The sequence below is a fragment of the Bos taurus genome, chromosome 2 (assembly GCF_002263795.3).
Source record: "Bos taurus isolate L1 Dominette 01449 registration number 42190680 breed Hereford chromosome 2, ARS-UCD2.0, whole genome shotgun sequence".
NCBI classification, from domain to species: Eukaryota; Metazoa; Chordata; class Mammalia; order Artiodactyla; family Bovidae; genus Bos; species Bos taurus.
In genome coordinates this window covers 135,546,501-135,614,713 of record NC_037329.1, presented here as the reverse complement: position 1 = coordinate 135,614,713, position 68,213 = coordinate 135,546,501, and the positions used below count along the sequence as shown (strand labels likewise).

Below are 68,213 nucleotides of genomic sequence, written 5' to 3'. Positions count from 1 at the left end.
GCACCACTCGCCATGGGGCTTCCTGCCAGCCACGCCCCCGTGTCTGGGACTAGAGGCTCCTCCCAAGGCCACGGCCAGTCCAGCCCCCTGCCCAGTGCAGGGCAGAGGGGTCTCCGGAGCTGCCAGGGTCCCTGCTGACGTCAAGCAGGGGCACCTCTGCAAGGCCCCCAGCCCACCACCTACCCAGCAAGAGCAGGGGGCCTGGCTGCGTCTGACCTCCTGGGCCCCCCACCACCCCCTAACTCCAGGGCCCCCTCTATCTCTGACCTCCCGGGCCTCCCAGTGCCCCCGAACTCCCGGGGCCCACCTCTGACCTCCCGGGCCCCCCAGTGCCCCCAAACTCCCGGGGCCCCCACCACCCCCTAACTCCAGGGCCCCCTAACTCTCAGGGCCCCCTCTGACCTCCCGGGCCCCCCAGTGCCCCCTAACTCCCGGGGCCCACCTCTGACCTCCCGGGCCCCCCAGTGCCCCCGAACTCCCGGGGCCCCCTCTGTCTCTGACCTCCCGGGCCCCCCACCACCCCCTAACTCCAGGGCCCCCTAACTCCCAGGGCCCCCTCTGACCTCCCGGGCCCCCCAGTGCCCCCTAACTCCCGGGGCCCCCTCTGTCTCTGAACTTCCGGGACCCCCACCACCCCTTAACTCCAGGGCCCCCCTCTGTCTCCAACCTCCTGGGACCCCCACCACCCTGTAACTCCCACCACCCGCTAACTCCCGGGGCCCCCTCTGTCTCTGACCTCCCGGGCCCCCCAGCGCCCCCTAATTCCAGGGCCCCCTAACTCCCGGGCCCCCTCTGACCTCCCGGGCCCCCCAGTGCCCCTAACTCCCGGGGCCCCCTCTGTCTCTGACCTCCCGGGCCCCCCACCACCCCCTAACTCCAGGGCCCCCTCTGTCTCCAACCTCCTGGGACCCCCACCACCCTGTAACTCCCACCACCCCCTAACTCCCAGGGACCCCTCTGTCTTTGACCTCCTGGGCCCCCCACCGCCCCCTAACTCCAGGGCCCCACTCTGTCTCTGACCTCCTGGGACCCCCATCACCCTGTAACTCACCACCCCCTAACTCCTGGGGCTCCCTCTGTCTCTCTTACCCAGAGGTCCCGGCTCCGTGGGCTCCGTCTCCACAGTCCCCGGTTCTAGAGTTGGGGGAGAGGCAGGCAGAGACCATTGGGACAGTCCTGGGCAGGGTGGGGTCGCCTCCTCCAGCCCTGGGCAGCCCTCCGCACCCCCAGGCTTGGCTGGAGCTGGTGGCCTACCTAAGGTGGGGGCAGGGATGACTTCCTGCTGGACTTGCTGCTGGGACTGGAACTGGAACTGCTCCTCGGGCGGCCGAGGGGTCATCTCTGCCGGGAAAGGCGGTAAAGGGGTCTGCTCCCTCCCGTAGGCGCCGTAGGCCTCAACGGACTCCCCACCCTGCTGCCTGCCCGCGCTGCCCTACGCTCAGTCCTTTACCTGGGTAGTCATAGTAGTCCGGATTCTCTGGAAATAAAGATGTGGAATTGGCGGGGGTCAGGCTAGCCCCCACGCACACTGCAGCCAGGGCCCACAGCCCTGAAAGCCCGTCTCCCACTGCCCCGCCTGACCCTCGGCCAAGCCACGCCGATCTGGGGAGCAGGCTGGGGGGGCCTGGGGGTGGGCGGTGGGCTTACCGATCTGCTCGCTGTAGTGGGTATACTGCACGTGGTCTGGGTACGGAGGCAGGGGGTCCAGATCATACTGGCCCTGAGCCAGCAGGCCTGCTGTGGGGAGACAGAGCTGAGGGGGCGCCAGCAGGGAGGGGCAGCAGGGGCCTGAGGACCCCTGAGGACGGCAGAAGCCCCTCGGGTGGGCCCGTAAGATCCCAGCAGACTCAGACTCACAGGACGCAAACGGCTTCCTTGTCCACAAAGGCCTGACACGCCCTGGTCCTGGGCCGCCTCCCTGACCAGCTCCCCCTTGCTGGCTCTTGGCCGCTCCTGCCTGCCCAGGGCCTTTCACTGGACTCTTCCTGGGCCTGAGAGCCTGGTTAACTTCTCCCTCCTTCATGTCTCTACTGAAGTTTCTGCTCTGCTTGGGGGCTTCCCAGGTGGCTCAATGCCGGGGACTGAGGTTCAATCCCTGGGTCGGGAAGATCCCCTGGTGTGGGAAACAAACACCACCCACGCCCGTGTTTTGCACTGGAAAATTCCACGGACAGAGGAACCTGGTGGGCTATGGTCCACGGGGTCACCAAGAGTGGGACAGGACAGTGACTGAGCGCCTGGGACTGCCCGGGAGGTACAGCGGCTGAGATTCTGTGCTCCCAGCACGGGGCCCGGGTTCAATCCCTGGTCAGGGAACTGGAGCCCACATGCCTCGACTAAGGCCACTGTGAAAGATGCCACGAGCTACAACGAGGCCTGAGGGTCCCATGTGCTGTAAGACCCAGCAGAGCCAAAGAAATTAATATGAAAAGTAAGAGAGGCCTTCGCTGGCCGCCCACCCGCACCATCGCGTCCTCCTGTTTGTTTCCATCACAGCACCCAGCACAACCTGACGTTTATCATCTCGCCCTTCTCTAGGCCGGCAGGGCACCAGCACGCAAGGCAGGCGTTTGCCGCTTGGTCACTGCATCGCCAGGGCCTATCCCAGCGCCTGGCACAGAGTAGGCGCTCCACAGGTATCTGTTAAATGAGCGAATGTTAGGCCTGGCAGGCCCTTTGTGATCCCCGCTAACAACTCTCATGTGACAACCAGGGGCCTCTCCAAGGTCAGGACTGTCGCTGAGCTGGCCCCAAGGGAGTGCAAATCCCAGGCCTTCAGACCCCCTTTTAGGGGCCTCCATTCCTGCACATCGGCTCCCGGGAGGACCAGGCAGTGAGAGGAAAAGCATGGCTCCTGGTGCCTGGGCCGAGCCTGCTGCTGCGGAGGGTTGAGGAGGCACCCGGAGATGCCTCCAGACTCTGGGGGCTTGGCCAGTCCAGTCTGTGGTCCAAGAGGTAGCAGGCCCTGGGGTTCGGGATACAGTTCCGGCCGCAGGACAAGAGCTGGCGGCCAGCCCCTTGCCTGCACCCACGAGGGAGCCCCACCAGCCCAGTGCCACTTACCAGGCAGGAAGAGCAGGAAGAGGGAGGCAGCTCTCATGACTGCTCAGTGAGCACGCTGGGCAGGTGTCTGGGGACAGCTGGAGAAAGAGGAGGGGCGAGCTGCTCCCCAGGGCCGCACGGCCGCTTCTGCTCCCAGAATTCAGCCTGGAGAAGGGGGGCCCAGAACAGAGGCCAGGCAGACGAGGGTCACAGAGGGCAGGCCCCCGGGGCAGCAACCACTTTGGAGGGATCTGTCCCTGAGAGCCCACTGGGCGTTCAGGACCTGAGGGACTCGCCTCCCCCCGGCTCCAGAGCCGATCGTGACAACGGACCCTACCCTGCTCGCCCACACTCCACGGACATTTCTAATCCCTGCCCCTGCTCTCCCCGCCACACCAATGCCCACCCTCTGCTCAGCACTTAACCAGGAATCTAGTGCCCAGACCACAACCCCAGGCCCATCCTTGGGACCCCAGTCCTGCCCAACTAACTTCACAGCCCAGACCCAGCAGTCAGCCAGACCGACACCTGCTCCCAATTAGCCCGGGGGCCCAGGCATCCTGCTCAGCAGGAAACCACATGAGCCCCGCCGGCTCCCGCCCCTCGAAGACGCCTCCTGCCAGGCCGCCCAGGACCTGGCTGATTCCATCACACACTCACGAGACTGAGGGCTATTTGTCTGCTGGGCAGGAAGCACTCAGGGTGGGGTCTGAAGAGCGTCTCTCCCGAGCCTGGAGGGCAGCGCTCAAGAGGACCACAGTCCCCCAGCCCAGGGGCTCTGGACCGCCTGAGACGGTATGACTGTGACGAGTGTCACAAGCATAGTTTGGGGGGAGGGGGCAGGCTCTTGAAGCTCTGGGTGAGTCCTGTCTCCAGTCTGGCCCCAAGGTGGACTTGGCAGAGTCGAAAAGTCCTCACGGCCAGCCCCAGCGCAGTGGGGGGCAGCCTCCAGACTGCCCGCCTTCCGCCGGGGGGCTGGGAGGGAGTCCTGAGCTCACCCACCGGGGCCCGCCCTCCCACAACATGAGGAGTTCTTCCAGGCGGGTAACTGGAAAACTGCCTGCCTAACCCTGCCCTCTCCAGGCCGCGGGGACTCAAGGGAGAGGGGGGACGGGGCAGAGACCTGGTACCTCTCCTTCTGTGACCCGGTCACCGCACACATTCCCCGTCTCACTCCCTCTCAAGCCTTACTGAGGAGGGAAGGGGTGAGGAAGGGGTGGGGAAGCTGAGGCCTTTGACCCAGCTGCCCCGCAGGCCAGGCGTCCACTCTGAAAACTCTCGGCCTCCTCCTCGCGCGGGGACCCAAGGCCTGGAGCGCCCCTCAAGTCCTCCCTGCCCCCATCTGGCTCCCAGGCTGGTTGGCGCTGTCACCACTGGAAGGCCGCAGCTGGGGAGGTGGTTGGTGGGGGTTCTGTCTGTCCCCAGAGCACCTCCTAAGCCTCGAAGGCCCCCGCATGGGGCGCCCAGGCTCGCTGGGAGAAGGGGCCCCTGGCCAGGCCGTCCCGAGGAGAGTCCGCGCGGAGAGGGGGCCCCTCCAGGAGACGCGTCTGCAAGCGCGTCCAGACGGTGGGCGATCGGGCGGGGAGGGGGGCCGACCCTGAGGGACGAGGGGGCGGCCCAGCGGGCCGGGGACGCACCCCGGGGGCCCGGCCGGCCCTGCCCTTTGTCTCCGTCCCCGCCGCCCCGCGGACACCCCCGCCGGCCGCCACCTCCCTCCTCCGGGAAGACAAAAGCCGCCCCTCCAGAGGACCCAGGCTTCCCGGCGCCCTCTTACATCTGCTTAGACGGCCCCCGGACCCGGGCCCCTCAGCCCCTGGGGGCCTGCCGACTTCGGAGCCCCGGCCCCCACCCCTGCCCGGCCCGCGCCTACCTGCGGGTCCCTGCGCGCCGCTCCGAGTCCGCGCGCCGCCGAGCCGCCCCTCCGCCCCCCGCGCCCCGCTCCGGGCCCCCGACGGGGCGGGCGCCGCCCTCCCTCCCGGATCCGCTGGGTCCTAACGCGAGCGCCGCCGGGCCGCCGTGCTCCGGGGGGCGCGGGGCCGGCCTCACGTCTTCTCAGAAGTTCGCACCGTGCAGGATGCGCCCGCGTCCTGTCCCCATCCCGCCTGGCCCGCTGTCAACGCGGTGAGGCGGGCGTACCGCCTCCGCCGGACACAGGACCGAGCCAGCCTCCCGAAGGGGACCGCGCGCCCTGCCCTCCGCTCCGGCTTCTCCCGGCTTCCAGGACGCCCTCCCGGGCCTCCTGCGTCTCCCCAGGCAGCTTGCGGCCGCAGCGGGCTTCCATAACCAGCGTTTCTGCGGACCCACCGGCCACAGGCTACCGGGGCCTGGCCCCACCATGTCCCTAGGGCCCCAAACTCAGTGAGGATTTAAGTCCAGAATCACAGCCTCCTGACCTTCCCCGGCCCCGGCCCCGGAAGGTGTTCCCTTCAGGGAGTGAGCCCACCACCCTTCCCTCACACAGCTAACTCCCCACCCGCAGCCCGCCAAGCCCCCACCTCTAATCCTGAGTCCCGGATACCTGCCATCTAGGCCTGCCCACGTGGCACTAGTGGTAAAGAAAGTGAAGTGAAAGGGAAGTCGCTCAGTCGTGTCGGACTCTGAGCGACCCCATGGACTGCAGCCTACCAGGCTCCTCCTTCCATGGGATTTTCCAGGCAAGAGTACTGGAGTGGGGTTGCCATTGCCCGCCTAGATGCTGGTTCCATCCCTGGGTCCGGAAGATCCCCTGGAGGAAGAAATGGCAACCCACTCCCGCATTCTTGCCTGGAGAATCCCAGGGACAGAGGAGCCTGGCGGGCTGCAGTCCACGGGGTCACAGAGAATCGGACACGGCTGAGCAGCCAAGCAGCAGCAGTAGGCCTTCCCAAACAGCCCTCACCCACTCACCCACTCAGGGTGGGCCAGGGGAGGCTTCTACCTGAAGCCTTTCACTGGTGTCCCGAGGTACCTGGGAACAAGTCTGAACTCCCCTGGAGACCCCAAGGACCCGACCTTCACCACAGCCCGGCTCTGCCTTCTGGCTCCCTCTGCCTGGTCTCCCAATAGCCTCAATGGCTTTTTAGCTGTTTCTCATCAAACCCCTTCCTCTACCTGCCACAGGGCCTTTGCCCAAGCTGTGTCTCCCTCCTGCAACACCGATGAGTCCCTCCCCCTTCAGATGACAGGTCAAAGCCCCACTTCCTCAGCGGAGGCACCCCTCTCCCTGTTCCCAGCCGTGGCCCCAGTGGCCTCTCTCCCCCCGAGCCTGTCCACTGCATGGAGACCGGGACAAGCTCGGCTTCAGCTCATCCTCCGTTTTGCTCACTCGGCACGGCGCCAGGCTCAGAGCAGCTGTTCAGTAAACATCTGTGGAATGAATAAACGAATGCACAGTGGATTCTCCTGGGAGACGAGCCAGGTGTGGGGGTTGAGGTCTCCTGCCTGGTCACAGGGGTCTAGGCCTGGCTGGGAGGGGGACCGAGACGTCCTCAGGCCGCCTTTCCTTTCCTTAGGCTGCTTGTCCTTTAGACTCTGAGTCCTATCAGGCAGGGAGTGAACCCGTTGCAGGGGTTATTAGTTCCAAGATGCTGGTTTGTCAAATGAATGATGGATGAATAACTATGTGCCCCCACCCGCTGATGGCAGAGCAGTGGGGACTTTTGTCCCTGGCCCAGCGGCCAGCGCAGCCCTCCCTGCCCTCCCTAAGCCCCTCCCTGCCCTCCCTAAGCCCCTCCCTGCTGCCAGGTGCAATCCCACTAGGGTAGAAGGAACCCTCTGGCTGGTGGCTCAGCGGGTGAAGAATCCTGCTGCAGTGCAGGAGGCCCGGGTTCAATCCTTGGGTGGGGAAGATCCCCTGGAGAAGGAAGTGGCAACCCACTGCAGTGTTCTTGCCTGGAGAATCCCATGGACAGAGGAGCCTGGCGGGCTACAGTCCATGGGGTCCCGAGAGTCGGACACAACATAGTGACTAAATCACCACCAGGCTTGACAAAGGGGGACACTGAGCCCCAGGCTACTGCCTCTAGATCTTGACTCCCAGGCCCTCCACTGCTTGCACACTCCTCTGTCTTAAGGACACGAACACAGCTGGCAGCTCACTCGGGGCGGGGTAGCAGGCAGGGCACTCTCGTCCCCGTTTCCTTGGACAGCTGCCCCTTCCCTGCCCGCCTCTCACGCCATGTCTTATAAACTGCACCCAGGCAGAGCTCATGTCTTTTGTTCACCACTGTGGCGCTGTGCCTGACACGTGACTGTCCGGCACAGGAGTAACCAGTTAGGGGCAGAAGGGACTCACACCCAGGCCTGGCGGTGTCCTCTGGCCCCCGAGCAGCATCTGCCACTTGAACCGCCGCTGAGACTCAGAGCCCAGTGGAGGGTCTGTGGGTGACCCTGGTGGCACATGTTGTCTCTCCACACCCCGTGCCCTGGTTCTCGGTTTGAGTTAACATTCACTAAACTCCCACGAGGGCAAGCTGCGGGTGGGGGGGGGGGCAGTGCACAATGGCTTCCAGTAATAAGGCTGGGGAGGGGCTTTTCTTTCCTGTCGCCCCTGCCCAGCACAGATGACCGGCCACATCTCTAGGGCGGGGCTTGGCCAGGGTGCCCCACCTCGCCTGCCGCTGGGATGACGTCAGGAGCACCCACCCTCTCCTGGGGGACGGTGCACGTGGTTCTAGCTGAGCCTGAGTCCATCTGAGGGAGGGACCGGACCACAAACACAGCCCAGGATGCTGCGGCTGGGAAAGCAGGGAGCTGCCCCAGTTAACGCCTCGTAGGTGCTGGCACTCGTCTGAGACACCCTGTTCTCTCTTGCCTCCACAGGAGAGTAGGAAGGTTAACAGCGTGAACTCTGGGGTCAAAGCGACCTGGTCCCGGCTCTCCCTGCTGCACGGCCTTTAAGCCTCAGGTTCCGTGTCTGTAAAAGGGGGACCGGGAGTTCCCTGGTGGTCCAGCGATTAAGACTTGGTATTTTCACTGCTGTGGGCGCGGGGTTTGATCCCTGTTTGGGAAGCTAAAATCCTGCAAACTGCGTGGCAATGACCAAAACTAAAACCCGAAGGAAGGGGGGGAACGGTGCTCCCCAGCCGTAAGGGTTAAATGACGATACATAGAAACGCTGAACAGAGCACTGGGCACGCGCGTGACCTAGAAATATTACTGTCAGACTGTCAGAGGACCCGGAAACTCAGAAGGGGGCACGGTCCACCGTGATCTGAAAAATTCAGGGGATGCCAGGAGCACACACACGCAGGGGGACCAGGTCTGTGGTGTCAGGCAGGAGACAGGCACGGCCGGGACAACTGGAGGACTTTATTTGCTACATTGACAGCAGCTCTGCCTGGGGCGGTGGCTGTCATCTACATGGAATGTCCGGAGTGGGGGATGTGGATGGCTAGCGTCTCCCTGGGGGGAGGCGGGAAGGTGCGGCCTCGGGGGGAATGGCGGAGGGGGTCTGGGGTCCAGCGAGGCTCAGAGGCAGCAGGTCCAGTGTGCAGGGCGCGGGCCGGCGGGCGGCGCTACCTGATGGGGCCAGCAGGGGGCGCTGCCTCACAGGGCCGGCACCTCACGGCCCGGCTGGCGGCGCTACCTCACGTGGCGGCCAGGGGGCGCTATCTCGCGCTATCTCACGGGCCCGGCAGGGGGTGCTGCCTCACGGCCCGGCTGGCGGCGCTACTTCACGGGCCCGGCAGGGGGCGCTACCTCACGGGCCCGGGGGGCGGCGGCCACGGCTGCTCCGCCAGCTCCCGTTCCAGCTGCTTGAAGCGCTTCTTGGAGGCCCGTTTGGGCCGGAGCTGCCGCAGGCAACCCGGGAGGTACTGGTCCAGCAGGCTCTGCAGGGACAGGGCGATGCAGGAGCAGCTGAGGCCGAGGCCCCCCAGAGCCCCCCCAACCCCAGCCCGGGCCGGGCCCCACCTCCAGCATGAAGGCCGCCACGACGTTGAAGGCAACCAAGCCCAGCAGCAGCAGCTTGAACGGGGTGCTGGTGATGCTCTTCAGCGTCAGTGGCCCCTGCAGGGGCCCGGGGGCCAGGACGAGGCCCACCAGAACGGAGCCCAAGAGCACCAGGGCCACCAGGAAGGGCACTGGTGGGGGGGAGCCCGTCAGGTAAAGGGGCCCGGAGAGCACCAGCCCCCAGCCGGCCGTCCCGCGCGTCCCGCCCAGCGCATCCCCCCAGCGCATCACCATTGCTGTACAGAGGCCGGCGGAAGGGCGCTCCCTTGGACACAGCGGCCGCCAGGATGAGGTACTGGAAGCTGGACAGGGAGAAGACCACCGTGTTCTCGTAGTTGGGCAGGTTGTCCGGTGCGGGCACGGTCCTGTTCAGAGGCACGAACCTGGGGGCACAGGGCCCAGGGTCAGGGAACCAGGGGAGGGGACGGGACATGGGGGGATGCGGACCGGCTCCCGCTACTCACCAGGGCTGGGCCACCATCATGAAGTAGCCCCCCAGCTGCACGCCGGCCACCAGGGCCACCTGCAGCAGCAGGCTGCCGAGCACCGGCCCGCTCAGCAGGGACCCGGGCGGCCGCGCCCGCCCCAGCACCCGTGCCGGCCCCGTGCGGCTCATGAGCACGGCCACCGTGGCGGTGATGACCAGGTCCACAGCCAGGAACTGCAGGTCGCCCAGGTTGGTGTTGACCTGCCGGCGGAGAGGGGGCAGGACAGCTTCCAGTCTGCCAGGAGGACCCGCCCTGCCCTGAAAAGCCCTGCTGCGGGAGGTGTCCTGGTGCCCCGCCTCTCCGCAGCCCCTCGCGGCTCTGGGAACTGCTGGTCTGATGGAGCGGACACTGCCCTGCCTCTCTGCAGCCCCTCACGGGTCTGGGGAAGGCATGCCCGCTGACCTGGGTGGCCTCATTCTGATGGGAGCGCCCAGCCTGAAGGCGGTCCTAGAGGACTCACAGCTCCTGCCCTCCGCCCTCCCCAGGCTGCGGGTGGACACAGGGCAGAAGCCAGCGCAAGGCCTCCGCCGCCCGCGGCGTCACCTGCTTCCAGGGGGTGTTCAGCGTGTGCTCCCAGCAGAGAGGGGGTGATGCCCGCTGGCAGGATGCAGGGGGCACAACTGAGGTCTGGGTCAGGGCACGTGGGGAAAGGTTGCTCCGTGGGAGAGAGGCCACCGCCTCCTTCACCCCAGCCTGAGCTCTGTCTCGGTCTCCCAGGGGATGGGGGGAAAACACGAGCCCAGGACAGCTACTCTGGTTTCTGAGGACCTACTGTGCACCAGGGGCTCAGCGCTTTCACCATCTCAGACAATCCTCGCTGCTGAGACCCACAGTGCCCACGCCACGCGGCTGGAGCAGGATCTGCAGCCATGCCGACTACCAGAACCTGCTGACTCCTTGCCCCTCGGCTGAGGGCCCAGGAGACGCTCACCGTGTAGAGGATCAGCACAGAGATGAACTGGGTCAGGCTGTACAGGGCCATGTACTTGAAGACGCTGAACGACGTGTCCAGGGAACAACGGCCTTCCCTGGGGAGCGAGCATGGGTGTGCGGGGTCCAGGCCCCGCCCAGCCCCTCCCAGCCCCCGCCGGCGCTCGGCCTGCCTTACCTGATGACCATGGGCACACACTCGATGCTGGCCACGCTGGAGGTGAAGGGGGAGACCACTGAGGCCTCGGCCTGGGAGAGTGAGATGCCCACATCCGCCGCCTTCAGGGCCCCGCAGTCATTGGCGCCGTCCCCACACATGCCCACACAGTACCTGGTGGGGACGGGAGGGTGGGCGGCCCGACTCACCCGCCGGCTCTGGGCCCACAGGGGCCTCTGTGGCTGGGACACCACCCCCCACCCCGGGAGTTTGCAGGCAGAGAGGGGGCTGGCTGCACCCCCTGCTCGCAGGGTGCCTGGGAAATGCTCGGGAAACGGCGCGCTGTGTGCTCAGTGAACAGGTGCGGTTACGGCCGTGGGGCCTGAATCCACGCACGCAGAGGGCGGACAGCACTTGGCCACTTTACATACGGGTCTTGAGCACCTGTGGCTTTCGGTATCTGCAGGGACTCTCAGAATCACTCCCCTGCAGATACCAAGGGCTGGGGTGCCTGTTAGCAGGACAGACCCAGGGGTGCCCGCGGAGTTCTCCAAGCTGAGGGCTCCCTAACGCCCAGGGTGGGAGCAGGGACACGTGGGCCAGCCGCCCCCTTCGGCCTACCCGCAGGCACTCACTGGAGCTTCTGCAGCTCACACACCAGCTCTGTCTTCTGCTCAGGTGCCATGCGGGCAAAGATGGTGCCCTGGACCAACACCTGGGGGCACGGGGAGGAGGGAGGGGCTGAGGCGGCCCCGAGGAGGCAGCGGAGCACGGCGGGGGTGGGGTGACCGGGGGACCCCAGGGGCCTACCTTGGGCAGCAGCTTGGGGAAGTGCTTCACAAGGACACTGAAGCTGGACCCGCTGAGGGCCAGGTGGCTGGACCGGGGGTCTGGCTCCATGGTGCAGCTGGCAGCCAGGTCAGGACCCTGGGGGCCCGGGAAGGTCAGCTCAGCGCCCCCTGCTCCCCTTGAGAGCTAGGGCTGGGGCAGGTGACATGGGGGTGGCGGCGTGGGGGGCTGTGGCTGGAATTCGGGGTCAGCCTCACCTGGGCCCCGTTCGTGGCTGCGAAGGACTCCACTGGCTGGAGCTGAAGGGAGGCACGCTGGCCCTGCTCTGGGGGCACGGCGTGGACGATAACCAGGCGCTCCCGGGGGCCCACCATGCCGCAGCCCTGGGCCACGGTGACCGCCGTCTGCAGGTTGTCCCCTGGGGGTGCGGGGCAGGGTCAGGGTCCGGCCGCCGTTGGGGGGCCATCCTAACCCTAACGTGTATAGCTGGGAAAACTGAGGCTGGACGGACTCCGTCCACTACGATTGGCTGAGCGAGCTCAGGCAGGGCACCAAGGTCTCTGAACCTGGGTCTCCTCATCTATAACACTGTGTCAAAGGTCCTAGGAGAGGGCTTCCCCCGTGGTCCAGTGGATAAGAACCTGCCTCCAACGCAGGGTCACGGGTTTGATCCTTTGTCCGGGAAGGTCGCACACGCCATGGGGCAACTAAGCCCACGAGCCACGGCCACAGAAGCCCGCGCTCTGGGGCCTGCCAGCTGCGACCACTGAGCCCAGCGCTGCCACCACTGAAGCTCGGGCACCCAGAGCGTGTGCTCTTCAGAGAAGCCACGGGAGCCCGCACACTGCAGAGAGAGCAGCCCTGCTCGCTGCAGCCAGCGACAGCCTGAACCCGAGACCCGGAAACAACGCGCAGCCAGGAAGGGAGCCAGCTCACGTGTAGAAGTGGGCTGCGGAGAGGCGGGGCCCGGGGTCAGTCCCACATGCACCGTGTGATGCTGGGGCTCTGCTGGGAAGAGAGTGTGTGTGTGTCTCTGTGTGTACATGTGTGTCTCTGTGTGTACATGTGTGTCTCTGTGTGTACATGTGTGTGTGTACATGTGTGTGTACATGTGTGTCTGTGTATCTGTTTCTGTCTCTGTGTGTATGTCTGTACACATGTGTGTGTGTGTATGTTTGTGGGTGTGTATACGTGTGTGTGTGTGTAGGGCTGGGAAGACCAGGGGAGGACACAAACCCACTGCGTCCTTCCGTGTCACCCTGGCTGGAGTCTTTCTTCCTTCCTCCGTGAAACAGGCCTTCGGGGCTGACCTGCCCCTCCGCCCTCAGGGGTGCTCACCCAGCCGGTGGGCCCCAGGCTGTCACTCCTGCCCAGCCTCACCTCCCTCCTCTGTCAGCTGGGGTGACAACTACTGCTTAGAGTTGACGATACTTGAAATGTCTGAAGAGGACCAGACCGGGAGCAGGAGCCCAGCAGAGACGCCCCAGAGCGGATGCCGGGCACCCTGCCCTCTCAGGGCCACCCCGCCGGCAGTACCTACCTGTCACCATGACGGTGCGGATGTGGGTCTTGCGCAGAGCCTGGATGACGCCCGGCGTCTGAGGCTTCAGTAGGTTCCTCATGACCAGCAGCCCCAGGAGACTCAGCTCCTGCTCCACAGCGTCCCTGGGGGGCAGGCCCGGGTCAGAGGCCGTGGGCCACGCGCCTCCCCAGCCCCCGCAGGCACCGGGCCTGGCTCTGCGAGTGCGAGGCGGGCGCTCGGTCCCCACCTGGGCAGTTGCTGAGCGGCTTCCAGGCTGGCCGTGACGGGCAGCGGCTTGCCGGCAAGGGCCACCACGCGGTAACCCGCGGCCGTGTAGCTCTGCAGCCTCAGGGCGAAGTCCACGGGCACTGCCGGGGGAGGGGTGGGTCAGGGGGCGGGGCCGGGGGGGCGCCCTCCGACCGGAACCCTGGGGGCCCCTTCACCTGTCGCGGGGTCGCAGAGGCTGGCCACCAGCTCGGGAGAGCCCTTGACGCAGGCCTCGGGCTGGGCGGCGCCTGGCCAGGCCACCACCACGCTCATGCGCTGCAGCGCCGACAGGAAGGGGAAGCGGCCGAGGATGCTGACGGGCGCCGGGGGCTCCTGCGGGACCGGAGGGCAGCTGAGGGCTGACCGGTGGGCTCCCGACACCCCACGCCCCGCGGGCGCCCCCGCGACTCACCATGCCCTGCAGGTGGGGCTCCTGGAGCGGGGGTTTCATCACTGCCAAAACCTGGGTCCCAAATGTCGAGTCTGTAACTGGCCCCTCCTCCAGGACCTGGGAGGCAGGCAGAGGATGCGGGGATCAAGGGGCGGGGCAGCCAACCCTTGGCCCCGGGAAAGAGACAGTAGGAGAGACTCGAGTTAGAAGCATGGAGGACTTCCTTGATGGGAGGCCGGACGGAACAGACGTCACAAACGTGGGCTCTGGAGTGGGGAGGACCCGAGTTCAAACCCCGGCTTTGCCACTGACAAGCCGGCTGGTGACCTCGGACACGGTACTCCAAATCTCCCCGCTTCCTCCCGGTGAGGCAGCTTTTAGGCCCCCACTATGAGATGAGGCCCCTGCAGCAGAGCGCTGGCATGGGGTTGGCACGGGCCGTGGCCACTGCTGTTCTTGGTGGTGGGTAAGAGAGAGACGCCCTGGGAGTCCCAAAAATGGAGATCAGGGGGCTCAGCCGAGGTGGGCTCACCCTCTGGCCCGGGTGCCCAAAGGCAGGGGGACAACCTGCTTGGGCTCCTCACCCAGCCAGTCGACTCCACCATCTTGAGGTCCATGGGGTCGCCCACTGGGGTGTCCTGCAGCCGGCTGAGGGTGTGGCAGGTGGCCAGTGCCCGGAGCAGGGGCCCCATGGGCAGGCGGCGGGGCTCCGAGACCAGCGGCAGGAACTCCTGCCCCTTCAGGGGCACCACCCCCATCACGTCTAAGCCGTCCTCAGTGAGAGTACCCGTCTGCAAGGGGGCAAGAGGGCGGGTCAGTGGCAAGTCCTAGGTGAGCTTGGTCCTGTGGCGGTGGGCGCCCGTGTCCCCGGTGAGGGGGGCCCCTGGGAGCCCCAGGAGGCAGGGCTGGAGCCAGAAGAGGTCTCTGTGCTTCCAGACCTTTGATCAAGCAGGCCCCTCAGCCAGGATGCCCCACCAAGCCCTGGGGCTTCTCTGTCTGGCATCATTCCCTCCAGGGATACTACCCCGCCACTTGTCCACTGTGGCACCAAGAGGGCCTGGCTGTGCCGGGCTCCCAGGGAGATGAAGGAATGAATGAATGGATGAATGGGGTGAAAGGATTCCCGCATTTTCCGCACCGTGTTTCAGCGGCTCAGTTCCACACTGGCCCTTTCACGGGCCTGGGAGCTCTGCGATCTGACCACGCTCCACTCTTTCAGTTTAAATAACACCCGGGGCTTCCCTGGGGGTTGCAGCGATAAGAACCCGCCTGCCAGCGCGAGGATCCCAGGCTCGGGAAGGTCCTACATGATGTGGGCCGCTAAGCTCGTGTGGCATAAGTACTGAAGCCAGTGTGCCCAGGAGCGTGCGGTGCGGCAGGAAATGCCCCACGACGAAGCCTGAGCACCGCAGTGAGAGAGCAGCCCACTCGCTGCAACAAGAGAGAGCACGCAGCCACAAGGACTCATCGCAGCCAAAAAAACAACTGCGCAGATAATGTCCAGCCTGCTCACCAGGGCCCGCCAGCCTTTGATCAGTCAGGGCTCTGCGGGTCTCGTCTCTTCACTGTTTCCCACAGTCTGTTCCTCCAAGGAGCCAGGAGCCACACGGCTTATCCCCTCCGCTGGGCCAGCCCCACTCTCACTGCGGTGGGGGCCACCCCTCAAAGATCATGTGGGGCTCAAGGAGCCTTGACTGCCCTCTCTCTCTAAGGGCGTCCCCCCGCTGCCTCCTCCCACGTACCCCATCCCTTCCCTCCTAGAGCCCATCGCCAGCTGCAGCTCTCCATGGTCCTTGGTTCGCTCATCCTGCTGGTGGGCACATCTCTGAAGGGCTGACTGCCGGATCCCCTGTGGTACCCAGGGGCTTCCCAGGTGGCGCTAGTGGTAAAGAACCCACCTGCCAGTGCAGGAGCCAGAAGAGACACAGGTTCAATCCCTGGGTCGGGAAGATCCCTTGGAGGAGGGCATGGTAACCCACTCCAGTATTCTTGCCTGGAAAATCCCACGGACAGAGGAGCCTGGCAGGCTACGGTCCGTGGGGTCGCACAGAGTCGGACACGACTGAAGCGACCTAGCATGCACACTGGTACCCAGCAGGCCCTCAGTGGTCTTCAAACAAATTAGGTGATATCGGACATTTTGCATTTCAGACCGTGAGCACGACACAGGTGGAGGGCACCTCTGAGTGTCTCCATCCCAGGACACAAGGCGGTTGCCGGTGCTCAGAGAAGGGCCCACGGGCTGGCAGTGGGGACAGCAGGCGCTCGGTCAGCACTGCAGGGTGAGGGGTGTGTGGGTGTGTGCGGGGGGGCCTGGCTGTGATGTCGGCGTCCCCGCAGCCCCTACCTTGTCGAAACACACCAGCCGGAGCTTGCCTGCCAGGTTGATGCGCGCTGGGTGGACGCAGAAGATGCCCTGGCTCTCCAGCCGGCTCTGGGCGTAGAGCGCGCACATGGTCATGGCGGCCGGCAGGGCGGGCGGCACGGCCACCGTCACCACGTCCAGCGCCCGGATCACAATCTCGCCCAGGGGCACCTGGCGGGAGGCGCTGTCAGGGCCAAGGGCCAGCCGGCGTGGGCCCTGGGCCCCCCCAGAACCCCCCCCCAGCCCCCAGGCTTACCTGGTTGTGGAGGAGGATAATGATGCTATAGACGGTGCCGAGCAGAGCTGGGGAGACAGGAGAGGCTCAGCGGGGCTGGGCCGGGGCTCAGTGCCCCCGAAGGGCAGGGTGCAGGGGCCACTCACCCACGACAGAGAGGGCGGCCACGAACTTCATGCTGTGCTTGTAGAACTTGAAGCTGAGTGGCCGGGGGTGCAGGATGGAGCTCACCAGGCCCCCCTTGGCCGTGCAGAACCCTGGGAAGGGAAGCAGGGGTCAGGAGGGGTCACGCGGCCTGCCCCCACACCACCCACAGCTCCGGGGTCAGCGATCGCCCAGCTGGGGACCCACAGCTCCTGCCCGACAGGTTTACTCAACACAGAATCAGTAAGTAACACCAGCTACAAGCTGGGTGGTTTACTTCAAATCTAGATTGCAGCTTTGGCTGAAAAGAAGTCCAATCTGGTGACACTGGTCCCCTTCCCACGTGGCAGGGGCCTCCTGGGGAGCACAGGGCTGCCCTCCCTCAGGGGGCTCCTTCCTTCTCGCCAAGGTCCCGCCCGCTGCGCCCAGCCGGCCCGCCCGCCTCTATGTCCTCCTCCAGCTGCTGACCCTGGCATCCCGCTGCGCCCAGCCGGCCCGCCCGCCTCTGTGTCCCCCTCCGGCTGCTGACCCTGGCATCCCGCTGCGCCCAGCCGGCCCGCCCGCCTCTGTGTCCTCCTCCGGCTGCTGACCCTGGCATCCCTGTTTGGCTCTCCATCTCACACCTGTCTGTGTCACCACCGCCAGGACGTGGGGCCCCACAAAGGCCCGGGCCTGCAAGACGAGGGTCCCGCAGAAAAGCGTGTGCCGCCGGTGGGTCTCCGGGAGGTAGGGCGCCGGGCCCTCGGGCAGGGCCGTCTTCAGCACTGGGATGCTCTCCCCTGGGGGGTACGTGGTGTGAGGCCCAGGCAGCCCCCCCACCGACCAGACCGAGCCCTAAGCAGAGAACTGGTACGGAAGTCCTGGGCCTCATTCAGCTCTTCTAACTGCGTGTGAAGGAGTCACTGCCCCCATTTTACAGAGAGATACACTGAGGCCCAGAGCGCACAGAAGACCCAGGCACAGTGAGGCGGTCTCAGTCCAGGAACCGTCTCTCCAGGGAGCCGGGAAAAGTTGGGGGGTCAGGGTCGGGGTAAGGCACTGCTGTCTGTCCACTGGGATTACTTGTAACCAGCTGTGTTACTTTTATAACTCAAACCACCAAAGAGATTGACTCCAGCCCCAAGCCGGCTGCTGGTGAAGAGCAACACGGCCTCCCCTGGGGTCTGTGGGGCGGGAAGAGGTGAGGTCAGGACGGTTACCTGAGAGCAAAGGGGAAAGAAAGCTCCAGCCAGGACCGTTCTGAAAGGCAGAGGAGCTTGGCAGCGGGTGGGGGGGCGCAGCGCCAGGGGCAGGGGCTAACCTGTCAGGGAGCTCTCGTTGACCACGCACTCGCCGGCCACCAGGGCCGCATCACAGGGCATCAGGCCGCCCTCCTGGGGCAGCACCAGGCAGTCTCCGGGCACCAGCTCGCTGGAGTCCACCCACTCCTCTGCGGGCAAGCTGGGGGTCAGCAGGGGCCAGGGCGGGGCCGGGGGCCACTGGCTCCTCCCCTCCGCCGGCTCCTCCCCACCTCAGCCTCTCCCTTCCCCCAGCCTCCTCCCCTCTCCAGGCCGCCCTCCTCCCCTCTCCAGGCCGCCCTCCTCCCGCACTTCTTACCTCCCTCGGGCCTGCAGACGCACACCCGTACAGACAGCTGGACCATGTCCCTCAGGGTCTGGCTTTGCTGTGGGCAGGCGGACAGCAGGGCACGGGTGGGTGGAGGTCCCGGGACGCCCGCCCCGTCCCCGCCGCCCCGCCCACCCACCTTTCTGGTCCTGTAGACAGACAGGCAGATGGAGACTGCAGAGACGAGCAGGATGCACAGGGCGTACCAGTAGTAGTGGTCGGCCAGCCACAGCACGATGCTGAAGGCCTGGAACCCATAGTAGGGGTTCAGTGCCTGGGGGGGCGGGAAGGCAGCGTCAGGGCCCAGGGCCCAGGGCCCCCGGGGGGGACCAGCCCCGGAGCGGAGGGCCGACGGCTCCAAGGACGGAAGCCAGGCCCGTCTCCTGGTCGGTCCCACCCCGAGTCCCTTGGCCCCGCTCTCTGCTCTAAGGGGAAAACAGGTCTGCAGGCCAGGCTCCCCCCACGCACAGCGTCCGCCTGTCACATGAGGGTGAGGGCAGCCCCGCAGGCTGCCGCCGCCAGCTCCACCGTGCCACGGGGTCTCTGCCTGACGCCCCACGCCCCGTGCGGCTGATGGCCCGCACCAGGCCGCGCTCCGGGCCTCCCCTCTGTCTCTCCGGCTTCCGCCCCAGCTCAAGGGCTGTGTCAGCTCATACTCTCGGTGTGTCCGGCACTGGCTTCCCTTTGTCCCCATGTGACCCTGGCCGTGTCTTCCCCCCTTTGAAGCTCCGGCTCCTCGCATGTGAAACGCGTCCCTGCCGCGAGGCTGCTGGAGCAGGAAGGCGGGCAACGCACACAAGGACCCAGGCGCTGGAGCCCAGCTCTCGGTGAAGCGGGAGCCCCGGCCGTGTGGGGTATCTCGGCCTCAGCCCAGCCCAGACCAGAACTTCTGATCCCTCTCGCTGAGCCGACCAGGGCGGGATCTGAGTCATCTCCACTGCGGAGAAGAGGGCGACAGGCAGGGCCTGCTTCTGCTAAGGGGCCCGGAGAGGGCAGGTTCCCAGGCCAGGTCACACAGGGCCAGAGCTGGGGCGAGGCCGGGACAGCCCTACCTCGTCCACCAGCAGTTGGGGATAGGACTTGACCGGGACGCTGATCACGTTGGGGCCGTAGACGGCCTTCCTGTAAGAGAGTGACAGAGCCGTCAGGTGCGGGGTGGGCAGTGGCAGCTGGACCCTCCAGCAGGGATGGAGCACCCCACTTCACAGCCGGGGAGACCGAGGCCAGGGAAGGCAGGAGACTGGCAGCAGGCTACACAGGCCCGGCCCTCAGGCAGCCCCTACCTCACAGTGTGGTCCTGCAGGCCGAGGCCAGCGCTGGCACGGCGGAGGTCATCACAGGTGCGGCTGCGGTCCAGCAGGCTGTGGGAGCGGAGGGGGGCTGGAGCGGGCGGTGGGGGCTGAGTTCTGTCCCCGCTCCCGGCCCACCTCTGCCACCCCAGCCCCCAGGAGAAAGCGCGTCCCCCACTAACTCTGGGCCTGAAAGAAGTGAACGTGTCAGTCGCTCAGTCGTGTCCGACTCTGCCACCTCATGGACGGCAGTCTGCCAGGCTCCTCTGTCCAAGAATACTGGAGTGGGTTGCCATGCCCTCCTCCAGAGGATCTTCCCGATCCAGGGATCGAACCCAGGTGTCTTGCATTGCAGTCAGATTCTTTACTGTCTGAGCCACTACGGAAGCCCTAACTTTCCCCTTTTGTTCCTCTGATCGGGCCTCAAACCCTGTCACCCAAGAAAAACAATGAGAGGTGACGAGAATACTTAGCAGGGACAACAGCTGCTATTGTTCAGTGACGTTTAGTGCCGCGCTTATTTACTGACATCAATGCCAGAATGAGTGGAAAACAACACGCTACAAGACGTTTTAAGCATCGTTACCAGTCCTGCGTTAACAGGTTGTGTGCCTGCCGCTCTGATTTTGAAATACATATGTATATAGATAAAGTTGGCATAAGTTTTGTTAAAGCAACTACATTAAAAAAAGATGCCGCCTTAGATAGGTCACTTAGCCTCTCTGGCCTCAGATGTTCAGATGCAGGATGGAGCCGGAGACAGCACCACCTCCCAGGGCTGCGGGTGGGGTCAATGGGGTAAGCTCTGCACAGCGTTTGGATGGCTCCTAGCACAGACTGAGCCACGAACACTGCAGTGACTCCTATTCTCCTCTCGCAGCGGAGGCTCCTGGGGCATCCACACGCCCGCTGGGCGCTCACCTCTGGGCGGCGCTGCCTTTTACCAACCACCTGTCGTGGCTTTAGGGCTCCTCCTGGCTGTGTGAGCACGCCCTGCCCAGGACCCAGGAAGGCCGGAATCGTGCCCGAGTTAGCGGACTCCGCGACCAGTAACAGCCAAGAGAGTACCGGTATGGCCCCCTGGTTTGCTCCTTGGGTGAGGGCACCCCCGGGATTGTGTGTGTCACTGGCTCAAAGGGGCCCCCAAGGCCTGCACCCCGGGCGCCCACGATGAGCCCCTCCGCTGCCTTCTCCCTGCCTCGACCCCGGTGTCTCCTGGCGTCACCTTCCAGCTTCCCTGCACCTGAATCCTGTCTTGGGGTCTGCTTCTCCGGGCTCAAACTAAGACATAAAGTTTAGTTAGAGGTCATGTTTCTCAAGCCCTTAATAGGTGGCAGAGCAGCTACAAAGACCCCGCTCTGTGCCAGGAGGTCCGCGTCCAGGGCGGGCAGTCTGCTCACAGCGGCGCTGCCACCACCGCCGGGTGCTGGGCCAAGCCTTGCACCCAAGCGTGTGCTTTACATTCCAAACAGCGCTAGGATGGGGCTTCCTTGGTGACCCAGCGGTTGAGAGCCCTCCTGTCGACGCAGAGGGCACAGGTTCGAGCCCTGGTCAGGGAAGACCCCACGTGCCCCGGGGCAACCAGGCCCCTGCTCGCCAATAAGAGAAGGCTCCGCCCTAAGGAGCCCGTGCGCGCCAACTAGAAACAGCGCCCCCAGCGGCGAAGATGCAGCACAGCCCTAAATAAACAACCTCAGAAAAACTCTGGAACTCGAGGCCAGGATCCCCTTCGCGACTTATTTACAAACAGAAACCATGAGGCCCTAACAAGCTCCGTGACCTTCCCGGGGTCACAGGGGGCCGAGGCCCGGAGCTGAGAGCGGAGTCCACCCTGGGCTGCCCCCCGCCACACCCTCTGCCCGGCCCAGCGCCGCCGCGGTGCCCACCTGACTTGGCGGAAGGCCTGCTGGGTCTCCATCCAGACGTAGCGCTGGCCCCGGAAGACATAGTAGCGCAGCCTCCGCTGGAGGGGGCACAGAGAGGGGTGTGCGCGTTGGGGGCGGCCCCAGGAGGGTGTGCGCGTGGGGGCGACGGACAGGGGCCCGGGCTGAGGCGTGTGCCTGGGGGGCAGGCGGCAGGCAGGGGCCCCGGGAGAGGGGTGGGAATGAAAGAGGTGACCCACCAGGGGCTCCCTGGGGCTCCAATGGCCGAGACCCCTCGCCCTCAACGCAGGAGGTGGGATTCCATCCCTGGTCAGGCAACTACGAAGAGAGCCTGCGTGCTGCAACTAAGGGCGAGCGCAGCCTTAATTTTTAAAAATGAATAAAAAATAAACTAATTAATTCAAGATAAAAAAGGTGATCAGCCAGTATCCTGGCCTCCTAGGAGAACCAGAGGTGCCCGGAGCACAGTGGAGGCCAGCTCTAATCGCAGAGGGTGTGAAACGGCCCCGGGACGGGCAGGGCGTGTCCGGAGCCCAGCCGTCCACGTACCCGCTCTTCGGGCCTGTGGAGCTGCGCGGTGTCCTTCCAGGCATCCTCCGGCTCTGCCCCCACAGCCGCCCGGCTCCGGCCGTCCTCTGCCCGCATCTGTGGGGGTGGCTGCAGGCTGCGGAGAGGCTGGGGTTACTGTGGACCCCGGGCCGGCCCAGCACCCGCCTGTCCCCAGTCACCGCGCTCCCTGGGACAGGAGGCCCGGGTCGGCGTCTTCATGGGAGGAGAGCGGGAGCAGGGCTCCTGGGAAGGGGGACACGGCTGCCTCACCCGTCCGCGCCAATGGCCTCCGTCTGCACTTGGACCGTACAGAGCTGCCACGAGCTATCCTGGAACACGGAGGTGTGGACTCGGTCTAGAAGCGATCCTTCCCCTCCCCGGCCCCACCCCATGGCCAGGTGGTCCCCACTGGAGGAGGCAGGGATCAAGGATGCAGGGGACCTCCCGGGAACCACCCGCCACGCCCCGTCTGCCCACTGCTCAGATGGGAAGGCTGAGGTCTGGGGAGGAGACGTGCCCGTCAGGCCCCACAGAATGTCAGCAGCCAGGCTGGGCCGGGAACCCAGGCCTCCTGCACCCCCGAGCCCGATGCACTGCCACCGCTCCCACTCCAGGCTCTCCCCGCCCCCACCCGCTCACCTCTCTGTCTCTTGTTTCGATGACGAGTGTTTCCGCGTGGGCCAGGGTGCAGGGCCGGAGCCGCAGCCGCACCCCCCACAGGGGCTTCCACCGGAACAGCAGCAAAGGGAGCCCCGCCAGCATCCAGACCACGGCGTGATAGCCGATGGCTCTCCATGGACTGCCACAGTAACCGCTGAGCCTCTACACCGCGGGACAAGGCCAGGGCAGCTGGGTGGGCTGGTCCACCCCCACTCAGAGCTCACCCGCCCCTCCCTGTCCACATGCACGCGTGTTCAGTCACATCCGACTCTCTGAAACCCCCAGGTCACGACTGCAGCCCACCAGGCTCCTCTGTCTGTGGGACTTCCCAGGCAAGAACACTGGGACGGGCTGCCAGTTCCTTTCCGGGGGATCTTCCCGACCCAGAGATCGAACCCATGCCTCCCGAGTCTCCCGCGTCGGCAGGCGGGTTCTTAACCACTGCGCCCGGGACCCTCCCCACCCCGCCCCTCCCCCACGTACCACGGATGAAACTGAGGAGCTGAGGGGATCTGTAGATGTCTCGATCGTCAGGGTCCCATAGCCGGCGGGCGTGCTGCCCACGAGCGGGCTGCTGTCTGTGGGCAGAAGGGGAAGCGTCCGTGGTCAGGGCTTGGCCTCCTTCCTTAAACACGACTGAAGCTAATGCACCCGGCAAGTTGGGTCCTCCTGGGTCCTCCTGGCCCTGTTCCCACGTCCTGCTGGCTCTCGCTCACAGCGCCTTGTTTCCTTGAGCGCCTGGTGATTTCTGACTGGCTGTGGCCCAGAGTCGGGGCCCGGGGCCCGCCCGGCTTCGCCAGCACCCACACACCCAGCTGCTGCCTTCCTGGGAGCTCTGTGCCCCACTTTACACCTGGTCTCCACCCCAAGGGCAGGGACAGGGCTCTTCATCCTTGATTAACCTTCCTGCCCAGCACAGGCCTGGCCGTGAGGAGACGCTGAGGATCCGGACCAATAAAACGTAAGGGCAGCCTCACTGTGGAGGTGAAGTGAGGGGGGAGGAAGGAAGAACCCCATCACTGGGGGTGGGCTGGAGGCGGGAATGAGCTGAGCAAGCCCCCAGGGCTGGAGGAGAGACGCTACCACGTGCCAGGGCCCAGAGGAACAGCGGGCAGCTTCCTTCTGTGAGGAAGGGGCCCATTTTAAAGATGGGTAAACTGAGGCTCATGGAAGCACGGTGGGCATTTCTACTGCAGAACTCATTCTTTTTCTCCTGCTTCCCCTCCTGTAGAGCTACATTCCTAGCAGAGCAGGCAGACAGGGGGCGATCTGGGGCCCTGGAGCGGGTAGGACTCACGGCTCCCAGCCTCTCCCAGGGTTTTTCCAACTGCGGTCCCCAGACATCTCGGAGAAGCTGTTAAGACATGACAATGCCCGAGCCCCTCCCAGACCTGCGGGCACGAAGGCTGTGGTGCTGGGCAGCCGCAAGTTTCCCAGGAAGAGCTCGCTGCAGGGGGTGGGAAGCCGGGTAGGTGGGGAGCAACCTGCTGAGTTTCTGGGCTCCCTTCCCCGCCTCCCCAGACAGAGCCCTGCAGAGGCCTGAGCCAAAGGTCCCACCCAACAAACCCAAGGTGTCCCAGGCAGCTGATCCTGTAGCAACCCCCAGTCCCTCAGGGGCTCTGGCCCCAAACACTCGGGTTCCTGCAGCTGCTCCAACCCCCGAGGCAGCCAGGAGGGTCAGCGTTTCCCAAGGACCCACAACGTGTGGGCTCTGCTCCCGGTCCTTCTTATGTGGGTAACACAGTGACCCTGCCACGTGAGCACAGTAACTACCCCCTTTTTACAGAAGAAAGTCAGGCTCAGAGAGGTTAGGTAGGATTTTAAAGCCCATCAGATCAGACCAGTCTGCTTGTCTGTGTGTCCCAGCCCCCACGCCTCCACCTACGGACGGTGATCATAATTACTATGGTAACGATCAGAGCCAGAGCCGCCAACGTCCATTAAGCACCTCCTGGTGACAACAGTGGCTCACACCTGCCACAGGAATGGGCTCCTTTCATTCCCCAGCAACAAGAGGAGGAGCTCTTATCTTTCCTGTCCGTACGAATGGGGGAACTGAGGCTGAGTCACGAAGGCCCCCAAGCGAACGGTGCAGCCCTGAAGTCACGGCCCAGATCCTGTGTTCTGGGGGCCAGTGGGCACCATCGGAGAGCAGGGCACACGCCTGGACCGCCTGAAGCCTCTCTCAGCAAGACGACCCAAAACCCACACACAGCCAGGCTCCACCACGGCCAAGCCACCCGGCCACTGGGCGGCTCAGAAAGCTATGGAGCAGCCACCAGCTCCAGGAAGGGCCTAGTCTCTGGGGAATACAGAGAGAGAGAGAGAGAGAGAGAGAGAGAGAGAGAGCGCGCGCGCGCGCACGCGTGCGCGTGTGAGAGCGAGAGCCACACACACACACGCACACACAGACACACACAGATATACACAGACACACAGAGACACACAGACACACACAAAGACACGCAGAAACACAAAGCCTGCAGCTCTCAATCATCTCACACACACACACACACACACACACGCACGAAGCCTGCAGCTCTCAATCATCTCACACACACACACACAGATATACACAGACACACAGAGACACACAGACACACACACAAAGACACACAGAGACACAAAGCCTGCAGCTCTCAATCATCTCACACACACACACACACACACACACACACGCACGAAGCCTGCAGCTCTCAATCATCTCACACACACACACACACAGATATACACAGACACACAGAGACACACACAAAGACACGCAGAAACACGAAGCCTGCAGCTCTCAATCATCTCACACACACACACACACACACACACACACACACACGAAGCCTGCAGCTCTCAATCATCTCTCACACACACACACACACACACACACACACACGCACGAAGCCTGCAGCTCTCAATCACCTGGGCCTGGTCAGCCTCCCCCGGCTCACAGAGACCCCTGGGGGTGGTCCCTTTTGCTTTCTGGCCCCGGCCCAGCCTGGCTTCTGAGGGAGGCTTGTCGGGGCGTCATTCCCTGCCCGTCCTGATGGCAGCGCGACGACAAAGGCCTGAGCCCCCTGCTCTCTGCATGTGTGCGGCCCTCCTCTCTGCTGTGGGTCTGTGTGCATCTGTGCCTGCAGGTGGGGAGCAGGCAGCTCGCCTTGGGGCAGGACACCAGGCGCTCAGGACCCATCCGGCCTGGGCCCCTGACAGGCCCAGCCCTTTTCCTGTTCTCGCTTCGTAGACCACAGTCCCCGCTGGCCTTCCTACCAGAGCCCCCGCCAGCCCTAGAGACCTGCCTCCTAAGGGGGCAGAGTGGGTGGTCTCTCCCCTTTAGGGCTGACCGCGGCTTTAAGGGGAAAAGCACCTTACGGGGGAATTCCCTGGCTGTCCAGGGGTTAGAACTCTGTGCTTCCTCTGCAGAGGGCACTGGTTCGATCCCTGGTCGGGGAACTAAGATCCCCTGCAAGCTGCAAGGTCAAAAAAACAAAACCCCAAACCACCACCACAAAGGGGGCTGACACAGGCCAGGCACATTCAAGGGTTTGACACGCTTGGATTCGCTCATTCCTCACCAGCGTCAAGCGGGGACTGCTTTTATCCCCATTTTACAGATTAAGAAACTGAGGCCCGGAGAGGTGGAGTAAGTCGCCCAAAGGCACACAGCCAGCGTGTGGTGGGATGTGATCCAGGGGGTGTGATCGTAGGGTCCCTGCTCTTAACCGCAGCTCCATGCCTGCCATCGCTGCTGTTCCCATCGGTAACCGTGGTCCTGGTTCTTTCACAAGGGCCTCAGCCTCTCCGGCTTGCCCCTCCCCAGGATCGTAACCCTGAGGCAGCTGGCCCAGGGGATGTTTGAAGTTCCTGAAGCGTGGCCTGCAAGTTCCTGAAGCGTGGCCTGTGCAGGAGGGCGTCACTGGCTCCTCTGCCAAGGAGGTGTGGCTTCCGCCCTGACCCATTTCTTGGGCTCCCTTCCACGCTCCCATCGCCCCATCTGAAAACCCACAGCTGTGCGCTCAGCAGCCATTCCCTGGCCTCCACGCCCCCAGGCCAGCGGCCGTGCTGGGGACCAGGCTGCAGCGTGGTACCCACCAACTTGTCTCACAACTGGAAAGGGCATTATTGCAAGTCCTCTCTGCCCACTTCCCACCTCCGCTGAGAGCAGCATGTCAGGCCTGCCCAGGCGTCACCCACTCCTGCTCACAGCGCCTGGAACCTACTGAATGAACGAATGAGTGAGGGAAGGCTGCCTCACTGACATAACAGGGCAGGGAAGCAACGGGGCAAGGGTCACTGAGTCCCTCTTGTGCCCTGGGCCAGTTGGCAGGTGCCGAGGGACCAGCCTCTTCTTGACGGGCCCCGCTAGAGCCCACCTGGAACTGCCCTCACCATCTCGCTTCCCCCAGGGTCTAACCAGTGTTCCCTCTGGAAACTTCTTTGTGTCTGTCACACGCCCATCACTTCTCCCAGTCAACCTGGGGAAGGAGGAAGGCAGCTTGAAGGAGGAAGTGACATCTATGGAACACTCTAGATTCCCAGCAAGGTCAAGCTCAGGGCCTGCTTTTGCAGAACACCTGTCAAAATACTCAGAAGGCTTTGTTTATATCTACGCGCATCTAAGGCTCCCTAGGGATGGCACAGGAAGGTCAGGGCAGTGTCTGATCTCTTCAGGACTGCTAGCTGCTTGAGTTGAGAAGACTTTCACAAATGACGGCATTGCTCTTCTCAATAACAGCAGCCGATCTTCACAGGTAACCCTCTGATGGAGGGACTATTATCCCATTTTACAGTTGGGGAAGCTGAGGAACACAGCCTCAAGGTCCCTTGCCCAGGCTCATAGAGCTTGAAAGGGGAGAAGCTGGAAATGAGTGGGTCTGAATGAACCCATTCCTCCCGTTCACCCTCACAGCCACCTCTCAGAAAGTAAGGATTAGGATCCCCATTTCAATGAGGCTCAGAGAGGTTGATTAACATGTCCAAAGTCACACAGCTCTGAGTGGTCAAGACTAGACTTGAACCTAGTCTGATTCCACAGCCCCAGGGCAATGCCAAGAGCACTGCAGAGGAGTATCGCAGAGCCGAGGGACTGGAGTCAAAGCCGTTTGGGAACCTCTTGTTTCCTGCGGAAGCGCCGGTTTCCTGCTGATGACCCGGCGGAGGCCCAGGGCAGCCTCCTCCCTTGCCGCGCTTCTCCTGCAGCCCAGGAGCTCCTCTCCGGGGCCAGGCTGAGTCAGGGACAACCTGCCAGGAGCTCCCTGATCTATGGATCTGGAGTCCAAGAGCCACAGTCCCTCAGCCGGTCTGCATTCTAGAGTCGGGGCTGGGGAAGTGAGGTGGGAGACAGAAGGGAGGGGCCTGAAGGGTCTGAAGCTGCAGAGAGGATGCTCGGCTGTTGGTGGCCCTTGGCTGAGAAATGAGCCCTCTCTAAACACCGGAGGTCTACTGGTCCCCTTCGCAACAGACGGGATTTAAATTAGGTGGCCTCCAGACACACGGCTTGAGACAGGTGACAGGGACGGTGTGGTCCCTGGACCAGGGCACTGAGGCTTCCTCTGGAGGCCTGGAGTGACATTTGTACCCCAGGGCACTCCAGTCCTGAGATTCAGGAACCCTTGGCTCCTCCAGCTCCATTCATTCATTCAGCCCAAAGGAACACCCGCTCGGAGGCCCGGACGCGGCGACCTCCACGCCTCTCCCATCTGACGCCGGTCTCCGCACCGGGAGGCCCGCGCCCTGGTTAACCCTCTGCACGGCGGCGCCGGGCGCTAAGCCGCCGGGTCTTTAGGAAGGAGCCACCCCGGGCTCCCGGCCTCTCTGGGATCCGGAGTCGGGAGGGTGCCCGGCGCGGAGTTGTCGGGGGCGGGGGGATGTCCGGGGGCCGCTCCCGCGGTGGGGGTCTCTCAAAGGCAAGTGGACCGCGCCCGGGTCCCGTCTGCCCCGGCGGCGCGCTCACCTGCGCTCATAGCGGCTCCTCGCGCTCATCGCCGGCACGGGCGTCGCGAGGCCCCGCGGTAGGGGCCGAGGCGGAAGGCCGGGGGCGCGGGGCGCGGCAGAGCCAGGCCGCCCGCAGCACCTGCAGGACCGGGAGGAGGAGGGAGCGGCCGCCACGGTGCCGCAGTCGGGTCTGCGCCCCCCGAGCCCCGCCCCGCGCCCGCCAAGCCCCGCCCTCTGCGTCGGGCCAAGCCCCGCCCTCTGCGTCCGCGCGCCCCGCGGGCCGCCGGGACTTGTAGTCCGAGCTGGCCCCGCCGCGCGCCGGGCCTGGGCGCCCGGAGACAGGAGCGGGAGCCCTGGGGCAGAGGCGCACAGAGAGGGGAAGACGGAGACCCGACAGGACGACCCTCAGACGCATGAACACGGGCGCATTCAGAGATCTAGTCCTCAGATGCAAGCGCGAGTGCGCAGCCCTGCCCTCCCGCCCAGATTCTCGTACAGGGTGTGCCCCAGCTACACCAGGGCCCCCGGGGTAGCAGCACGGCCTTGTTACACAACCACCTCAGACACACACGTGGGTTCGCACACACAGGCTGGACTCCCAGGACCCAGACACAGCTCGGATTCACACAGAGAGGTGATGCTTAGACACAAGGCACTCACACCTGGGAGCCTGACCCTTAGGAGACACACAGGTAAGACCAGCCCGGCCCGCCCCCCATTAGGTACAAGGCACGCTGGTTCAAGCTGCGCCCCCTCTTCTAGGCTCTGTGACCCCGGAAAGCCACTGAGCCTGGGTCTCGTTTCTTTTCTTTTAAAAGCATAGTTACATTTTATTTATTTATTTTTTTGTTGAGGACTATTTTAAAAATCTTTATTGAATTTGCTACAATATTGCTTCTGTTTTATGTTGCCTAGCTTCCCGACCAGGGGTGAAACACCCGCAGCCGCCCCCCTCCAAGTTGAAAGGTGAAGTCTTAACCGCTGGACCTCCACGGAAGTCCCCCTGGGCATCATTTATTGACCTTTAGGAGGATGACGACGTGAGCAATACCTGCTTGACACTGCTGTGAGGCTTACAAGAGAAAAGCACGTAAAGCCCTTGGGACAATGCCTGGCAGCACTGGATAAATGTCAAAGGAAGAAGACACACCTGCCCGGAGACTCCGTCTCAGAAACACCCCTACAGAGGTGTGTGTGCCCACGGGCAGGCTCTGCAGTGATGTACAGAATGCTTCTAAAATGCCAGAGAAATGGCAGAGGTGGGGCTTCCCTGGCTGTCCAGCGGTTAAGAATCTGCCTTGCAGTGCAGGGGACACTGGTGTGATCCTGGTCCAGGAAGATCCCACATGTGTTGGAGCAACTAAACCCACGCAACACAGCCCCTCAGTCTACATGTTGCAACTGCTGAAACCCGTGTGCCTAGAGCCCGTGCTCTGCAACAAGAGGAGCCGCTGCAGTGAGAGGCCTGCGCCCCGCTCACTGCAACCAGAGAAATCCTGGGCGCAGCCACAGAGACCCAGCACAGCCAAAGATAAATAAGTAAGAATTTAAAAATAAAGAAACAGCAGAGGCATAACCTGGGTCTCAGAAGCCTCACAGCATGACTGCAGACAAGCCCGCACAGGTGGGAACAGGAGGCCCCCGAAAAGCACCAGGACCCCGGGCTTGTATGTGGCGTTAGCACGTCGTCCCATAGTGACAGGCACAGATGGTGTCCCCTGACCCGGGGGTCAGCGGCTTCTGGACTAAGGATCTCCAAAGGATTAGAGACCCCGGGCTCCAGGGCAAACCAGGAAGGATCACATAGAGACTGGAACTGGGCCCAGCACATCATTACGCATTTCTGCAAAGCCGGGAGCGGCTCTCGGAGCTGGGAATAGAAGGGTGGACAGACAGGGGCAGCAGCCGGGGGCAAGCAGAGGAAAACTCCAGAGTAACCTAAAGTGGAGAGGGCTGCAAGGAGACAGCTGTGATGAGGAGTACCAGTGTGGGGAGAGACTCCAGGGAAGGGCAGGGAAGGCTTTGACAGTGTCTGATACAAACCAGGGACTCGGTCCATCCGTTTGACAAAGGGGAGGGTGTTGGCAGGACTTGCTGATGAATGGGAGGTAGAGGTGCAGGAATGGAATCAAAGGTGCCTCTCCTCACTGAGTTTTGCTCTGAGCAGGTGGGGCAGTGGAGCCGTTTGCTCAGCTGGGGCTGGGGGAGCAGGCTGACGCCGGGGCGTGGGGCCAGCTTCCCTCGGTTCAGGTGAGAAGACCCGTTTCTTCTGCTGACGCCCCAGGGAGGGCAGCTTACTCCTCTGAGCCCCCATTTCCTCCCTCAGAATTTAGCTCGGTGCCAGTGCAGACCACTTAACCAGGGAACCCTGATTTTGGTGGCAGGCTGGACGGCTGATTTTGTTAAGGGAAGCACACTGATTGAAATGGCCCACCCTGGCCAGGCACCATAGTAACCACTTGCATGAGTTGTTTTATGACAGGAGATCCTGATAAGGAATACGGAACTAATAAGCCACCACCAACAGGAAGAGTTCGGGAAAGGTCGAAAGGAGACACCGCGTGTCCGTCCACTTCCCAGAATCCCTCTCGCTAGCATCCATCTTGGCTGAGCGATGCGTGCGCCACCAGGAAAGACTCTGAATTAGAATGATTGGCCAAAGACCACCCGGAAACTAATCCCATCACCATAAACCCGAGACTGCGAGCCACGCGGCAGAGCAGTTCTCCTGGGTTCCCTTACCCTCCTGCTCTCCACCCGGGTGCGCTTTCCAATAAAGTCTCTTGCTTTGTCAGCACACGTGCCTCCTCGGACGATTCATTTCCTAGTGTTAGACAAGAGCCCAGTTTCGGGCCCCGGAAGGGGTCCCCGTTCCTGCAACAGTCCTGCATAAATGACTTCTTCAGATGTCCCTACCAGGAGACTGCGTGGTACAGTGGCCAGGGGCTGGGCCTGGCCCTGGGGAGACCTGGGTTTGGATGCGCATCAGCTGTGTCTACTGTGAGATCTTTAAAAAGTCACTTTCCCTCTCTGAGCCTCTCTCCTCCTCTGTGAAATGAAAGCTCTTGAAACGAGGTGGCAGGAGCCAGCTTTCATGAGGTCCTGGCGCTGGGCTAAAAGCTTCCTAAAAGCAGGGGCTTGGGGACTGCATCTCAATATTTGTCCCTTATTTTTTGTATGGCTCTTTGGGGCTTCCCTGGTGGCTCAGATGGTAAAGAATCCACCTGCAATGCAGGAGACCCAGGTATGACCCCTGGGTTGGGAAGATCCCCTGAAGAAAGGAATGGCCACCCGCTCCAGTATTCTCGTCTGGAGAATTCCTTGAAAGAGGAGCCTGGCAAGCTACAGTCCACGGAGTCACAAAGAGCCGTACACGACTGAGCCACTACCTCGTTCATTTTCACTTGGCATTTAAGAGACTCCAACCTCTGAGCCATCTGGGAAGGAGCCACAGCTGCCAGGTGGTCCATGGTCTTTACGGGAGGAGGCCAAAGGAGGCTTCCTTCCAAACCACAGAGGATATGTGAGGCCCTGCATCTGCCCAGGGTCACCTTTGGGGAAGCGGCTCTCCCTGTGGTCACCGGGCGGTCTGCGGGCCGGGACCCAGGGAGGAGGTTCCCTGCTGCGGCTGCTGCTTCCTCGGGGACCCACAGGAAGGACATAATATACCTGGTTCTGTAACCAAATAGGGTAGGGGAGCCCTGGGGAAAGAACGTCAGGCATGGCTTTCTTGACATAACAGAAGCCATTTTGGTCCAAGCCATTCTGTGATCTAAGCCTGCCCATGATGCTTGCCCTAGACCAGGTCTCAGTAACTAGTGATCTTAAGGGAACAAGAGAATAAAGGATTGTTATCAGGCAAGAGAAGTAACACTTGCAAAGATAACACATCAGTTGTAAATGTCAACTTCTGTGTCAACGCTCAACCACCAGATCAACTGGAACCTGATGTCGACCTTTTCCAACTCTTGTGACTTCAATCAACTAAAGCTTGGACTCTGTTGCCTGCCCAAGCCCCTTCACGAATATGCGTGCACCCTTAGCTTAAAACTCCCCTAGTGTTGCTATTTGGGGAGATGCTGCTTTGGGGCATATATATCTATATTTAATCGGGTAGCAGGCCAAGTGGCAGAAGGCCTGACGATGCACTAATTTGGACTGGTTTACTCTAGAGCGTTGCCAAACTTCTCAGTTTCCCTGGTTTCACTACATCTTTGCAAGAAAAGGGATTTTCTCATTAGTGACAAACCCCATGACAAGATGATGGCTGTCTAGACAGATCAGGTGGAGTTTCAGCAGTCAGTCTGGTAGTTTCCTGGGCAGGGAGGAGGCGGGAAGAACACCTGACTGTCGGGTGTCAGTGGCACAGCCTCCTGGCATCCAGCCGTCAGAGCGACGTGGGCGATGAGAAGGGAGCGTTATTAGTGTTGCACAGACAGCCCACCCTCTGCACAGGGGGTCTCCCACTCTGGCCACGTTAGAAATACACCAGTTGTGACAGTCCTGAGGGCTGGTGCCCAAATCTTGCAGGATCTCAGTTCCCGAATCCAGGGATCTAACCTGGGCCCTCTGCGGTGAAAGAGGCGTCCAAACCACTGAACCACCAAGGAGTTCCCAGGGAATTGATCACCTTGGAATGTGATTCAGTTTTCCACACAGTAGGTATTTGAGACAAACCAGTTACTCGCGTTTACAGAGCATCTGCTCAAGTGCAAGCTAGAAGCTTTTTTTACATTATTAGTTTTTTAAACTCATATGTGTTTTTATTTTTGAAGTTTTTTTCAGCGTAACTGAAAACTGTGAGATATTGAAAGTGTACGATGTGATGGTTTGATATACACTGTGAAGGCGTTTTCCCCTCATCAGTTCAATTAACATTCATACCTCACAAACTTTTTTGGGGGGATGGTAACAACTCATATTCTTTTTTTAAAAAAATGCTTATGTATCTGTTTTTGGCTGTACTGGGTCTTGTTGCTGGGCCAGGATTTCTCTGGCTGTGGCGAGTAGCGGCTGCTCTCTAAGGTGCATCGGCTTCCCCTGCAGTGGGATCTCTGGCTGTGGAGCGCTGGCTCCAGGGCAGTGCAGTGACCGCAGCTCATGCGCTCTAGAGCGCAGGCTCAGCGGCTGGTCGTGGCACCCAGGGACCTGCAGCAGCGTGCGGGCTCTTCCTGGACCAGGGACTGAACCAGCCTCCTTTGTATTGCAAAGCAGATTCTTAACCACTGGACCACCAGGGAAGCCCCCCATTTATTCTTATGGAGACTTTACCCACAATTCTGAGAGGCAAATGCTCTTAATCCCCATTTTACAGATAGGAAAATAGAGGCTCAGAGGTTCAACTTGCCCAAAGATGGGGTAAGAAGAGGTGGCTGGCTTCAGCCCTTAGGGAAACTCAAAGCATTCCACAGGATGCCTTTTTGCGAGTGGAAGCACATCAACTGGACACAATTAGGGCACAGAAGTGGCGTGAAGGACGAAACACCGTCCCTGTTCAAGTCTGCAGTTTTATTAGAAAAGTCTTTGTGACTTAAAATAGAACATTCGCCTGCAGTCCAATTGAAGATTAAATAAGCAGTAAATTAAACGACCAGTCGATAACGTACTCTAATTTAGCTCAAGTTTAAATGGGGTGAGAGAATGATCTATGGTTGCAAACTTGACGTCTGACAAAGCTGATTTGAAGAGGCAACTCCCCTGCTTCTTGTCAGTAGCTGGCTGGCGCAGAACTCATCTTTAAAGCCATTAAATTAGTCCCGAGAAAACTCATCTTTCCCTACAGGTCTAGAGATTAGAAGCAAAATCAAATTGCCCAGGAATGTGGCCTCCCCCCGAGGCCATCAGGGATCAGTTATGTGTGAACAGGCCTGCGAGGCGGTGTTTGCCCAACTGCCACCCAGCCCGGGGTGCGCAGGGCTGTCTGAGGCCTTTCCAGTTCTCACTTCCAAACCTGGAGCTCGAACATCTGAAGACTGTGTACTGCGTGTTCTTACTGAGATGGTCAACAATTCTGAGATGCTAATGTTAGGGCTTCCCTGGTGGCTCAGACAGTAAAGAATCTGCCTGCAGTACAGCAGACCGGGGCTCGATCCCTGGGTTGGCGAGATCCCCCGGAGAAGAAAATGGCCGCCCACTCCAGTACTCTTGCCTGGAGACTCGTCCATGGGGTCACAGTCGGGCACGACTCTGCAACTCACACACACACAGTGTAAGGGCGGGGCGACAGAGGATGAGGTGGTGGGATGGTGTCACTGACTCAGTGGACGTGAGTGTGAGCGAGCTCCAGGAGACAGTCAGGACAGAGGGGCCTGGTGGGCCACAGTCCATGGGGGAGCAGATGTGGGCACAAGCGACTCAACAATAGCAGCAAATGGAAGGGCGAAGACTGTTTTCTAAATTTCTAGTAATTTAATGTTTGTTCCTTTTTTTCTTGGTGACCTTGGCTCCTAGGCAGGAGGGGACAAGCCTTGCCCTCACCTCTTGCAGTACCAGACGAGTGCCTTTGGACTGTCCCTTTATTTACGGGCTTGGTCTCCGTCGCTGCACACAGGCTTCCTCTAGCAGCCGGAGCCTGGGGTCTCCCTGTGGTGGCATCTCTGGTTGGGGGCACAGGCTCTCGGGGAGCGGGCTCGGCAGCTGCAGTAGCCTGGGGTCTCCCTGCGGTGACGTCCCTGGTTGGGGGGGGTGCTCCCTGCAGTGACGTCCCTGGTTGGGGCGCAGGCTCTCGGGGAGCGGGCTCTAGAGCACAGGCTCAGTAGTTGTGGTGTCTGAGCGTGACTGCCCCTCGGTCTGTGGGATCTTCCTGGACCTGGGATCGAAATTGTTCCCAGCACCTGCAGGCAGATCTTTTTATTTCTTGCATGACATGCGGGATCTTAGCTTCCCACCAGGGATCAAACCCGTGCCCCCTGCATTGGAGTGCAGAGTCTTAACCACCAGACCACCAGGGACGTTCCACGGCTGGCCGACTATTGACCAGTGGACCACCAGCGAAGTCCGAACTGTCTATTAAAGCCGGAAATGCCCATTAAGATTCATTCCCAGTGAGCCAGACATTTTTCTTAGCCTCTTGATACAAGAAGCCTTTGTTTCCAGGATAATCTCAGTGCTACAACTTGAAAAACAGCCTTGGAGTATCCCTCAGAGTGAATGCACTGGAACGTGCATTGGAAACGGGTGAATAAATTACATCCTTGCCAAAGAGCAGAGAACCAGTGGGTAAATAAGCTAAAGCTGAAGGTAAATCTCACACTCACACACACACACACTCACACACGCACAAATCTTTAGTAGCACTGTGGACCTTATATACCCTAAGGGTAAAAGTAGAAAGCTGCTGTTACTCACAGTAGCTAAGACGTGGAAGCAACCAAAGCGTACAGTAACAGACTATCGGATAAACAAAACGTGCTGTGTACAGTGGGGTTCTTCAGCCCTAGAAAAGGGGATTCTGACACTCGCCGCAACAGGAGTGACCTGCAGAACTCTATGCTGACTGAAAGGTGTTACAAAAAAGACAAATCCCGTCTAATTCCACTTCTGTGAGGTACAGTAGTCGGAGTCACAGAAATACAAAGTAGAGTGACTGGCTAGGCGCTATGGACGGAGAAGTTTTAAGTGTTCAACAGGCAGAGTTTGAGTTTTGCAAGAGGAAAATAGTTCTGGAGACAGGGCTGTGCAATAATGCGCATGTACTTAAACCACTGATCCGTCCACTGAAAAACGACTGAGGTGGTAAGTTTTGTGCATTTTACCACGAGGAGGAAAAACAACAGAAACTTGCTACTATTTTGTACCTCATTTTTGAAGGGAATGAAGAACTTCACACGTCTGAGATGACAAGGCTCTGGAGGAATGACGTGAACGGTCAGCAGGGGTGTGAAAGCTGGGGACTGGAGGGGCTTGTTTTTCACTTGACGAGCCGCCACTGTCGTCTCAGCGTTACCACTCTGGGGGCAGCAGCAGAGCCAGGGCGGCCGCGGCGGGAATCCACGCTTCCCGCTGAGGTCCAGGCTCTGGCGTACCGCTGCGGAACCGGAGCTCACAGCTATGCCGGGGGACTCTGTACCGCCGTCTCCATGAGACAGAGATGTGGTTTTAAGTAATTCTAATCCTGGGAGCTGCAGAAGCCAGGATGCTGCACTCCATGGGCCAGTGGTCGCTGAGCACCCCAGGGAGGGAGGCACCGCGCTCTGGGGGCCAAGGGGCGCCCCCCAGGGCGGGCACATGGGGCAGCAGAGCCCGGAGCGAGCCCTGGCCCTGCAGCACCGGTTCTGCGCCTGTGCCCACGCACTCCCCACGGGGGCTCAGCTCTGGAGCCAGGTCCCCTTCAAGGACGGGCCCCTCCTCACGGCAGCTGCACCTCCCGCTGCAGCATGTGGAAGGAGCAGGCCTGCTTCTGTTAATAAACTAGAATAACATTGACTTATTTCTTAGAGTGTTTATTGTACACGCTGTGTTTGTGGGAAGTCACGGCCTCTGAAGGAACTCAGGGGTGAACTGCATTCTGAGCCGGCTCCAGTCAGGCTGAGCACGGCAGTTAAGCAGAAGCCTGCTTCTCTTTATAGGTTGCCATCATCTTCTTGATTTCAGCAATAGCTTTCCCAGGATTCAGCCCCTTGAAAAAAGGAGAAGAGCATCGATATGAAACGTTAAGTGGAACTGAACGAAGAGCCCGATGACCTTGGGCGAGACTCCTGCCGTTGGTGGTGCCGGGTCCAAGCCCTGTGACTGCAGACCCCGGCCTCTGACTCCTCGGGGCTGGCTGGGGTGGAGAGCCCCCCATCCCCACTCCCGAGACAGCCGCTCTCTCTGCAGGAGCCGGTCTCACTGCACACCTGCGAGTGAGGCTCCCTGGGGCTGGTCAGAGCCCAGGAAGAGCTCCTCCTCCTGTGACCACACTGTCAGAAGCAGGCAGGTTCTTAAAGGCTTCATATCATACTATTATCACTAAGTCACCACCACCGGAAACCAGCCTTTATAAGCCCTCAGAACTACGTGGAGGAACGACCCTGTTACCCCTTCCTGAGCTCCATGAGTTAAGTGGCAGTGACCCTGGGACGAGCTGCAGCCTGGCCCACAGCTGTGACAGCTGTCCTGCAGGAGGCACAGTAATGAAACCCAGCGAATGCCAGCCTCCCGAGACAGCAAGGGGACAGCCCAGTGCTTGGTAAAATCAGACGCTCATCCGAGGCGAGTGGCGGTCTCCTCATTTTAGGACAACTCTTAACTTTTAAACTGAAGCGTGTAGGAAAAAAGAGATCTTCAGAGAGAGAGAGAGAAAGAGAAGTCAGTCTTCAAAAGACTGGTCCCTGAAAGCTTATGGGATCAGAAGTGTATCCCTTTGAACTGATCCTTCAAAAGGAAGTTCCCTGGACTATCAGTACACAACACGAGACAAGGCAGACGCTGACAGAGGGCACGCAATTGCCGTGTGCACCCACCCCGCCAGCCGAGGGCGCCCAGGAAGCTGGCTCCAGCACGGCTTCCCGGAGGGCTGGGGGAGGACCTCCTGCCGCTCTGACCCACTGAGCCGCGTACACCGCCTGCCCGCTGCAGCTCAGGAAACGGTTGAGACTCGGACGGGCAGTTAAGAGGGCCTGACGCGGACCTGGCAGGAGGGTAGCCCTGGGCTGGGAGGTGCGTGGCGGGCCTCTAGCCCTGCCCCCGCCCGACCGTGACCCGTCGTGGGCTCAGCTTCCCCATGTGTAAAAGGGGGTGTACTGGACGGTTTTCAGGGCCCCTTCCAGCTCAATCACCCTGGGCCTGTGTGCAGCCTCAGAGCCCAGTGCTCGCCCCTCTTCACCAAGGGGCGGGCGGGACATGGCAAGTCGGCCCCTGGCTGGCCCGTCTGCTGCCCTCTGCAACGCACAGGCTCTCGCCCAGGAAGGCGCCTCAGGAGGCTGTGTGGAACTCTTGAGAGACATGAGCACACGAGCCAGGCCGCCTTGGAGCGGCTGTTTTCTGACTGACCGGCTCCAGTGGGTCCAGGACCTATCTTGTTCTAAATAACAGAACGCCTCAGTGCTGAGCGCTCACTCCGTGCCAGGCCCTGTCCTGAGAAGGTCAGCGGCGTGAGCCACCTCCGGGCCGCACGGCTCACTGGGCAGAGCCCAGGTAAGGGCAGGCAGCGCTGCCTGCGGCCATTAGCACCCAGCAGACCCTGCTGATCCCCGCGCCGACACCCGCCGGGCAGACCGGAGCCAGGGGTCCCAACAGTGGCGTGGCCCAGTCTGGATTTCACGTCTGCTGAGATATGCCGCCTTTTCTTTTTTAAGCCGCTAACTGGCTGGGCGTGAGTCTTCCATCTTGCTGCCTGTCCTCTAAAACGAAATTGCTCCATCCACAGTCCCGCGCGGAGGGCGGTCCTGGCAGCTCCCCGCCCACGGGCCAGACCACAGCTGCTGGCCGGCTCTGACGTGGGCTGTGCCAGGAGAGCTGAGCTGGGCCACGAGCCTCCCTCTGGGGAACGTAAGCCGAGAAATGAGGAGACAGGCAGCTGCTGAGGCTGCGGCAGGGCGAGCCCAGGAGCAGGAACAGGAAGAGGGAGTGAAAGCTGAGCAAGCAGAGCTCCGAGCCGAGAGCAGACACAGCGAGCACAGGCCTGCCGCAGGGCAGAGAGTGGCGGGCGGAGCCCTCGGCGGGCGGAGCCCTCGGCCGGCGGGCCCGCAGCCCCCATGGCCGCCTGTGCTCAGATGCTTCCATCCCGTGGTTCCTGCAGTCAGAGCGAGCCCAGCGGATCCGAGCAGGAACCCACGTCCGTGCCCGAAGGAACCCTGCCTCGCGCCGACACCCCTGGGCCCACACCAAGGTGACCGCGTGTTCTGCCTCTGGGGCACAGGTCAGCGGGGGCCGCGGGCCGTACCTTGGGGCAGGTCTGCGTGCAGTTCATGATGGTGTGGCAGCGGTAGAGAGAGAAGGGGTCCTGCAGCTTGGCCAGGCGCTCCTCCGTGAAGTCGTCTCTGGAGTCGATCATCCAGCGATAGGCCTGGGGGAGTGGGCACTGGTGAGCCGAGCTGTGCCCTGACCGGCCAGAGCAGCCCTCTGACTGACAGGAAGGCTCCTGGCGTGCAGAGCACCGCGCTCACCCAGCTTAGAGGTCATCTCCACACCCTTTACTTCTCGTCCTCTTTCAGAGAACGGCTTCCCACCCTTTCATAACATCTTCTGATCACCTCGACTAATGATCCCCACGCACCTCTGAGCCACAGCACCCGGTCCCTGGTGCCTCATTATGCACCAGGGGCGTCGTGTCAACTACTGATCTCATGCCCTCGTTACCCTCCTCCCTAGATCATGAGAGCGCAAAGGCAGGGAAGCTGTGCTTGACTCTAACTGCCTTCCCAGCACTACTCACTGTCTCTGAGTAAACAGACTTAACGTTTAATCTACTTTTTGATTCTTTTAATGAGCGTGGCCATCCAGGAAGCCCGAGCTCAGCCAGCTGAACACGGACTCAGCTCCTGAACAGCAGGCTTGCTCCGGCAGCAGCCGAGAGGCCCTCTGCACGTCCCAACTCAGACACCGGCCTAAGTGCCAAGTGTGGACACACCTCACTATTCAGTCTTTAACTTGGCCAGGATCAGTACTGCTAACTGGTCACAGAACCACAGAACTCCTCTTTTTGTGGGAAAATGAGAATCAGGAAGTTGTTTTTCGAGTTGCTTAAGGCTCTATGAAAAGCACTGACCACAAATCTAAAAAGTATGAGCTTTCTGGGAACAAAGACAGTGACCTCGGCTGTGAACTACACACCCAGTCAAAGGTGATGAAAAGCAGCGTGCGGTTCTTTCTAAGCAACCCCTCAACCCAGCCCTGCAGGCTTTCATCAGCTGGGAAACCTCCAACCTTTCACTAGGTAACTGCCCCTCAGTGAAATTTCTCTCTGCCCTGCCTGCATGTTGAAAATCCCTGAGAGGGCGGTGGGGAGCTTCCTGACAGATGGAGTCAGGGAAAGCGGGCAAGTGGGCAGCGAAGAGCCAGCTGCACAGGAGAACGTCTGAAACATCTGCACGGCACGGCCTGCCAACCCGCAGCCACCAGCTCCTGGCGTGGCCCTCGCCACACTACACGGAGGCCTTCTGCAGGTGAAGCCCCAGATTCATCGAAGCCAGTGAAGGCGGTGTGACCAACTGCTCTGTTTGTAGCGGGTGCCGGGAAGGACACTGCCCCTCACAACAGCTGGTTTCCGGCACACTGTCCTTCTGGAGTCCTGGAAGCCCGAGCCTCAGCGTCCCTCCCGACAACGAAGGCGCCTCACCTGCATGAGCACGGCGGGGCCCAGGTACTTGTCTCCGTTCCACCAGTAGCTCGGGCAGCTGGTGCTGCAGCAGGCGCAGAGGATACACTCATAGAGCCCGTCCTGCGTGGGGAGAGAGGCGGTCAGAGCCTACCACGCAAGAGACAGTCGTGACCTGAGCTGATTAAACGTGTGGGGTCAGCACACGGACAAAGTGCACTGAGCTCTTCGTGAGTTTTCTTGGCAAAATCCTGGGAGTGGTTTGCAGAGATTTACCAGGTTCATAAAAAAGATCCTGGAACTGATCTTCAGACATGTGCTGGATCAGAGCCCAAAGTTCTTAAGTCCAGATGTACTTATCCTTTAATAAATAATCCCTTACTTATCTTAAAACACACACACACACACACACACACACGTGAAGACCTTACTGCCTCAAATGCAGTCTAGCAGAAATTAAACGCCCCCCCAAGTGCCGAGGCCTCCAGAGTCTACACCAGCCTCTGCCCTGGGGCAGCAGGGTCTCAAGGTTTCCAGGGGGAACATGAACACTGTCCCCAAGAGCCAGCCCACACCGAGCACTGGGCGCCTTATGACCTCATCTAAGGGGCACAATGACCCTGGGGTGTGATCAGATTCCCATCTTACAGGTGAGGCTCAGAGGCTGGGCGGAGCGGCCTGCTTTGGAATCCCTCTTCTAACACTGCCACACTCACAGACTCAACCTGCCCAACAGGTTCTAACAAACCTGACTTTGATTTTCGGAACAACAGAAACTGCTTACAAGTGGCAAAACAGAAGGGCATGCTGACATCTGAAGTGACAGCCATAAGCAGATGGCAGAGTTGATGGTCACCACTGTGAGCACAGGTCTCCAACAAAACCTGTGTTCTCAGCTGGTGAGCGTCCAAGCCGGCCCCACTGTCTAGAAGGTATAAGATCACAGGTTTTACAACCTTTTATTAAGGTCAAAGCCTTAGTAATAGTCATATTATTTAGTCTCCTTGATATGAGAGACTCCTTGGAGTTAGAAATTAGGGGTAGAGCTACGTCCTGAGAATAAGGAAGTATTGAAAGAGAAGTTGGCTGCTTGCTCTGACTTGCAACATCACCATGCTGACCCTCAACATCCCCATGATGACAGAGCTGGGCATCCTTACTATGACTTTCTACTTGCTTTTTGAGCTGTACCATGTGGCACATGGAATTCAGTTTCCTGACCAGGGATCGAACCCACGCCCCTCGCAGGGAGCTTGGAGTCTTAGCCACTAGACCACTGGGAAGTCCCAAAGACTTTCCTTTCTTAATGTTTTATGGGGAAGAGGTATGCATGAGTGTGCGCTCAGCTGTCTGACTCGACACGACCTCATGGACTGCGGCCTGTCAGGCTCCTCTGTTGGTGGGATTTCCCAGGCAAGAATATGGAGCAGGTTTGCCATTTCCTTCTCCAACAGGGAAGAGAGTACACGCTAAATATTCCCTAGAACCTAAAAAGGCAAAATTCATGTATTCACTCACACAACTGTATTTACTAGTAAGACGGCTCATGCCATGGGACCCTCAAAGGGCAAGGAGCGGCCCCGCCGCCGAGGCACACTCGGCCTGCTGACGGGCTGCCCCGTAAATGAATGAGACGGTGGCCGAGGCAGCGTGAGTCCCTGCCTCACGCAGAGGCAATGTTGGCACCTGTTTCCTCTGGTCCCCCTTCCCACCTCTGCCTCTCCAGAGGAGTGTGCAAGCCAGAGACTTCTTAAAGGAGGTAAAAGTGTGCAAGAGAGAGAGACTAAAGCCTTGATAATAACCTCTTCACTCTCAGACTCCACAGCCTGTCCCCAGGTGTGGGACCTCCAAGAGGGAGCGAGCCCGCGCTGCGCTACCAGACCTAGTCCTGGTTCCGCCGTCACCCCTCACTCCTGTCTGTAACCAGAGGTGGCAGCCGGGCCGCAGACGGCCAGCACGGGCTTTATTCGCCTGCATGGTTAGCAACGGACGCAGCCCTCAGTCCTCTGCAGGCCCTGGCACCGAGGCAGCGCCGCGCCGCCCCAGGCTGGGCCCTCCAGCCCTCGGTCCTCTGCAGGCCCTCACTACCCGCCGGGCCCTGAAAGGCTGGGCGTTAACCCTGGACAGTTAGTTCTGAAGGTCCTTTCCGGAAGACGCGGAACGGTCCACATCATCTCCTGCTGCCCCTGCCGCCAGCCTCCCCACCCCCGCCCCAGCCCCCTGGGTAAACATCTCTGCCACAAAATCCTCAAGTCAGACAATAAACGGGGACTAATGACCAGTTTCTCACGGTCTTCTATGGACTGCAGATACTGCTCCTTGCCTCCCTGGGACTCATCCTTCTTCTTTAAGTAAGGCTCGATGGACTTGTACTGAGCATAGAAGTTGCTCAAATCCTGTTAACAGGAAGAGGAAGAAACGGGTCAGATTCCACCGCCACGCTCGGTGCCCTTATGTACCCCGTTTCTTGGACACTGCCTGCGCTCCCACCCCGTGACAGGCAGCAGTCAGCCTCTTCCTCTGGCAGACACGTGCAAATCCGTGAAAGGAGAAGTGGTCGCGTGTAGGCGTGCTCAGGAAACCTCTCCTCTAGCCACGTGAGAAACCTTCCCACCCTGCAGTACTTTCTCCCGATGCCCTTGAAAGCACCCAGTGAGGGACAGGAAAGGCGGTCAGATATCGGGGGGTGCAAATTAAAGCTTTCCCAATGGAGATTTTCCACATGAATTCTTTGGTGTTAGGGCTAAATTCTTCATTTCTGAAACTCCCAGGTCTAAAATTCTGTGTCCTGTTACTCCCAAACAATCCTCACCAAAGGAGTGGCTGGAGGATCTTCTAGGCCTTTTATCTTCTGCCATTCACATTCCTTAATTAAACTCATGACAGGAAAGAAACCTGCCTTGAAGAACTACAGCATAACCCACACACCTCCCAACCCACTTAAAAAACAGAACTCACAGGAACAAGGTCCTTTATCACATACATGTGTGGCAGAGGGTAGATTTTGGAAACTTTGCTGAGGTTGGTGTCGATCCTGCGGGTGCACGCCAGAGTGTTGCCTCCGTTGATGTTCATGGCACAGGAGCCGCAGATGCCTGGAGAGGGAACAGGGGCGCCCTGACCCACCGCGTCGGCTCCCTGCCAGGCTCCCGCGGCAGCGGGGGGCGCCAACACGCACAAGCCATGCGGAGGCGCCCGCCGCCTTTCCCTCCCCTGCTTCCTAGAACGGAGGCGCTGAAGGCTGGAGACCCAAAACCTGCTGTGAAACCAGGGGCAGCCCTGAGGCTGGAAGGTGCCCGCCCAGGATGGCACTGCTGGAGTGCCGTGCGGAGGCGCCCGCCACCTTTCCCTCCCCTGCTTCCTAGAACGGAGGCGCTGAAGGCTGGAGACCCAAACCCTGCTGTGAAACCAGGAGCAGCCCTGAGGCTGGAAGGTGCCCGCCCAGGGGCACTGCTGGCGCTCGAGGGCCCCCAGGTCCTAGCTCCTCGCTCCAGGTCTGCTGAGAGGAAAAACAGCCTTTTCTGTGTGTTTCTTTTTAAAGTAACTGTTACTTGAATTATTTTTAAAAACTTTAAAAAAATTATTTAATTGAAGGACTGCTTTACAGCACCGTGTTGGTTCCTACTGAACTTTTTTTTTGGCCATGCCGCATGGTTTCTGGGGTCTTAGTTCCTCAAGCAGGGGCTGAACCTGGACCCCTGGCAGCGAAAACTCAAGAGTCCCAACCACTGGACTGCCTCGGAATTCACCGGACGCAAACCCTCAACAGGTTAAGACCCCATCAGATCACCACTGTCTTGGTCATCTTAAAGTCGAGGCCTGGACACAGGTGACGCAGAGGTTGCTCTGATTCTACTGTCTCCACAAAGCAGCTTGGTGCCTACACTGTGGATATGAAACCCACACGCGTTGCCTTAGCACCGACTTCCCAAGGAGGATGAACTAATGTGAAACCAAACCAAAGTAAGCAAAAGAAGGCGCTGAGCAAGCACCGTGAAATGAGATTTCCTTAGCTTGCACTCATTTCCTGCGTATGGAATTTCTTAGGTATTTCAGGGTTACAAATGACTACTCGATCTAACCCGCTACCACTACCACGTCTCTAAAAAAAAAAAACAATGAAACTTCCCTTAAAAGGGCTCGCGGGGAAATTCTCTTTACAAACAAGGGAAACAGAAGTAGCCAAAATTAATATCACTCTGCCTTGTTTATTTTTAGCTCACATGGCCACACCTGGTGTTCTTGGCTCAGAAAGGTTACTGAAAAGCGTCTTTATTTCCTGTGCCGTCAGGTTGGTGTTTGATTACAGGAGGATGTTCCCTCAACAGCAGGATTCAGCCAAACTATCGTACGTGTCAGCAGCATGGGCTACATTAAATCCAACCCTGCAAGATTAGCTGAACCACAACAGAGGCTCAGCAGCAGGACTTTAAACGCTTGAGCCACAGCAGGACACGTGTGCAGCGCGGTGGGCCAGCAGCCCTGATGACCCTTCCTTGTACGGAAGGTATTTTAGGGACAAAGTCAGCCATGGCTTGTGGTCTTGGCCCCAGCAGCCCTGTTCTGGTTTATCCCAGGCTTCCAAGCCAGGCTAAGCGCGTGTACCGCCCGAGGGAACAATTCTAGAATCTGACAGCTCTGCCTGAGTCCTGGCTCCCAACTCACCACCTCCAGGTCCTTCTGGAAGCCCGGACCCTCCACCAAGAGTCAATGACAGCAGCGCCTGTCTGTCTCGCGCGGAGTGCCCAGCGTGGAGTGCGCACAGTCTGTGCGCCACAGCCGGCAGGATCATCAGCTGGCACAGCACGCCTGTGGTTTTTCCCACACTGGAGAACTCTCTGGATGATTACTTAGGAGTTTTCTTTAAATCAGCTCCTTTTACTTAAATTCTTATTTAAAAAATCATTTCTATCACCCTTCCACTGTTGTGAGTAATTACATTTTTCTAGTACGTAGCTATGAAAGCGAACAATGCGGTAGCACAGCCTGGAATCAGCAGCACAATGTAGCAATCGCTGTTCCCACCCAGAACATCCACTGACCACCTGCTCTGTGCACGTGTGATGCTGGGAGCTGGCAGGGGATGCGCGACTCCCCTGCTGGACAAGTGGTGAGTGTCTAGAAATTCCCCACCACCCCCCGAGGGAAGGGGCTCTGTGGCCTCAGGCAGAGGATCTGAGCCGGTCCCTGAAGGGTGCAGCCGCTCACAGGGGCCGCCAGACACGGTAACCACGCAAGTGAAAGCTCCTTGAGGGAAATAAACTCCGAAACCCGGACCTGTATCCAGATTCAAACTCCCAGCACTTCTGCCCAGGAAAAGCAAGTGTGACCCGTGACGGGGCTACCTGGCGAAGCGCTACAGCCACCGTCCAGGTAGCCCCAGACTCGGCTCTGGCCAGCCCAGGCCTCTTTTGGGAACCAGGACAAAAGTGTCCGAGCCCAGCGACAGGGAGGCGGAGGCTCACCTTCTCTGCATGATCTCCGGAAGGTCAGGGTGGAATCAATTTCATTCTTAATCTTGATTAGAGCATCCAGCACCATAGGACCACAGCTGACCAAGAGGAAAAAAAAAAAAATTACAGAAATAACAGACCCAGTTGTGTTTATGTTGACGCTCGATCTCCCTGCACGTCACCATGATGTAACCTGAGACAGCGGCACAGGTTAGCTGCTCTGCTTACCCATCTGGCCTCTCGGGTCACCTGCAGACTTTTTCTAGGTTTTACTGTGTGCACAGAGTAGAGTGCACACACTCTTACACAGTTAAGGACCACTGAGCTCTGCTCTGATGACCACACTGCATGTACGTGTCTAGGAAACGGAGCGTAAAGAAAGGGAGACGTGTTTAAGGAACAACTTCCACACGCTAGCAGCTCGTTTCTTCTTCTAAAGCTCCCGGAAAAGTTTCCCAAATAATTTAAAATTTCAGTTTTATTTTTTTGGATGAAAACAGTAAATAGCTTTAAATGGTTAGTTAACAGCTTCTCAGCTCTGAAGCACAGAGAGCAGTGTCCACATCACACAGAACTGCTGTAGGTGAATCAACACACAGGAAAAACGGAACACTTAGAGCAGTGTCTGCCACACACATTCAGTCTAACGACGACTGCAGAGACTTTGATTCAGTGAAAATGGCTTATTCTCTCAGAGCCTCAGTTTCTTCATCTGTAAAATGGAATTAATATTTACATAAAATTATGAAGATCAAATAAAAACATATAGTAACAAGGTCCTACTGAACTACATTCAGCATCCTGTGATAAAGCACAGTGGAGAAGAAATGAAAATGGTAAGCGCGACTGAGTCACTTAGCTCCACAGACACGAACACAGCGCTGTGAACCAACCGCACAGCACTCAGCACTGCCGTCAAAAAGTCATCTTCAGAGCGCCTGGCACAGACGCGCACTTAGCACATCGACCTCCTGGGTGACTCCTCCACCCTATTCTCAGTATTTCTCTATGCGTGAGGTTTAAAAAAATATGCCCCTCCCAATTTTCTACCTGCCATCCCCTTCTCTCCCCCACCCAACTGAGACTCCAGACAAACACTGAATTCAGGGTCTGCTGCTGCTGCTGTTCAGTCGCTCAGCCGAGTCCGACTCTTTGCGACCCCATGGACTGCAGCACATCAGGCTTCCTGTCCTTCACCACCTCCCAAATTTGCACAAACTCATGTCCACCGAGTCAGTGATGCTTTCTGACCATCTCATCCTCTGTCGTCCCCTTCTCCTCTGCCTTCCATTTTTCCCAGCATCAGGGTCTTTTCCAAGGAGTCAGTTCTCTGCATCAGGTGGCCAAACTATTGGAGCTTCAGCATCAGTCCTTTCAATGAAAATTCAGGACTGATCTCCTTTAGGATTGACTGGTTTGACTTCTTTGTTGTCCAGGGGACTCTCAAGAGTCTTCTCCAACATGACAATTTGAAAGCATCAATCCTTCAATGCTCAGCCTTCTCTATGGCTCAACTCTTATATCCAAACATGACTACTGGAAAAATCATAGCTTTGAGTAGATGGACCTTTGTTGGCAGTGATGTCTTTGCTTTTTAATACCCTGTCTAGGTTTGTCATAGCTTTCCTTCCAAGGAGTTAGCGTCTTTTAATTTCATGGCTGCAGTTACCATTTGCAATGATTTTGGAGTCCAAGAAAATAAAATCTGTCAGCTTCCACTTTTTCCCTTTCTTAAAGTGTGTAACATGATAATCTGATATGTAGTGAAAGGACTGCCATGATAAGGCTGGTTAGTTAACACAGCTGCATTATCTGCATGTATTTCTACCAACAATATGTCATACCCTTTCCACTGTACCTCTGCGAACACTGCGAACTGTAACCTTTTTAAAAAAACCTGGTATTCTGAGAATGGAGATGTGTTATTACTGTCACGGTTTTGAGATCTTCGAATACTACAGTGGTTGAGTATTTGTGATAAATTCACTGACCTTTCCTCACATCAATTATTTATCGAAAGTCTACTCTGTGCCAGGTTCTGTTCTAGGTGTGAGACATCCACCAGGGGACCAAGCAGATACAAACTCCTGCCCACAGGCGGCATTCACTCTAGTGGACTGATCTTACGGACTCAGTCTCTCCATGTTCCTTGCCTCGTTGTTTACTGAAGTCTGGGGAATTTTCTTTTTGAAGGTCTGAACTACCATCTTCTAGAAGAGAAACTCTTCTGTTTTTGTCCAGTGCTCCTCACTCCCAGGACTTCACTTCCGGTCACCAACTGTGTGGGTGTTGTTTCCACGCCAAGTGATTCTGCAACAGCAAGTGGGTGTCCCACAGTGGAACTCAACGCTGACACTATCAACGCGAGGTCCTGGAGACCTCCTCCTCCAGTTTGCTAGAGTGGCTCACAGAATTAAAAAGAGAAAAGTTTACTGACTAGAATACTGTTTATTATAAAAGGATACAGTCCTGCAACAGTCGAATGGACAGATGCACCGGGTAAAGGTATTTGGGGAGGGAGAAGAGCTTTCACACTCTCTCCTGGAGGCCACTCTCTCCTAGCGCCTCCTGGGCTTTATCGATTCACACTCTCTGAACCCTGGAATCAAGGATTTTTATGGAGGTTTAACTATGTAGGGAAGACTGATTACATCTGGTCACTGATAAGCGATTAAACCTCTAGCCCCGCACCCCTCCTGGGAAACTTGGAAGTTCCAGCCCTCAACTCATACATTCTCCTAGCAACCAGCCCTAATCAAGTAGATTTAGGGGCTTTTAAGAAATCACTTAATATAAACCCAGGTGTGGTTGAAACGAGCTTGTTGTAACAAAAGATACCATTTCACCTCTGTTATTTATCTGAAGCTATCTGAGGAACTGAGAACGAAAACAAATCACCACAAAAGATGGCCCTATAGTTCTTTGGGATTACAAGCATTTTAGAAGCCACAAACCCAAGACCAAATATATACCACAATATCACACATCTAATAAATCTGATGCTAATCCTGCTTCCGCCCTCAACCAGCAATTGGCTATCTGACTTCTGATTTTGAAAGACAAAATTTTAAAACATGCAAAAAATTTAAATGTTCACACTGTTAAAAGTCGACCACTTTTCCTTTTATGATACTGTCCTCTTTTAAGTCTAAAAGACCATGCTCCTTCCTGAGGCCAGATGAATATTTTGTGTTTTCTTCTATTTCTTAACATTTTCAAAGTGTGTGCATGCATTCAGAGTCATTTCAGTCGTGTCTGACTCTTGCGACATGATGCACCCCCAGGCCCCTCTGTCCGTGAGATTCTCCGGGCAAGACTACTGGAGTGGGGTGCCAGGCTCTCCTCCAGGGGATCCTCCGGCCCAGAGGCTGAACCGGGGTCCCTTCCGTCTCCTGTGTTGGCAGGCGGGTTCTTTACCACTAGCGCCACCTGGGAAGCCCTCTTTTCTGCCTTCAAGTAGTTATTTTTACATTAGTATTCAAAAAACTCCATTTTAATATATATTTAATTTATATATTCCAACTCCATTTTACCTATGTCTCTTTGCATTAAGAACAGTTGTCTGTGTGTGTGTTCAGTTAACAAGCAGTGTCTGACTCTTAGACTGCAGTATATCACGCTTACCTCTCCACCACCACCTCCGGGAATTTACTCTGATCTACGTCCATTGAGTCGGTGATGCTATCCAACCATCTCATCCTCTGCCGCCCCCTTCTTCTTTTGCCTTCAACCTTTCCCAGCATCAGGGTCTTTTCTAGTGAGCTGGCTCTTCGCATCACGTGGCCAAAGTATTAGAGCTTCAGCATCAGTCTTTCCAATGAATAATCAGGGTTGATTTCCTTTAGAATTGACAGGCTTGATCTTCATGCCATCCAAGGGACTCTGAATAGTCCTCTTCAGCACCACAATTTGAAAGCATCGATTCTTTGGCACTCAGCCTTCTTCGTGGTCCAACTCCCACATCTCCATGACTACCGGAAAAACCATGTGTGTGCCAAGAAGCTTCAGTCATGTTCGGCTCTTTAGGATCCAATGGACCACAGCCCACCAGGCTCCTCTGGCCATGGGATTCTCCAAGCAAGAATACTGGAGTGGGTTGCCATGCCCTCCTCCAGGGGATCTTACTGACCCAGGGATCGAACCCAGGTCTCTTGGGTCTCCTGCACTGGCAGGCGGGTTCTTTACCACTAGCGCCACCTGGGAAGCCATAGCTTTGACTATACAGACCTTTGTCGGCAAAGTCTGCTTTTTAATACGCTTTTAATTTTGTGGCTGCAGTCACCGTCTGAATTGATTTTGGAGCCCAAGAAAATTAAAATCTGTCACTGCATCCACTTTTCCCCCTTCTACTTGAAGTGACGGGACCAGATGCCATGACCTTAGTTTTCTGAATGCAGAGTTTTCAGCCAGCTTTACCACTCTCCTCTTTCACCTCACTTTTTCACCCTCATCAAAAGGCCCTTTAGTTCTTCTTCACTTTCTGCCACTAGAGTGGTATCACCTGCATATCTAAGGTTGTTGATATTTCTCCTGCCAATCTTGATTCCAACTTGTGATTCACCAAGCCTGGCATTCTGCATGATGTACTCTGCATATAAGTTAAATAAACAGAGTGACAATAAACAGCCTTGTCATACTCCTTTCTCAGCTTTGAAGCAGTTACTCTAGAATTATATGTCCTTAACTTCTCAATGGATTTAAAGTTAATACTGTATCACTTCAGGTAACCACCTTGCAACTTTATAGGTGAGCTTGCTCTCAGGTCTTACGATGGTTGTCAGTTCTCAGGACTTCCCTGGTAGTTTAGCGCTAAGAATCCGCCTGCCAGTGCAGGGGATGTGGGATCAGTTCCCAGTCTGGGAAGATCCCACCTGCTGTGGAACCACTGAGCCCGAGTGCCACAACCCTAGAGCCTGTCTACAGGGCCCAGGAGCCACAGCTACTGACGCCTGTGCGCCCAGAGCCCGAGCTCTGCAGCAAGAGAAGCCACTGGAATGAGAAGCCCACTGCCCACGGTGGCTGCAGAAGACCCCGTGCCGCCAGAAACGAGGCGCCAGCGACCACCCGCAGCACACGTGTGAGTCACACTGCAGGTGACACGTTAGACTGCTTTAAGCCATCATCTGCTTTAACAGTTAAGAGGAGAAGGAGTTATATTTATCATATCTGGTGCTTTTCATTATTTTCCTAACAAGTGAGATTCCACAAGGTATTATTTTTCTTCAGCTTGAAAAACTTCCTCTTCCATGTGGCACAGGTCTCTGGCTATTCTTTCCCTTTTTGTTATCTGAAAATGTCTTAATTTCATCTTCATCTTGAAGGATCTTTTTGCTGAATACAGAATTCCAGTTCACAGAGCTTTCCTTTTAGTAATCCAGAAGTCATTCCATTGTGTTTCAGCTTCTGTAATTTCTGATTAGTAAACAATCATTCACATCTCTGCATACAATGTGTGTTTTCTCATGGCTTTCAAGACTTTCTCTGTATTTTTATCCTCAGTAACTTGACCATGATGTGCTTGGTGGTTTTCTATGTATTACCCTGCTTGGGATTCATTAAGATTCTTGAGTATGTAAATTATGCTTTTCACAAGCTTGAGTAATTCTTGGCCATTACCTCTTCGAATATTATTTTTTGCCTATTTTTCCATTGCACTTCTGGGACTCCAATTACATGTGTGTTAGAGCTTCTAATACTGTTGTTCTGTGGATCAATGAAATGCTTTTTTAAAAACTCTCTTTCCTTTTTGTCTTAAGAACAGACAATTTCTAGTTTTTTTTTTAAATTTCTAGTTACTTCCAGGTTCACCAGCGTTCCCCACTGTCAGTTTCGACCTGCTCTTAAACTAAGCCCACCCAGTGAATTCTCCGCTTCCGATACTGTACTTTTCAGTTCCAGATTTTCTGTTGGTTCTTTAAGTTTCAAACTCTCTGCTGAGACTTCCTATCCTACTATGAGTGTATCTTCCTTTATCTAAGAACACAATTACAACTGCTTAAACTCCTTTCTGCTGGTTCCCACAAGCGGGTTGCTTCAAGGCTGGTCTCCGTTGAGTCTTTTCACTCGAGTGTGTCCCGTGCTGCGCTGCTTCTGTGTGTGGGTAATTCTGGCTTGTATGCTGGGCCGTGTGCACACCACTGCTTCTGTGTGTGGGTGATTCTGGCTCGTATGCTGGGCCGTGTGCACACCACGAGGCAGTAGCGCTGCACTGCACTGTGCTTCAGAAAGCGGTGAGTGTTGCTGTTAAGGCAACAATCAGTGTGACCGATCTCAAGATCTGGGCAGTTCATAAACAGAATTTGGGACTCCCCCTCTGTACCTCGTTCTAGGATTTCCCCCTCATTTTCTGGTTACTGTGCTGGCTTCCAAATGCATACTCTGGTTATGTAAGCTACTGACCACAGTAAGACTGTGGTTTTTTTAATTGAGTTTTAGCCCTTGTACTCCCACATCAATGGGGGCTTACCCTCAGTTAAAGAACATGCAAAGAGAGTTTATTTTTGCAAGTAACATTCTATACCCCCAACTGCCAACTCTCTCTGTGTCTGCCTGCTTTGGTTACTCTCTTGCGCCTCTGGTCACTGCTGCTGCTGCCTTTTTTTGAAGATTTATGTGTCTTGCCTGTGCTGGGTCTTGGCTGCAGCGCATGGCTTCTCGCTCAGGGGCTCCCCGGCTGTGGGGCACGGGCTCCAGGCACACGGGGTCAGCACTTGCAGCAAGCAGGCTCCTCCTGAACCAGGGATCAAACCTGTGCCCCCCGTGTCGGCAGGCAGATCCTTAACCAGCAGACCCCCAGGGAAGCCCCGTTCCCTCTTATTCTACAAACCAGAGTGTACAGTTATGATTTGTGGAAGGGTTAGGGCTTCCCTGGTCGCTCAGATGGTAAAGAGTCTGCCTGCAATGCAGGAGACTCGGGTTCGATACCTGGGTCAGAAAGACCTCCTGGAGAAGGAAATGGCAACCCACTCTAGTGTTCTTGCCTGAAAAATCCCATGGACAGAGGAGCCTGGCGGGCTACGTCTATGCAGTTGCAAAGAGTCGGACACGACTGAGCGACTTTCAATTTCACTTTCAATCTAATGAAAGCTATTCTGCCATTACTGGAAGTAAATGCAATTGATCTTTAAATTTTTTTTATCATTAAAAATGTTATAAATTTAACTCTTCCAGTTTTAATCACATTCTGCAGTTTTAATTTGCAAAGTTTTTATTTTTTAAGTGGTAACATTTTTATTATTCCTTAATCAAGTAGTTATTTAAAAGAGTGCTTTTTAATTTCCAAGTAATTATGGTTTTTTGCTCTTAATATGAATTTTTAGTTTTATTGTATTACGGTCAGAAAGTGTGCTCTATACAATTTTCCTTTATTTGGATTTTATTAATAATTTTCAGTTGCTAAACATCTGATAATTTTGTCTAAGAAGATCATATATCAATTAACTCTATTAAAAGAGTTTATGGGTTGACAGAATTTAAAAAAAGCATTTAGAATATTGGTAGTTTTCAAACATTTTTTTTGGTGCCATGGAAGCTTTTGTTCAAAGGAAATACTCATTTATAAATAAAACAGATGACAAAACAGAGCAGGGCTGGTGTTACTGGGGAGGCAGAGGTAGCCGGTAGTGGGAAGCTAGAGCCCAGCTCGCTAGACTCTTTCCTCTCGGCTCTCTGCGGAGCGCCTTTAAAGATGACGGAAGAGCAGTTCAGAGATGTAACTCGAGGGACTCGGCTGCTGCTGCTCTGGAGAGGTGGACTGTGAGCCAAGGGCTGCGCTGGCCTCTGAACGCTGGGACTGGCCCTCAGCTGGCTTCCGCCAACAACGTGAAGGGACAGAAAAGATGCTCTCGTCTCCAGAAGGAATGCAGCCTGCGGACACCCTGAGATTAGTCATGAGACCTTTACTGAACTGCTAACCTACAGAACTCCAAGAGAATAAATATGTTGTTTTAAGCCACTAAGTCTGTAGCAATTATTACTACAGAAGCAGAAAGCTAACAGACGGGACTGGATCACTGTTAATACTTTACCTCCACGCCTATCTTGGCCCACCACCATTCTGGACAAGTTTACGGTGTTCATCGTTACTGTAGAACACACAGGCCCACATTCATAAGTTAACATAAAAACACTGAGGGTTTTTAAACTGTTAATGTGTTAATGATTTCAGATCTATGCATAAAACCATCTCTACTGTTATGCTTTGAGATGGAAGTATTCTAGAAACTGTTACACTTTGATTTGGAAGAAGAAAAGGAATTTCATAAAAGCTGTTCTTCTTGGTATTATTGTTTTTTAATCTAAAACCCCAGATTATTTTTTTTTAATTTAATTTGGATTGAAGGAGAATTACAATGTTGTGTTGGTTTCTGCCCTACATCTGCATGGGTTAACCATGGGTATACACATGTCCCCTTCCTCTTGAGCCTCTCTCCTGGTACTATCTTTTTGATTCAGGTATCTATGTCATTCTTGTTTTAAAAACAGATGATAAATTCCAGAGCCACTGGATACGCTCAGTTTTAAAACCTTCCAAGAATGGGAAAAATGTGTCCCTGAATCAGACCAAGAGCTCACCTTCATTTATCAAATATCTAGCTTTCACAGAGATACTCACTTATTCAAATCAATCTCATAAGTTTGCATGTGAGGTTTGTCTCCAGTCTTGTCCGGGTCCCATCGATAGATGGCAAATTTCTTGATTCGGGGTGCTGCGGCTGCAGCTGTCTGAGCCCCACGGCAGGCCTGAAATTTAAAAAGTTCACAAGAAGGGGAAAAAAAGAATCATTAAAAATGCAAGATAAATCATTCTACTTAGTTGGAACTATAAATTGCAATACTGGATACAAACTCGTGTATAACTGACACAGTCTTCCTGAGAAACACAGCCACTCAAGACCCAACACACAGCACTAGCAACGATGATGGGCCAGCGACGGCACTGGGGGCTGGTGCAACGGCGCTGAATAAACACACACAGCCTTTGCCCTCATAGAAACCAGCGTGCAGTGAGCAAGAAGAAAAACGAAATACTCCTAATAAAACACAGCGAGGGAGCCTGCAGCAGAGATTTACACTAGTCTAAGTGGCCAGGAAGGCCTCCATAAAGGAACTTAAGCTGAGGCGTGATGACTAGGAGTGAAGGGCAAGGAGAAGGGGCATCATAAGCTGAAGGAACATGTGCAGAGGCCTGGGTGGGAGAGCACAGAGCTCTGTGAGGACCGAGAGACGCCCACTGTGCCGGGTCTGACCTGAGACGGGATGAGACGGCGCAGGCTCCAGGGAGGCAAGAAAGACTTCTAAGTTTTGATCTTATCCTAAGAGCAATGAGAAGCTAACAAAAATTCATCAGGTGGATGACATTTTATTTTTGAGAAGACCACCACTGGCTTACAAAGGAAGACTCGTCAGATGACATCTAGGGAAACCAGCTAGAAAGCGACTGCGGTGGCCGAAGCGAGACGCTGGTGTCGATCACGCATTTTAGTCTGAGCCACTGTAAAAAAAAAAAAAAGACTAGGCGGCTAACACAACAAACATTTACTTCTCATGGTTCTGGAGGCTGAAGTCCAAGATCCAGGTGTCAGCAGCTCTGGTTTGGTGTCTAAGTGAGGACAGACAGCTGCATCCTGCTCTACCTTCACATGCTGCAAGGAGATCTCAGGTCTTTCCTTCTCTCTATAAGGGCAGAAGCCCATCACACAGGCCCTGCCCTCATGACCTCATCTAACCCTAATTCCCTCTCAAAGGCCCCAAGTTCAAGTATCATCACACTGGGGATTAGGGCCTCTGCTATGAGTTCTGGGGGAACACAAACAACCCATCCACAGCAGGGCAGCTATGTACAGCAGTGTAGGAAACAAGAGAAAGCACACTGTATCTTAAAACAAGGTGAAATCTGGGCACTAACAAACAGCAGAGACCTGCGCTCTGAACACATCTCCCGGGCACTTACAGTCTGTGACAGTCGGTCTCGCTCGAGCCACGGGGCCCTGGAGCGCCGCCAGGGGCTGCTGGGAGACGACAATGGTAAGGGGGGCCGGCTTCCCGCCCTCCTTCCAACAGAGCAGCCGCCCCACAAAAACGTATTTGCAAAAAGGGTGCTTTGCTCACAAAGTTTTCTGTTTAAATTTATACTCATCTTCAAAGCCACTATTTATTACTGCCAGGCACTGTATTAAATGCTTTGTATTAATGACTCCACTGGACCTTCATTTTTAAAGATGAGACAAATGAGGCTCAGCGATCAAGTGACGGGCCCATGATCAGGAGCTGGTGAGTGGAGCCAGGACTGGACCCAGGTCTGGCCCAGGGCCCACGTTCCAAACACTATTCTGCTCACTCGGGGATCTTCTCAGGCCTCTCCTCTGTGCTGCTTTCTTCTCTTTACATCCTAACTCCTTAAGGGCATGTGTATTAGTCAGGGCTCTCCAGAGAAACAGAACCAACGGTGTGTACCTACATACACACACGTGTGAAAAGGGATTTAGTACACAGAATCGGCTCACGTGACTATGGGGAACTGGCTCGTGTGATTATGGGGATAACAACTCCCAAGGTCCGCAACTGGCAAGCTGGAGAGCCACCGATGCAGCCCCAGTTCCAATGTCAGCGCTCGAGACCCAGGAAGAGTTGTTACTTCAAGTCCAAAGGCAAGAAAAAGAAATCCATATCCCAGCCTGAGAGGGGGACTTCCTCTTATTTGAAGGACGGCCAGTTTTTTGTTCTATTCGTATCTTCAATCGATGGGATAAGGTCACCCATGTTAGAAAGCGCAATATGCTTTACTCAGTCTATCTTATTTTTTGAAACATAATTAAAAATTTTTTAACAATTTAAAAAAAAAATTATATTTTCTGGCCACACTGTGCAGCTTGTTGGATCTTAGTTCCCGAACCAAGGGCTGAATCCAGGTCCTCAGCAGTGAAAGCCTTAAGTCTTAACCACTGGGCCACCAGAGAATCCCCTCAAATATTCGAATACAATTTTAAGGCTTACTTTGCATTCACAGTTATTACAAAACCTTGGCTATAGTCCCCGTGTTGCCTCCCTTAGCCCATCTTACGCCCAGCAGACTGCGCCTCCCCCTCCCCCTGCACCGCCCCTCCCCCCATGGCCCCCTGCCCCCCGACCCCCGTAACCATGTTTGTTCTCTGTAACTCTGCTTCTTTTTTTCTTTTGTTCAGTATTTTGGTGTATTTTTAAGAGTCCACATATAAATTATATCATATAATAATTGTATTCCTCTGTTAATCTATCAATTAAAATGCTAAACTCATTCAAAACCACTCTCACTGAAACACTCAGAAAAACATTTGACCAAGTATCTGGGCCCAGTCAAGTTGATACAGAACATGTAACAGAATGGAACCCTATACTTTACATATATTTTACGTCTCCCAGCATATCTGGTCCAGGCCTCCGCATATAGCAATTCAATCCATGGTTAGGAATGATTTAAGAAAAGAGCAAAAACTGAGCATTAGAATAATGCAAAAATGTGGTTTATTTTGAATGTACCTTAAAAAGCTGAACATGACGACCTACATCGAGCCATTAAGAAATAAAAGTACCCCTCTGTTTGTGGCATTGTCCTACAACGAATGCTAAGCCGCCGCCACCCCCTAGTCCTTGAAGCCCTTTTGCATTTAGGCAGACAAAACAAGGCAGAGACCACAAGTCCTGCAAGCTTCTCCTGTGGCTGTGAGGAGGGGGAAGGCTCTCGCCAGTCCAAAGAGTACTTGGCAAAATTCAAACTACATTCTAGGCCAGCTAATTCTCTCATAAACTGCTAAAGAAAGCAAAAACTCTTAAGGTTCACTCAGTAATTACAAGAAATGCCCTGGAGTTTATTACTGGCTGGCAAAAACCACCCCAAATTAAATAAAGCTGAAGATATCAACCCTCAGTACAGGAAGAAAATGTATGAAGAAAATGAAAGTGAAGGTGAAGATGAAAGCTGTATTTTATCAAATCACCAAGCTGGTGAAGATCATTAAAAAAAGGAAAGTCATTTCTGCAAATGAACACTTTCCAACTAGAGACTCCATTTTGTGAAATGTCAGGAATGCTTGGCTAACGCCACCTTGTGGTGACTAAGAGGAGGTGAACAGACTCTTGAAGACACTTTTGGCCGCGTCGTCCTGACAGCGCGCAGGATCTCAGCAGCCCCGAACCTCTGCCCTCAGCAGTGAAAAGGGGCGTCCTAACCACTAGACTGCCGAGAATTCCCAGCTGCAGGTATTAGCTCCAGCAAGCTTTTGCTTGCTTAACACCCACCCCCACCCTTTTTGGGGACTGCCCTGGTGGCTCAGACGGTAAAGCCTGCAATGCAGGAGACCTGGGTTCGATCTCTGGGTCCGGAAGATCTCCTGGAGAAGGACATGGCAACCCACTCCAGTATCCTTGCCTGGAAAATCCCCTGGACAGAGGAACCTGGAAGGTTACAGTTCATGGGGTCGCAAAGAGTCGGACACGACTGAGCGACTTCACTTCACTTCTTCACTCTTTTTGGTGAGATTTAATGAGGTATATTCATTATAATAAATTCACCAATTTTAAGTGTATAGTTTGATGAGTTTTGATAAAATTGTATAACCACTACCACAGTCACAACAGAACACTTCCATTAAGGAAGCTCTCGAGTGCTTCTCTGCAGTCAGCGCCCTCTCCCTAGCCCCAGCAACTGACTGATTAAGAAAGTTCTCTAGTGCTTCTCTGTAGTCAGCGCCCTCTCCCTAGCCCCAGCAACTGACTGGCTTTCTATCACTGCACATGTGCCTCTGACAGACTCCACACAAATACCACGAGACCACACATCGTGGGCCTAGCTTCTCCTGCTCCACAAAATGCTTCTGAGATTCATTCGTGTTGCTGCGTATGCTCATAGACTGCTGCTCTTTAAGTTCACACCTTTCATTTGGAAATAACTGTAGAATCCCACGCATTTATAAAAATAATACTGAGCTCCCACCTGTCCTTTACTTGACTTCCCTCAGTGGTACCAATGTACAAAACTACAGCACAACAGTACATTAATATTAACCCCGACATAGTCAAGGTATGGCTTGCCTTGTGGCTCAGCTGGTAAAGAATCTGTCTGCAATGCGGGAGACCTGGGTTCGAAAGATCCCCTGGAGAAGGGAACGGCTACCCACTCCAGTATTCTGGCCTGCAGAACCCCATGGACTGTGTAGTCCACGGGGCCGCAGGGTCGGCCGAGAGTGCAGAGCATCGCGTCCATCATCACAGGACCTGCTTCTCTACAGTCCCAGTCAGGCCCTGCAGGCCTGCCACCCCCTCCTTCACCCCCCGGCAATGAATCACTGACCTGTTACATTTCCATAAGCCTGTCATTAAACAAAAGTTGTATTATGTAATCATCTCTTCTATAACTTGACGGGGGGGTGGGGGGGGGGCGGTTCATTCAGCGTAACTCTCTGGAGACTCAGCCACGTTAGACGCCTCAACAAATTTCTTCTTATTGCCCAGTAGTGTTCCCCGGTCCGATGCACCACACTTAAGCCATTCAACCACTAGAAGACTGTTTCCACGTTTGAGGCATTATGAATAAAGCTGAAATGAACAGTTGTGGATAAATTTCTATGTGAACGTTAAGTCTCCATTTCTCAGGGGTAAATGCCCAGGAGTGTACCTGCTGGGTTAAGAAAACGCAGAGGAACCAGAGATCAATTTGCCAACATTCACTGGATCATACAGAAAGCAAGGGAATTCCAGAAAAACATCTATCTCTGTTTAATCGACTACGTTAAAGCCTTTGACTGTGTCAATCATAACAAACTGTGGAAAACTGTTAAAGAGATGGGAATACCAGACCACCTTACCTGCCTCCTGAGAAACCTGTATGCAGGTCAAGAAGCAACAATTAGAACTGGACATGGAACAATGGACTGGTTCAGGACACAGAAAGCAGTATGAAAAGGCTGTTTGTTGTCACCCTGTTTATTTAACTTATATGCTGAGCACATCATGAGAAATGCCGGGCAGGACGAGTTATGAGCCGGTGTCAAGGTCGGCAGGAGAAACATCAATAATCTCAGATAAACGGATGACACCACTCTAATGGCAGAAAGTGAAGAGGAGCTCAAGAACTACTTGATGAGGGTGAGGAAGGAGAGTGAAAAGCCAGCTTAAAACTCAACATTTAAAAAACTAAGATCATGGCATCTGGTCCCATCACCTCTTGGCAAATCAAGGGGGAAAAGGTAGAAGCAGTGGCAGATTTCTTTTCCTTGGGCTCTAAAATCAGTGTGGTGACTGAAGCAGTCATGGAACCAGAAGGCGATCACTTTTTGGCAGGAAAGCTACTACAAACCTAGACAGTGTAATTAAAAGCAAAGACATCACCTTGCCAACAAGGCCCATCCAGGGAAGGCTACAGTCTTCCCAGCGGTCACATGCAGTTGTCAGAGGTGGAACATAAAGAAGCTGAGCGCTGAAGAATCGATACCTTCGAACTGTGGTGCTGGAGAAGACTCTTGACAGTCCTTTGGACAGCAAGGAGATCAAACCAGTCAATTTTAAAGGAAATCAACCCTGAATACTCACTGTAAGGCCTAATGGTGAAACTGAAGCTCCAATATTTTGGTCACCTGATGTGAACAGACGCTGATGCTGGCAAAGACTGAGGGCAGAAGGGGGAAACACTGCATGAGATGGTTGGATGGCATCACCAATGCACTGGCCATGAATCTGGGCAAACTGCAGGAGCTGGTGAGGGATGGGAGGCCTGCTGTGCTGCAGTCCACGGGGTCTCAAAGAGTCAGAAGTGACTGGGCGACTGAACAACAATAACAGATGGCAGGAGAATGTTTAACTTTCAATAAACTGTGCTCCAAAGTAGGAGCTGCTGTGCCTGAGTCAGGCAGTAGGGGGAGAGGGACAAAAGGTCTTAAAAAAATTAACTTCTACAAATTCAAAAACATTAGTAAACCTTGGAATTTAAAAAAAGCCTGGGACTTTGCGGTTGTCAGCTGTAACTCCCTGGTTTTAAAACCCAAGAAATCTGTACGCAGGTCAAGAAGCAACAGTTAGAACTGGACATGGAACAACAGACTGGTTCCAAATCGGGTAAGGAGTACATCAAGGCTGTATATTGTCACCCTGCTTATTTAACTTCTATGCAGAGTACATCATGAGAAACGCTGGGCTGGAAGAAGCACAAGCTGGAATCAAGATTTCCGGGAGAAATATCAATCACCTCAGATATGCAGATGACACCACCCTTATGGCAGAAAGTGAAGAGGAACTAAAGAGCCTCTTGATAAAAGAGTAAGAGAGTGAAAAAGTTGGCTTAAAACTCAACATTCAGAAAACTAAGACCATGGCATCCGGTCCCATCACTTCATGGCAAATAGATGGGGAAACAGTGGCAACAGTGACAGACTTTATTTTTGGGGGCTCCAAAATCACTGCAGATGGTGACTGCAGCCATGAAATTAAAAGATGCTTGTTCCTTGGAAGAAAAGTTATGACCAACCTGAAAGTGAAAAAGTCAAAGTGAAGTCGCTCAGTCGTGTCCAACTCTTTGGGATCGCGTGGACTGTAGCCCACCAGGTTTCTCCGTCCATGGGATTTTCCAGGCAAAAGTATTGGAGTGGCTTGCCACTTCCTTCTCCAGGGGATCTTCCCAACCCAGGGACTGAACCCGGGTCTCCCGCATTGTAGGCAGATGCTTTAATGGCTGAGCCAACAGGGAAGTCCTACCTAGACAGCATATTAATAATAAAAGCAGAGACATTATTTTGCCAACAAAGGTCCGTCTAGTCAAAGGTATGGTTTTTCAGTAGTCATGTATGGATATGAGAGTTGGACTATAAAGAAAGCTGAGCACCGAAGAAATGATGCTTTTGAACTGTGGTGTTGGAGTAGACTCTTGAGAGTCCCTTGGACAGCAAAGATATCAAACCAGTCCATCCTAATGGAGATCAGTCCTGGGTGTTCATTGGAAGGACTGATGTTGAAGCTTAAACTCCAGTACTTTGGCCACCTGATGCGGAGAGGCAACTCACTGTAAAAGACCCTGATGCTGGGAAAGATTGAAGGCAGGAGGAGAAGGGGACGACAGAGGATGAGATGGCTGGATGGCATCACTGACTCGATGGACATGAGTTTGAGTAAGCTCCGGGAGTTGGTGATGGACAGGGAGGCCTGGCGTGCTGCAGTCTATGGGGTCGCAAAGAGTTGGACACGACTGAGCGACTGAACTGAAGCAATGTGAAGGATGGAGCTACCATCAACTGAGGTGGGAGGAGACGGCTGGTGTGTGTGTGTGTCAGGATTTTGGTTTTATGCCAGCAAAGTTTATTAAATACCCATGTGGAAATTCTGAGAATATGGTTGAGTGGCCATCTGAGTCTGAAGACTTGGGGTGATGTCTCGGCTAGAGACATGAATTTAGGAGGCATCTAAAGCCCGAAGGAGTGTCTATGAAGACGAGGCCTAAGGACAGAGTCCCTGGAGTTCGGGGCAACGAGAAGAAATCAGCAAAGGGAGAGAGAAAGGAAGGACTGCCAGCACATGAGGAGGAACACCTGGAGCCCGGCAAGCAGGCCAAAACCATGTTTTGAGGAGGGCGCTGACAGTACGCTTCAGGGAGCAAAGCACCAAATGACACTGGGGTTAACAAAGCCGAAGTCACAGGTGGCCCTGACCCGGGTGTCTTCCGTGAAGTGCTAAGGGTGAGAAGTGTGGCTGGAATAGGCTCCTGAGAAGATGTGGAGAGGTGACTGTGGGTGGTGAGTTCAGACACCTCTCGGGAAATTCTTCTGTAAAGACGAGTGGAGAACTGGGGTGGTGGCTGGATCTGGCTTTTTCTGAGATGAGGAAAATTGTACCACGTTTGTGTGCTGCTGCTGTTTTGACAGAGAACGAAAACCTGATTGCGGGGCGGGGCGGGTGAGGACAATTTCTGGAAAGCTATCTTTCAATAAGCGATGGGACAAGAGCATGAGTGAAGGGCAGCCAGAGGAGTGTTGCCAATCTCTCCACAGCACCAGGCAGAAAAGCGCAATATACGGGCAGATGTGAAGAGGTGGGCAAATATTTGAGGGTTTTTTTGGTAGCCTACCTAGCAATTCATACTCCAAACCCAAGAGTGGGGGGGTGGGGAGGGGTCCTTCAAAAGCATTTCTACCTCGATCTACAAAACTAAAGACTGTTCAAGGCTGAGCGCACCTTTGTAGGACATCTTCGATGAGATCCACAGTTTATAATTTAAGGGGAGAAGCGAGATCAAACAACTGGACTGAAAAGGAACTGAGGATAAGAAGGGTGAATCCTCCATTATGTCGAAGGCAGCCTGTTTGCTCTCTGGGAAAGCTGCCTTAAGGGGCAGGTTTGGAGCTAGATGGAGACAGGTTTGACCCTGATGCTGGGAAAGACTGAGGGCAGGAGGAGAAGGGCCAACAGAGGATGAGACGGCTGGATGGCATCACCGACTCGATGCACGTGGGTTTGGGCGGACTCTGGGAGTTGGTGATGGACAGGGAGGCCTGGCGTGCTGCAGTTCACGGGGTCGCAAAGAGTGGGACACGACTGAGCGACTGAACTGCACTGAGAGGCAGGTTTGCAGGTGGGACAGAAAGGTGAGAGACGGAGAGGAGGAAGGCAGGGAGGCCGCGTGAGCCTGGGGAGAACAGAAGGCCAGGCTTACTTCTGAAACGTGTGCGTGGCACTGCTGCAAAGCTCCACCGCCTGAGAGCTGAGCGTTCTTTGGCAAATTACATAACCTTTCTGATTTTAGTTCCTCTTTTGTAAGAAGGCGGGGGTATTAACATCTACCTTAGAGGATTCAGTGGAGGGCCAAGCTCCTAGAATTGTTCAGAAAATAATTTCTGCTTTTCAATACTGGCAACCGTATCAGTTCCTGTATTATTCTGATTGGCAGACAGATATCCTAACCCTGCCAGTGCTGGGAGCAAAGATACACACAAGTGAAAGCAGGTGCTAACTGCCCTCAAGGAATACAGTCTAGACAAGAGAATGAAGCAACGTCACAAGCGACAACGCAGTAAATACAGGCAGAGCTGTGGTTCGCTGGTGCAAACTAAAGCGGAAAAGCAGCTCAGAAGAGAAATCCACCATGTTCTAGGCTCCTAGAATCTCAATATGCCCCAAGGTAATACACCACGCTCATTACTGTTCAGGCCACTTTTGAGGGTATGAATGCACATTCCTAGAAAACGTGAGCGTGGAGGTGTAATCTTCTGTTTTCTCTGCCCTCAGGGCCCTAGGATGGCCTCACAGGGGATTACAACACTGACCTCTGAAACCAGCCCTCTCTATAATTCATTCTTGGAAGAGGGACCTGAGCTTTAGGACTCACTCTCATTGGTGGGGCTGTCACAACTTGATTGCTTGCTCAGCAACTATAAAAGGAACTGGTAAACAAGGTCGTCAATCACCAATTTAATGCTCAGAGGGCACCGGCTTGAGGCTCTGGTAGGCAGGCTTCACTCCCATCCCTGCTTTTCAGAATGACTGTAAAGTGACTTGTCCAGGTTCACGGACAGCATATTTGAAAGAATCAGCATTAGAAGACGGGCCATAGGCACTGTGCCGTAAAACCACAGCAATTACTTAATACCAGATGTATTTTCACATGACTGCAAGAAGAGAGACGAATATATTTTGTACACCTATCACATGGAGTTTTTCACACATTATGTTCAAAACAGTGAGTTTAGGTCCTAGATCAACTGGTTCTTGGCTGTGATATTTTGAGCAAGTGAAAAAAAAACCTTTTCGTGGGGGGTGGGGCTCAGTTTTCAAAGGGAGAAGAAAATGGCAACCCACTCCAGAGTTCCTGCCTGGAGAATCCCAGGGACAGAGGAGCCTGGTGGGCTGCTGTCTACGCGGTCGCACAGGGTCGGACACGACTGAAGCGACTTAGCAGCAGCAGCAGTTTTCAAATCTCTAAAATGAGGTTAGAATTCCTGCTCACCCACATCACGGGATTTCTTTTCCCAGAGGAAAAAGATTTGAAAGGGATTTGTAAAACCCTAGTCTTTGATATACACAGACTGCAATGGCAGTTTCCCTTCCCCTTCTCCATGTTCCCATTTTCCTGACAATATAAGGGACGTGGAGAAAAACTATCAACGCGCCCTGAACGATATAAATAAGAGCGGCGCCAACCTCCGGATCCGATCCGGGTCCAAACTGTGAGGTCGGTTCTACGACACTGGGGAGACCACGGTGTTGTGGGGGCTAAGTCCCTTCTCCTGTGCTTTCCGTCTGGCCCGACTTCCCAGCCGTGCGCCTGCAGGGGCGCCTCCCAGGCCCTGCCCTTCACGCCCCGGCGGGTCTGTCCGTCCCAGGCGTGACAGTTTGCGGGCGGAACAGGGACCTGGCGTCCAAACGCTAGTACTCGCGCTCCGCTTCCACCAGTCAGTCGTCACCCGCTCGCCATGTGACCTTGGGCGGTCCAAGCGCCCTCCCTTCCCTTTTCTCCCCGTGTCTAAAAGTCCCCCTCCGCCCTGACCACCTCGCAGGTGGCAGAGAGGAGCAGTAACGATCCGGCCTCAGGACCCCGGGCGGCGGGAGCGGGTCGCACTCCTCTCCGGGACCCGCCCCGCCGCCCCGTCACGTGCAGGCCGTCTCCGCGACCTTCACGCCAGCCCTCGCCCCGCGCCCCGCGCCGCGGCTCACCTGCAGGCGGGCCCCGCCGAGGGCGGCGGCCGGGAACCGGCGCCTCAAGGAGAGCGCGACCACTGCCGCCATCTTGGCGCCTGACATCGAGCCCCACCCCTCGAGCCCGAGGTCGCGCTTCGCCGGCGTCCCGCCGAGCACCGCGGCGCCACGCCAGGGCCCCTAGAGGCCCCGCTAGCGGCGCAGGCGCCGCCGAGTGGGCGGGGCTTCCGGTCCCCAAGGGGGCGGAGGGAAGGCGGGGGAACCAACGTGAGCGTGCGCAGTGCAGGGGCCGGGGCAGGCCCACTCGGCTTCCCAGGGTGGAAGGTGACCTTCCCAGAGGAAGGGGGCGGGGTTTGAGGGTGGGCCGAAGGAGGGGGCGGGGCTAAGTGCGCGAGGGGCGGGGCCAAGTGCGCGAGGGGCGGGGCCGTCCGATCCAAGTCCTGTCCCGGTTTTTACCCCTTTTTTCTGTTCACTTCAGTTCGGTCACTCAGTCGTGTCCAACTCTTTGCGACCCCACGGACTGCAGCACGCCAGGCCTCCCTGTCCATCACCAACTGAAATTTACTCAAATTCATGTCCATCGAGTCGGTGATGCCATCCAACCATCTCATCCTCTGTTGTCCCCTTCTTCTCCTGCTTTCAATCTTTCCCAGCATCAGGGTCTTTTCAAATGAGTCAGTTCTTCGCATCAGGTGGCCAAAGTATTGGAATTTCAGCTTCAGCATCAGTCCTTCCAATGAATATTCAGGACTGATTTCCTTTAGGATGGACTGGTGGGATCTTGCAGCCCAAGGGACTCTCAAGAATCTTCTCCAGCACTGCGGTTCTTTTTTCCGTAAAATTTACCAATCATATCACTCAGTCTCAGAGTCATTTCTGTGAGACACAATGCAGTTTGCCTGAGACTTTACAGGTTTCAGCACTCCTGGGTTCCGAGAAACTCCTCGTTCCTGCTAAGTCACTCAGTCGTGTCTGACTCTTTGCGACCCTGTGGACTGTAGCCCCCCAGGCTCCTCTGTCCATGGGATTCTCCAGGCAAGAACACTGGAGTGGGTGCCATTTCCTCCTCCAGGGGGCAGTCCCAGGCAAATCAGAAGAGCTGATGAATGAACCAAGGGGACTTAAAAGACGGCGGGCAAAGGTGTAATTTATTCACTCATTATTCATTTTTTCGTCGTTTGTTTAAAAATATGTATGGAGCGCCTACTATGTGCCAGGCGCTAGAATGCTACAATGCGTGAGCAAGCCAGGTGAGGTTGTGCCCTCACTGAATTCACTCTCAAACCGGCAAGTAACTGGACAATTGCAGCACAGTCAGCTCTGCTCTGTGAAAGTGGGCCAAGAGGGAAACTGGCTCTCCACGGTTTAGACATCTAGTGTCAGCAACCATTTTTTGAACACCTGCTCTGTACCATACACTGTGATCCGTCATCTTAATCTATTTTTGTTTTAGCCTTTTTACTGGCGTGTAGATGCTTCAGACGTTGTTAGTCTCTGCTGTGCAGCAGCGTGTATCAGCTGTACGTATATGTGCGCTCACTGTTTCAGATCTCCTTCCTGTCTAGGTCCCCACAGAGCACTGAGCAGAGTTCCCTGTGCTGTACAATAGGCTGTGCGAGTGTGTTCTAAGTTCCATTCCAGTCGCCTCAGCTGCCTTTCCAGACCCCTGTCCCACTTCAGACCTGGGACCTGGGACCCTTTGCTGCAGTGTTTGCGTGGAGACAAATAGCTTCTGGAACAATAGAATACAAGGAATTCTCCGGGCAAGAATACTGAAGTGGATTGCTGTTTCCTCCTCCAGGGGATCTTCCTGACTCAGGGATCCGGAGCTGGGTCTCCTGCCTTGTAGGCAGATTGTTTACCAGCTGAGCTACCAGGGAAGCCCCAAAGAGACTATAAGGGACTAAATATAACTGCATGCATGCTGCAGTTGGAGCAAATTATGGACAACATGATACAAAAAGACCAAAAACCCAACTGCCACTCCTGAGGAGCAAAATCAGGGTATTGGGAGCAAAAGCAGGGTTCCAGGCATGCCCCCTGCACACAACACAGCCAAAAGGGTGGGCAAAGCGCCTAAGCCCCCCCTCCAGGCTGACCCCGGGTCACACCCCACCCTCTCCACAGGTAAGGAAGCAGCTCAGCAACCCCCACCCTCCTAACCCTCCCCCCACCCCCAGGAGTGAGCAAGGGTCACTTGATCTCACTCTGCCTGCTACCGCAGGATCCTCAGTAAAGCCTTGCCTGAATTTCTTGTCTGGCCTCTTGTCAATTTCTGTTGATTACGGAGCTGAGAACCCTGGTTGGTACCGACTCTGGTGGCTTGATTACCTTGGCCAGGTGTGGCCCGTGTCCTCCAAGTCACTTGGTCTCGTCAGTCACCTCTGGCAGTCTATGTGTGTAGCTAACTTTACAGGTACCTGTGTTTCCCAGAATAATGTCCTTCCTTCTCTGCCTACTTGTTTTTTGACACATGAAAGCCACCTTTTTAAAACACGGGCTTCCCTTGTGGCTCAACTGGTAAAGAATCTGCCTGCAATGCGGGAGACCTGGGCTCGATCCCTTGGAGAAGGGAAAGGCTACCCACTCCAGTATTCTGGCCTGGAGAATTCCATGGACTGTAGAGTGCATGGGGTAGCAAAAAGTCGGACACGACTGAACAACTTTCACATTTCACTTTTTAAAACCCTGAGGGAGTTC

General features: G+C 56.3%; 3 protein-coding genes across 8 annotated transcripts in view; all 3 read right to left on the bottom strand.

Annotated features, from left to right (window-relative positions):
* MFAP2 (microfibril associated protein 2) overlaps window positions 1-5,640 on the bottom strand; it is a 6,893-nt gene extending 1,253 nt beyond the window's left edge. The window contains exons 1-6 of one of the 5 annotated variants that reach the window (XM_005203074.3): window positions 5,561-5,640; window positions 3,064-3,207; window positions 1,648-1,737; window positions 1,451-1,477; window positions 1,255-1,341; window positions 1,090-1,134 (exon numbers count right to left, since the gene is read on the bottom strand). In XM_005203074.3, the coding sequence (XP_005203131.1) occupies window positions 1,090-1,134; window positions 1,255-1,341; window positions 1,451-1,477; window positions 1,648-1,737; window positions 3,064-3,100 (286 nt within the window). In that variant the 5' untranslated portion in view covers window positions 3,101-3,207; window positions 5,561-5,640. 5 annotated transcript variants of the gene reach the window in all.
* A 2,670-nt stretch (window positions 5,641-8,310) lies between these two features.
* On the bottom strand, window positions 8,311-28,353 carry ATP13A2 (ATPase cation transporting 13A2). Its single transcript, NM_001192271.3, has 29 exons — window positions 28,192-28,353; window positions 22,731-22,825; window positions 22,227-22,409; window positions 21,858-21,916; window positions 21,588-21,702; window positions 21,042-21,118; window positions 19,150-19,227; window positions 18,919-18,988; window positions 18,006-18,140; window positions 17,858-17,924; window positions 17,562-17,690; window positions 16,885-17,040; window positions 16,264-16,374; window positions 16,139-16,185; window positions 15,865-16,053; window positions 14,102-14,308; window positions 13,539-13,634; window positions 13,303-13,459; window positions 13,107-13,227; window positions 12,878-13,002; window positions 11,595-11,755; window positions 11,359-11,475; window positions 11,184-11,263; window positions 10,570-10,722; window positions 10,393-10,489; window positions 9,438-9,661; window positions 9,205-9,356; window positions 8,935-9,104; window positions 8,311-8,852 (listed from the first exon to the last, which is right to left on the bottom strand). Exons 1-29 carry the CDS (start codon window positions 28,199-28,201, stop codon window positions 8,718-8,720), a joined length of 3,516 nt encoding a protein of 1,171 aa, NP_001179200.1. The 5' UTR covers window positions 28,202-28,353; the 3' UTR covers window positions 8,311-8,717.
* Window positions 28,354-36,597: 8,244 nt separating this feature from the next.
* On the bottom strand, window positions 36,598-65,686 carry SDHB (succinate dehydrogenase complex iron sulfur subunit B). 2 transcript variants are annotated; one of them, NM_001040483.2, is made up of 8 exons: window positions 65,532-65,686; window positions 54,478-54,605; window positions 45,876-45,961; window positions 43,369-43,505; window positions 42,690-42,806; window positions 40,432-40,533; window positions 39,037-39,159; window positions 36,598-36,789 (listed from the first exon to the last, which is right to left on the bottom strand). In NM_001040483.2, exons 1-8 carry the CDS (start codon window positions 65,601-65,603, stop codon window positions 36,712-36,714), a joined length of 843 nt encoding a protein of 280 aa, NP_001035573.1. In that variant the 5' UTR covers window positions 65,604-65,686; the 3' UTR covers window positions 36,598-36,711. The 2 variants fall into 2 exon arrangements, with proteins under 2 accessions (NP_001035573.1, XP_015315535.1); XM_015460049.1 differs by lacking the exon at window positions 65,532-65,686 and adding an exon at window positions 60,228-60,362.
* Between the last annotated feature and the right edge of the window lie 2,527 nt (window positions 65,687-68,213).

Coding starts and splice junctions, on each gene's coding strand:
- SDHB (NM_001040483.2), bottom strand. CDS start 65,603: ATGGCGGCAGTGGTCGCGCTCTCCTTGAGGCGCCGGTTCCCGGCCGCC. Junction 54,606..65,531: donor TCGGCGGGGCCCGCCTGCAG/GTGAGCCGCGGC, acceptor TTTAAATTTCAG/GCCTGCCGTGGGGCTCAGAC. Junction 45,962..54,477: donor TATGAGATTGATTTGAATAA/GTGAGTATCTCT, acceptor CCTCTTGGTCAG/CTGTGGTCCTATGGTGCTGG.
- ATP13A2 (NM_001192271.3), bottom strand. Junction 17,925..18,005: donor CTGTCTACAGGACCAGAAAG/GTGGGTGGGCGG, acceptor GCCTGCCCACAG/CAAAGCCAGACCCTGAGGGA. Junction 16,054..16,138: donor TTATCCTCCTCCACAACCAG/GTAAGCCTGGGG, acceptor GCCTCCCGCCAG/GTGCCCCTGGGCGAGATTGT.